The 72,089-nt window shown below is 40.3% G+C and overlaps 1 protein-coding gene across 1 annotated transcript; it reads left to right on the forward strand.

The window, feature by feature from the left end:
- The first annotated feature begins 15,057 nt into the window (after positions 1–15,057).
- ngfra (nerve growth factor receptor a (TNFR superfamily, member 16)) lies at positions 15,058–41,894 on the forward strand. Its single transcript, XM_061065475.1, has 6 exons — positions 15,058–15,543; positions 18,276–18,441; positions 25,288–25,650; positions 33,581–33,824; positions 35,266–35,471; positions 39,818–41,894. Exons 1-6 carry the CDS (start codon positions 15,505–15,507, stop codon positions 39,868–39,870), a joined length of 1,071 nt encoding a protein of 356 aa, XP_060921458.1. The 5' UTR covers positions 15,058–15,504; the 3' UTR covers positions 39,871–41,894.
- The last annotated feature ends 30,195 nt before the right edge of the window (positions 41,895–72,089 follow it).

The following is a 72,089-nucleotide window of genomic DNA, read 5'->3' on the forward strand; positions in this document are numbered from 1 at the left end:
ATTAATGTTTCTTTTTTCTTATCTCCCACAGTGTTGTTGAGAGATGACCCGTGAAGCCAAAAACCTCCTAAAGTGTTATGATAACCACAATAAAAGATGAGAGAAATCAAAGCTATGAGCATGAAGGAGAAAGAGTAAGACATTTTGAAAATGGCATCACAGGAAGCTTGATAGCAAAAGGAGTGATTTGTCTGCAATCATAGACTGTTTATCTCTGCCAGTCTTCATTTTGTGCCTTTCCCTCTTTGCAAAACACCTTCCTCAACGTCATTTCTCCATATATCCCTCCTCTCCCCGCTGTCTCATCATCCATCTTCCTCTGTTGTCAACATGTCATTCTTCCACTCTTTTCTCCCGATGCTCAATTTCTCTCCACCCATTCTGGCTTTCTATTCTCCCAACATCCCATTCTCTCTGCAGTTCTTCATCATCCCCTGAACTCCCCTGCTTCTTCCAAATCAAGTTGTGAGTGCTCACCCCCCTCCTCCTCATTAGTTCTGCTGCCTGGGAGGAAGCAAAGGAGAAATGGATCTCCTCTCTCTTTTTCTCCGCCGTGAAGGCTGTTCAGGAGACAATTCTGAGCCCACATCCATCTCTATTAGCGGGACAACGCAGTGACCAGCACGACCTCCCGCCCCCCTCCCCCTGCTACCTTGTATCACGTTTCACTGCCCGCTCTTTTTCCAGGTGGAAAAAAAAATCCAGTCAGAGGGTAGGAACAAGGTTGAAGAAAAGGGATGATTTAGACCTTGTGTAAAAAAGAATCATCCAACCTCTGTTTCCCCTCCATGCTCTGGTACGATGGAGTCCCTAAGGGGTGATGTCTGGGACACGGTGCAGTGTCAACCGGTGCACCTCAGCGGGAGGCCTGAACTTTTCTACCTGTTCCAGCCCATAAAGACAGTCTGCAGAATGGAATGACTCACAGTGGCGCTGATATTTCCAAAAAGGTTTCAGGCTTAAAGTGGGAGTGCAGTACAGATACAAGCTGTCATTCCCAGCTCCGAGATCCGAGTTCAGAGGTAAGTGGAACGCACCAAAAAGACTCCTTTGAAGCAACTTACATGTCTGTCTAGATTGTGTCTGCTTGCCATTGAAATGAAAGTGTATTTAAACATTTCAATTTGAAAGCCGCTTACTTCTTTTCAAAGAACGGGTACAGTTAAATAAAAAGGTTGCTGTTGCAAGGTGAGCCAGTTGCTGCTTTTCGATACTTCTGCAAAAACATTATTGGTCAGCTCACAAGCTTTCAACTCTTAAATCTTTGCAGTTAAATCCTTCAGAGTACATCAGACCTAAGTCAGTATATTCTTCAAACAAAGTGCTTATCAGATCAACTCTACACATTTCTGAAAGCAGACTTGGAATGCGATCTCCTATACTTGTCTCAAACTTCCAAACTTGACATTCATTCCCAGTAACATAGGGACTTTCCATGGTTTTAACTTTTTCTCAAACGGTCTTATTTCTTTAGATTTATTTTTGGGATTTTGCCTTCATCTAGACAGGACAGTGGATAGGACATAGGAGAGAGAGTGGGGAATGGGGAGTACCGCATTCTCTGTACATGGGGTACGGCCTTATCGCTCGGCCATCGGCGCCCCTCTCAAGCTGTCTTTTATTAACGTTTACTTTTTTGTGTTTCAAACTAGAGTCCAACGTCATGAGTGTCTTGAAGAAGACACCATCCAATGCCATTGAGACGATCTTCTCGCACTGTGCTTCTCACTCCACCCTTTATTACACCATTGGTTTCATAATCCAAAAATGAGGCAGTCATAAGAGTTATAAAGTTTTTAATGTTTGTTAAAATGAGATTGGTTTTGAAGCACACACAATTCCAAACTCAAATGTCTCCTTACAGCTACCATATGTGAACAATTTTTGCTATTTGTTCAATACTGTTGATTTTAATAGCCAAACTATGTGTCGCTACACATTTACCATCAACTGTATTTTATGTATTAAGACTTCTGAACCAATCTGCATTGAGAATACATGGATAGAAGGATGAACATAAATCTTCTTGAGTTAGTCTGCAGCAGAACCCACATCAAATCCTTGCTTGAGTTAAATTCACGTCTCAGGTCTTCAGGTTTGATTCAAAGGTATCATCAATCAAGATGGCACAGGACATTAGTGTGAGGTTTTCAGGCCTTGTTGAGACTCCATTATGACATAACAGGTAACCTGTGGGAACAATTCCACGGGAATAGTTCAGGATAAGTCTGAATCAGTCCAGACGTCAAATGTGAAGGTGATGGAGGAGTGTCAGGAGCAAATGAGGTACACTTGGCTTTGCTGCCACCTGGACTGGACTACAACAGCTACAAACACACACACGCACACACACACACACACGCACACGCACACACACACATGCATACACACCCAGGTCTCACCCTCTTCCATCTTCCCAAATCCCCGTCTGTCACTGAGCCCCGTCAGGATACGCTGGGTCAGGGAAAACCTCAAGGGCAAAGTTCAGGAAACAATTAAGGAAAATAACTGCACCCCGATGGACCGAATTCCAGGTCCATTTTGGATATGTGTCTGTTTCTCAGAAGGTCTCACTCGTTAAATCATTAACCCCCAGACTGGAGACCACAAAAGAGGAAAAAGCAACACAGTTGTATGTGAAAAAAAAAATTGAGACCCCATCTGCTTCAAAAGTGGCTATTACAAGAGCTATTACATAGAGGGATGAGATGGAGTGAGAACCCTGTAAATCAATGGCGGCTTACGGGGTTCGTGGTTTGACCCTGAAGTCCATTTCACCTTCAGATGTTTCCTTCCAAACCAGGGCCAACAAAAGAGCATGCTTTCACAGCTATTTATTGCTGCAATATGTCAGTAGCAACAGCAAAGGATGAATGGTATGGAAACATGACTGTAGCTCCAAAAGCTTTTTTTTTTTTTTTTTGAAAATGAACAATTTAGAATTTATGAGTTGAAGGGGTAACATGATCAATTTATGTCAGATATTTTTTAGCATCATTTGGATGCAATAGTTTGGTTTAGATTGAACAACATGTATTCAATGTATTGAGTTAAATTTTGTTCCAATCTTGATAAGGCCTAGAAGTTATTTCAAAGTATCTTCCTCTGATGTTTTCTCAAGTGCCAGCATGAGGTTGACATATTTTTGAACAATTTTTTGGTTAATGATTACAGTAATGACTGTGTGAAGATGTAGTAGGTAACTAAACAGAGTTTAAAAGCCGGGGTCTATTATTCAGAGAAAATAACTCAAAATGTCCTAGACTAAAGTTCTATAGAATTACAATCCTAAATTTAGAAGAAAAAACTCACAAGCAAGTACAAAACCTTGTTAAAATTCCTTGTGGGACAGTCAGTCTCCCTAATCCTCTATAACTGCGTTGCCATTTCCCTTTGACTCCCTGCAATTCTCCACCTCTCCACCAGATGCCCTCGGACTTTTACTCTTTTCTCCATCCACACCTGTACTCTAGTCTGCTCTAGTTTTTTGTTGCTTTAATTCAACTATATTACTCTGTTTCTTATTTTCTCAAAAAAATATAACTTGAAAATCTCAGAGGATATAGATTTTATTTGTGTGTCACAAACATGTAACCCTGCCTTTTTCATCCAGTTGCAATAATAAGCTGTCGATGTTGATGATGAATGCATGTGAATGATCAAATACCTGCAATATCAACAAAATGAACATTTACAACAGCCTTAACAGAATTCTGTGTTTGGCAAGTATCCGAATGCTAAAAGGCTGAAACCACATTTTCTTGTGTGTTGTTATTGTTAGCATGTTAGCGAGTGAACGTTTGCGTTTAGCTCAAAGCTAACACAGCTGTTGCTAAGCTGCACCCGTTGTCTCATTGTGCTGCTAGCATGGGATAAGACTTTAAAGTCTCCGTTAAAGTGTTGCTTGTTTCGAAGCTTTCCTTTATTCTTTGTCAATACTGTGAGGATTTACTTGTTTACGCCATGATGTATTCAAATGAAGCAATCCAAGGAGGGAAAGTCGTGTATCGGTTGATCTGCATTTATGGAAGAGTCTCAAAAGTTTGGCAACTGGAGCGCCGCAGGTTACCATGTGGATGTGTTTATCTACACAGCCACATTTGCAAACTAATAGAGCTTATTTCATACATGACAGGATCCTTGAATTTAGTCTCAAATTGATACAATCTTTGACATTACATTTGGACGACTGAGTTCAATCATCTGGAGCCGCATGATACTGCAGTTTCCCCAGTGAAAGAAAATATATGATTGAGCGGAGGAGCCGCAGCTCTGTGGCTCTAAAGCCAACAACGTAACAGATGTAAAGAAGTTATTTGGATGCATGTCGTCTGAAGAGAGATATGTGGTGACACTCGCCGGAAAAACAACATAATGGACATAACAAGAAGAAAAAAGAAAACTGGGCGAATGAATACATATTTTATGTTTAGAGCTGATAATTGCAGTAAATTGACACATTTAAACTCCTTCACACACACACCCTGCCTCGGTTTATTTGTGTCTGTGTTGGGGATTTCCAGTACATTAGCAGCCAGCCATGCACGCTGGATGAGTGAACATGACCTACCACAGAGGGTTACGGCCTATATGATTGATGCTAATGAGACGAAAAAGCACGCTGGACTGTAAAGACAACACGACTACACACCTAACACACATGCGCACAGATAAACAAATGTACCTATTAGCTTTACATGGAGCATGCAGTAATAAAATACAATCAAGATGAGGACATGGCGAACAAAAGCAAACATGGATTCACATGTGCATGAAGCGATGATTGGTCTGAATTAATGCCTTTGTTTCTCTGTATTAATGTATGAATTGAATTCAATAGTATTGAGCTGTTTGTGGAAGTCCAGGGCTCAGGATGATAACGCTCTGGAAGGAAAGGATGCTTGGAGGAAGGTAAAGACACAGGATCAGGTTATCTGTGATTGCTATTGGATACCACCCAACCTGCTAATCATATTACTCCCCTTTCTTTGCCTGGCTGTCAATACTCATCTTCGGGTTGCACTTAGTCAACTCTTCACTACCATCTCTTTTCCTTTCTTTCCTTTGCCTTTAAACCCTTCTTCTAATTTTTTTTCGATTTCTCTCTTTTCTTGCTCTTCTCATGCGTTTGCCTTCCTCCAGGTGCTTAAGAAGTCAAACGGCAGCAACTTTTATGATCCCAGGATGCTCATACAGACCAAAGGAAGCCCCCCAAAAACCAATGTCTTGCCTCATTTGCAAACACAAAACTCCTTTGATCCATGCACGACACAAAGTGTGTGCAAGTTTAGTGAAATGTAAATCCCTCGTCCTGCAGGGAGTCTATATGCAGATGCTCTTTTTCTTCTATCTGAGCAAACAGCGTCGATATAATTGCAATTCACTGATTTGAATATATTTGAATGGCTACTTGTGCATCTTATAACAATAGCTTTTCTGATTGATGCCGAGGGAACAGTGCGTTTGTCTCTCTCTCTCTCTGGAGGTGCCGGGGTGCACTCACAGAGTGGGGATTAATGTCTCGATAGACATCAAGGTTTTAAATCACATGGTGCCATCAATATTCCATCACCGTCACCTCCAGTGAATCGGCTCATCCATTTGGCTGATTATAGTGGTTAACTGAAGCGTCACCATAAAAAGGAAGGAGAAAAGCATGCTAAGAAAGCAGATAAGCACTACTTTTCTCAATTACAGTGCATCATAAATGATCCTATTGAAGGCAGCGCTTTGCTTCTCTAAGGGAGAGGAGTAGGTGAGCTCTAAAGATGCTCTCAAAACCACTTTAAACGCATTTCTATTGACATTTTCAAGAGAAACAAAAAGATCAAGGCAATAGCTCATGCAATTAGACAAATAAAATATTAAAATTAAAATTAAAGCATACCCCGTGGTCTAATGAAAAGACAATATTGATCAGATAAAGCAGAATGAGAATACAGCCACTCAGCAATGAAAGCATCATCTGGTCCCCTGAACAGTATTAAAAACAAGTGATTACCATTACAGTTCTCCAGATACTTGTAAATGCAATATCGTATGATACTAACAAAGCTTTATTTTGGGTGGATTTGGTTATTTTTTATGAAACAAGGGGGAAAAATGTCATCCCTTTTGCCGGTGGAAAATTCCACACAATTCAGGCTCATGTGATTTCCTTTATTAAATGTTTTTTTTTTTTTTGCTACTCTCTAGTTGCATTCTATGTTTTCCATACACCTGACAAAATAACAATACATTTGCCTTTACCTGGCTGTTCTCTTATATAAAAAATGATTTATTAACGTTTTCCCTTGTTAAGTTACGCTGTTCCTGGAGGTTATCTTACCCTCTTGCTCAGAGTCTTTTACATCATCTCTGAATAATCTCCCCAGGCTTTGAGTGTTCAATATCATTCTGCCGCTTACCCAGTAATGTGTGAATTTTGGTGCTCAGATTACAGCAAGGTAATATTTGAAAAATGCAACAGGAGCCTGTCTTTGCAGAAAAAAAAATCAGATTCAGATTGAGATTCATTTTTCATTGTGCACTAGAGGAGAAAAGGTTTTCACAGTCTGTAAAGATATAAAGATATTCAAACCCGCACATTAACAGATTCAAACATTTAAACAGCACAAAAATAATTTACTGTCATTTCCCTGAGCTTTTTAGTTCACTTTATGGCGGTGGGCACAAATCTCCTCCTAAATCGTGCCTTTTTCAATATTTGATTGTCTGTATCTGTGGCCAGAGAAGAGGAGGCTGAAGCTTGGTGGGTGGCAGGACTCCTGTCCTGGTTAAATGCTGTGATAGAGATAAAGATTCCTAAGAGGGCTGGCAGGTTTAGTGAGGTTAAGGGATTGACCTTTTTGAATTTTCTTTTGTCTTTTAGAGTATATGTTTTAGAGAAGATATTCTTATTTCTTTCTAGTCTTGCTTCTGAGAGAGAACAAAAAATAAATCACAACCAAACATGAGATGAACAAGTTTCCTGAGCCTAAATACAAGCTGTCTTTGCTCTTTGCTCTTGTGCATCTCTCAGTGTCTGGTTCCCAGGTATACACCAGGGTCATGTGTTCTGAGGGGGTCACATGTTTTACAACCTGCAGCCCCCATGTCGTGACAGCGGGGGATCTAAAGGGTGAGTCTGGAGATGAGCACGCTCTGACGGTCAGCCATGTGGAGACAGACTTTTTTTTACAGCTGTTCAGGAATATGTCGGTGCATCTGCTCAGAGATTTAATGCCCCGCTTGGTGTTTACGTGTGTGTGTGTGTGTGTGTCAGGGAGCTATAACACTCTGATACTTCACTGCAGCTGTATTGCTTTTGTAGTTAGTTTTTCATGTCTGCAGGAAATAGAGTTTTTTTCAACGATAGACACATTTCACACTACAGATACGCGATGGCACCCGACCAATAATCATGACTGACATGATGACGCTGGAAGGAAAAGGGGCTGGACTAGACGACACCCAGAAAGAAGACTGTAAACAAAAACAACTATTGTTGCCAGAGCTCAACGTCCTGTCTCATAGTTCCATGTTGCAGCACCAACTTCATCTTTTTTTATCTGCTTTGCCATTTTGTTAACACTCATGTGCACATGCAGAGCGCTCTGTGCTCTTATTGGTCAAAAATAACTCAAGTGACAAAACACATCGTAGAAGGTAGAAAATAATCTAAGATGCTAGGCTTTCTGTTGGGAGTTTACGAGGCCTTGATTGTCGATCACTACGACACACTACACGCGATAAAACAACCGACTTTCAGAGCTGACGGGTCCCGAAATCCTACATCTGATGGATCAGTCTATATTGGTGCTTATCACGCGTACGGCGTTATCATGTGTAATTAAGACTGAACTCTGCTGATCTGGTGTGCAGATGCGCTGCCGTTTTAAAAAAAAGTCTTTAATCTAATAATCTTAATCTGCTTTAGTCAAAAAGTTACTTCTCATAAAACTTTAAACACAAAGAGATATCTGATGCAACACATCAAAACCAGATTTTAATGAGCTTGCCCAGCCCCAATGCATTCATTTTAGAGTATCAAGCATGAAAGAAAGCCATGGTCTTAATAATGTCCACAGATATCAGGGGCCAGGAGGGATCTTACGTTCGTTACTTTGGAATGTATGACACAAGGCATCAATAATGAGAGTCTGGTGGCTCTGTGAGTACTTAGACATATCAGCAGTTTGAGCTCAATACTAAAGTTAATAAGCTAACATAACAAGGACAAGTATGCTAAAAAAAAAGTGACATGCTTTTCTATAAAAATCTTTTCTTCTTTACATGTGTTCTAATAAGTTAAAGACAGACCAAAGGGAATGTCGTAAATGAGTTTATTCTTGTTCCAAAGTATTGATGGAATTCAGATTCAAGGGGATGATGGAGATCAAAGAAATGTGAGGGGATCATTAAAGTCATTTGGAGGTGATACAGGGGAACATAAATGCCATTTTAATAGTAAAGCGTCCAATAATAGCTATCACATTACATGATCTCTACCTTCAACAAAACACAATGTTTCATCAGTGTCAGTTGTGTGTGTCCTTCAGGGAATGTAAAAAAGATGTGGAAAAGTCATGAAGATAGTTTTGACCAACAGTTCAACTTACCAACTGCTTAACCCTGAGTGTCTGAGTTACAGCTCGTAGGTTGAACATTATCACTATTTTTTGAGCTGACAACAGGTTCATTACTAGGAGGTGAAATGATCTACTCACAAAGAGAACTTTCATAAACACAGTCAATAAATAAACACTCAAAGGTAAAAATCGGAAAAATAATGGACTCCAAACTTTGCAAAATTCAGCAGCAGCATTCTTACAAAAAAAAGAAAAGAAAAGAAAACTTTCCATTTAGTTTACAATTGATTTTAAGATTATAAGTATTACTTTTGAAGTCCTTCATAGATTGGACCCAGAATTAATATCTGAATTGCTGTCCCCTTACAATCCAGAGATCAGGTACGAACTTTCTGAATGCTTCTCTGCCCTTTCTGATGCTGGTTTTGATGGACACAAATCTAAGATAATTTTTAATACTCTTGTTCTGTTATCGTAAATAGTCCTAAATTTAGAGTCAATCAGGAGAACCCTGTCAATTTTTTAGCCCGTGGTTGTGTAGTTATTCCTAGTTTGTTCATCTGTACCTACAGAGGAGTCTATGTACTTTATGAAAAATATTATAAAGGTAATTCAACTTCAAATATCTTCTGTCTGACTCCAACTTGGCATCCCACATGAGCTGTTGGCTGCAGGTCAGCTCTCCTGCGCTTTCACTCTGGAATGCACATTGGAAGTATATGACAGCAGAAAAAAAACAATGCTTTGAACATCCAAGAACAACAGATGTGAGGAAAATGCTGATGAAAAGTCTTGAATGCTGCCCCTGCTTTGATTTTGTGCAGTGCAGTGTTTCCAATAAATTCCTCTGGAGCTCAGAGAGAGAAAAGATCAGGCTTTGTAAAGACGCAGAGTAAACATGAGCCACTGCATTACCCAGGGGGACTCTTTCTTTCACAAACACAGAGAGGCAGCCTCCTTATGAAAATAACATAAGGAGAAATCTGGGTTTGGCCTGTTCAAACCTAGAGGAAGTCTTTAATCACTCACCTACTGTAATCAACAGGGGAGCTAATTTATGCTTAATTCACTTAGCACTTTCCAGAGTGAAACAAGCTGGTGAAAAAAGGCTCCTTCATTAATTTTACAACATGCAACACAACTTGAAATTGTGTGAAAGCGCCAGCGGAAGTTTTTTTTTTTTACAAACATATCAACAGGCAATGTTGTTTGAAGAAGAAGCCATCGCTTTTGGCAACATATTCCAAACCACTGATTGCAGCTTGATCCACTGTAGGATCCAAAATAACCCTGGGATTCTGATGGAGAGAATTCTCAAATGGCCTACTGTATCTGTTTTACATAAATATGAGTACTACAAGGGGATATTTTAGCTAGAAACACTATCTGACTAGTGTAATAATGCTGTAACAAGGCCATTTAAAATGAATATGACGGGATCATCCGCTTGAATATCAATTTTTATTCTTCCCTTTGAACCTCCGATTTTTGAGCTTAACGTTCTGGACGTGGGCAATCTTTCAGAGTTAAAGTTAACCAAGAGGAGAAAAATCCCCCGACCATGAATATGACAGCGTAAAGACGGCCTGCCAGGAGAAAAGTGCACGTTCCCCCCACACAGCTCTGGCTCGGCTCCAGCTTTCAGCGTCTACTTTTTGCGGTTTATATTTGCAAGAGATTTGTGCAGGGTGAGTGCAACTCCTCCTCTGTTTCAAACTGGATCTATAATTCTTGTTTTCAGATGTGTAACCAGGCACAGGTGATGTCCTATCCCCTACTTGGCAGACTGTTCAAAACATGTGGTGTCCACCCTCTCTCGACTCCACCAGAGTTCCCTCACAACCTCACGCTGGGCCATGAGTGTACACAGTGGACGTCCAACCCTTATATCAGCCCCAATATGTCACCTAAGCAGCACAAAGATAAGAAATCACAGCCCTGTTGTAACTCCATACCTGGTTCACACTGTCATTGAACTGCAGCAGGAGATTCCTCTTGTCTCGACTGAACTGATCTTCATCTAAACAGAACAGCATCTGTATTTTATATGCATCAAAGAGAAGAAATACAGTCCTCCTGTTTTCTTTGGGTCCCAACCTGGATGATATTTATTTAATTCCTACCATCAAGATTTGACCACCAGCCAGAACGTAACTGATTATATGGATCAGTTATAATCTTTCATTCTCGAGTTGGACTAGACCAGATAAATCCAGTCCAAATTAATATCAGGATCATTACCGGCAACACATCATGGAAGATCTACTAAATAACAGTGCAATATATGTACAGCTTATTGGCATATTTAGTTGTTTTGGCCATGTTGTTCACACACAGACACCAAAATGAACAATGACAGTGATTGAACCCTTCATTTATGACATCAATTTGAGGCTGTCTGCACTTAAATTGGAGGAACAATATGTGTTGGTAAAAATGAGAGGTAATATATTTATATAGGGTTCAAATTCCTCTGTTGATCCAAGATGGATGTGAGGAACTTCAAAGACCCCTAAAGCTGAAAGTCATTACTTTAACCTCATTCTTTGTTTCATTTTAAATCCATTGGCAGCGGTACGCAGCCAAAACAACGTGTCTGTTGAATTCCTCGTACTGCAGGCTTATCTGCAGGCATTTCAACATCTAACAAAACACTGTCTTTGATTAACGAATGCTCAGGAGAGGACAACATGTGTAACGTGAACTATTACTGTAACAAGGAGACTGGATTTTAAAAAAAGGACAGACTTTATGACATCACACATCACAAGTCTAAACTGGGGCACATTGTAATAAATTGTGGGAATTTTAGGGAATAAAAGCATGCAACCCATTGATAATTTTTTTCATACAATTGTGAAGATTTGAAGCCACAACAGAGAGTAAAATGTAAAACTGAAAGTCGATTAAAGGATTTCACTATTTGGTGGAGTGAGGAAATGTTGGAGCCTGCAAAACATATGGACACAGAACTATGAAAATCTTGAAGACGTCTTCCAGAGAAAACAATTTTAAGATGTAACAATGTACCCACCAGAATCAACTCAATCTAAAATGGCTCTCTTATTTTTTTTTTTACTGCCACTTCCATTCCACATAGTCATGAATTAAACCTGTACGAGGGATTTTTATGTGCTTTTCTCGGGTTGCTCCCCGCAATAACTTTCACTGAGCAGTAGGTTGTCTTTGTCAAGATTGTATTTTATTAGTGACCTTGCAGGCTGACATGACATTTCCCTTTTGCTGACCAATCATATGGCCAGAAATATGATACATACAGAGAAAAATACATGTATCCTCGCAAAGGCCCTGTCAGCACATATCCATATATCCATAACACTATCTAATCGAGCTCACATTCAGAGGACATTTTTCTATTTCTGGCTGCCGGCGGATACATTTCAGTCTTGAGTTGTACAACATCTTTGTTACATTGTCGATGCAATCAAACAATATCAACATTACTGGAGAGTGTTTGTTAAACAGTGATATGAACATTAGCATTTATTTTAGGCTAACTCATCCATTATTGACCTCCAAGACACACACAGCGTGATACACTTCCTTAAACACGCTCAGGTGATTAAGAGCACTGAGTACCGAATTCAAAGGAGCGGACATGTGAACACTATGAAAAGTATTGATGGAGAAAAGTGCTGTCAGAGTCATCAGAAAGAGGGTTATTCAGAGGTGCTGCAGGGGTGATCTCAAAGGAGGATGTAGGAAGTGGGAGAATTGATGTGTCCCAAGATCAATACTGGAGAGCATTCGGATCTCAACATTGAAACTAAATCACCTCGCGGGTGCTGCTGCTTCTTCAGGGGCATCCGTCTCTGTCCAGTGAGGTGCTGGTAAAGGTGGTGGTCATGGTGAAGGTAGCAGAGGGGTCAGGAGGATGGACACAGATAAAAGCTGACCGTCTTTTTTTTGGGTGACTGCAGCTGCTTCACGGTCACATCTTTAGGATCAATAGCCATCATCACTGGTTCTGCTTAAGTACCTCAATGAGCACCAAACACAATTACAATGCCGAGACGTGCATTAGTGGTTTTGGAGTGGTTGAAGCAAATTTTGTGTCATCTTCACAAAATAGAAATATCTGCTACGCAAAAGGCAGAGCTTAATGGATTCCTGTGTTTAAAACCTCAACAAGTTCAAAAGTAGCTTCATTTACCTTATTCACACAGTGGTCATATCCTGGAAAACAGATTTGATCATCTTCTGATAAATGAATAGGTAAATGAAATATCAAATGATAGCAAAAATGAGAAGAGACATCAGGCCATAATTCAAAATAAAACTTCTTATTTGATAAACTTAGGCTTCCAGTTGACAAAAGCCAATGATACCATCCAACCATCTCCTGACCGTACATTTAAGAAGTCAAATATTATGCAAGCTTAGAATTTATGCCGTTGCTTTTTCATTGTGTTACACTGACATGTGGTGATATAAGCGTTTAGTAGTAATTGGCTAAATGCTAACATGACCTGTTGCCTGACGGTTACAAATGTTTTTTTTTTAAACTTGAAATTTGGACACAATTTCTGTTTTTCAGATGAACAATCAAGAAGCAGTGAAATAATATTCATCCATCAGATAGCTTGCCCTAAATTGATACAACTTATAAACTGGAACACAGCAGTATGACAGCCACCCTTAGAATGACATTTGATGACAATGGCTGCTTTGTGAAGAACAATTGATCTTCTTCCCCATGCAGGAACAAAACCGGAAATATATAGCTGAGCCTATTCAGCGACAAAACATGCTTTTGTAACACCAAAATAACCTAAATTCCATCTTTAACTAAGATAAGAATACATTTCAGATTTCGTAAAGCTCCTCTAATGAGGACTACAGGACTGTATCCACCTTTAAAAAGGGGCATATCATTTTGAATTTATTTATTTAATAGGGACAATGCAATTTAACATAATTTCAATACAAAGCATGAAACTGATGCGCTGCATAAAGAGTATATAGCTATTGCTAATTTCCAACTCGTGTCCCCAGTTGGGCCTTTGTGTAAACAAACAGATTAAAATGTACAACATTCAGTTACATAAAACCCCATAACACGATATTTGGTATTATAAAAAAGATTATCGAATATCAAAATAAAGTGGGGAATAAAACAGGAGAACATTCATATTTCTTCATTTAAAGCACCACACACACGCTTTTACGAGTATGTATAGAGGACCATAAAAATAATTCGTTTTAATGGAGGCCACTGAAAAAAAACACACTCAATTGTGTAGTGACATGATAAACTCACATGTGAAACCAGACATGAGTGAAAAATGAAGCCTTCCCTCAGTGAAGTGACTGCTCTTTGGGGTGAAACAACCCCATCCTTCATAGTTAAGCTCAAGAGCATCACACAAAATGTGATTATGAAGTGCTGCTGCTGCTGATCTGAGCTCAGCTGAGGTGCCCTCTTGTGGTACATGATGATACTACAGGATGATACCTGATAAGTTATTGAAGGGGATGTGTTTGCAATTCGATACGGCTTAATAATTTCTTAAAATGCAGAGGCATTTGTTTCCACAACATAGAGTCGCAAGGTCCAAAGATTGAATTAGTTTCAGTGCAATACATTCATCAGTAATTATGTAAAACAGAGAAGTGAACAAGAAACACCTGTCACACTCAAAGTCACTGAGGTTTCGTTTCCTGTTTGGTGTGGTGGCCCAATTCTTTTGGCACAAGTTTTGAGGCTGTGCTTTGTGGTTTGTGTTATCTTGCATTTTATACAAAGGTGTTTCTAATAATAACTTGCTTCCTGCCTCATTTACATAATGTGGAAAAGAAAAGACTATCAGAAACACATGTGAAGAAAATGCAAACCAGCTTGACAACACCATAAACTTGATTAAGCGCAGCCTTTGGCACGGTGTCAACAGCAATTACAAATAAGATTAAAAGGAAGACATGTACATTATGTGTGGCAAAAAAAAGTGGACAATAGAGTTCATTGAATTGAATTAATTGAAAAATATGTGGACACTGATATGTCATTTTAAAAGGTGTATGCATTAATCTGCTGGAGTAACTTCAGGAGTGTGAGAAGGCATTTCAAGGGGAAGGGTGTTCCCCAAACAATTGCCACAAAAATGTAATGCACATACTGATGCTGCAGTGACATTTCCCACAAGTGGGACAAACTTGATAAACAGCTGCACAAATTGGAGTGTCTGCATACTTTTGGCCACATTGTTATAATATAGAGTGATTTGAAGAGAGTGTAATGCTGCTACATGTGTCAGACATTACTGTTTGCAATGAGCGTAAATTATTTGAATGTCACCCTTTTTGGATTGCATCAGACCTCACGTGAGATTAAAGCAGTGTGTGTGTGTGTGTGTGTGTGTTTGTGTGTATGTGTGTGTATGTGTGTGTGTGTGTGTGTGTGTGTGTGTGTGTGTGTGTGTGTGTGTGTGTGTGTGTGTGTTAGGAGAGAGAGAGGAGCAGGTTGTATAGTCTTACTGCAGGAGTATCAGGGCTAATAAACAGGAGGGTGGACGTGCCCCCCTCTCTCTCCTCTCCTCTTCTCTCGCCTCCTCCGCAGTGCACTTGCAGCTGAGCAGCACTCCGGACAGGACGGTCTCCTCCCCCCTCCTCTTCTGCCTCCTCTTCTTATTCCTCTTCTTTTTTTTTGTTGTTGTTTTTTTTTGTTATCTATGTGTGGTACTGCTGAGGGGTGCACCTTCAGTCGCATCTCACTCCGGTGTGAGGGTCCCGTATACGAACGGACGCGTGACGGGTGAGGACTCATTGATAAAAATCCACGCCGCTGGGATTAAAATGAGCACTCCTGCTGCGCGGCTCTCCTCCACCTCCTCCTCCTCCTGCTCTGCCTCCTCCACATAGCGCTGCTTTCTCTGCACAAGATCTGATTTTATGAGACTCCAGCAGGCGACGCAGGATGACTACTACAGTATCGCTGGTGGTTTTGTGCGCTCTGGTGAGTAATCTGTACAGTAACTCATGCGCGCGTGCCGTGATATACACAGCTTTATCACTCTGTTGAAACTGCAGCTTTGAAATATGCCATGCACTTTGCGATATTATTTTCCTTAAAAATGTGTTTGCTGTACCTTGTTTTATGTAGGATACTGATAAGTTAGAAATCCAGCTGGAACTTTTGTAGTAAGTTTTTCCTGACTTAAATTCCCTAACATTCATTTTTAACCCTTTAGTGATGTATGTGATATTTCCACGACATCATAAACGTCGTCAAAATGCGCAGTAGGCTATAAGTGCCGTAGTGTTCCCCACTAAAAATTGTAATATTAAAGGACTAATATGCCATTTATTTTTGCAGCTGTGGCTTAACCTCAATTACAGACTTGCAATAGATATTTCACATGTTTTTTTTTTAAATCCACCTTAAGCTTTACCTATGTGTGCATACTGTACAAACATACCTCCCTTGTGGGTTTCAACCAGGAAGAACAACTAACACAGCCCTGCTCCTTGCATCTGGAAAATTAAGATTTCTGCTTCCTATTGGGCTGCATCCAGTAATCCAGAAAAGGTCTGCTAGCAGAAAACTTGGCCAGACACTTTAATGACTTTAAGTTATGCATTTTAATTTGTTGAGTCCAAAAGATTAGAGATAAAGACGATCAGCATATTAAAAGTAAATTGATCCATTAAATTCTTATCAAAAATGAGCCTGGCTTTATTTTGACAATGAGGCTCATCTGAAAATGTGAAAAAAAGATGATAACAGAGGACAGAGTGCGATAAGGCACAGAGCTGAGTGCAAACCCTCTTGGTACTCTGGTATGTCCACAGCAGCTGGTCTAATGGGGCTGTGCAGCACTCAGTCATCATGTGAACAGCCTCGGAGAGAGGGGACACTCTGTTATGACAGCTGTTTTTAAGGGTGGCAGTGGTCAGGTGCTCTTTGGTAGAATTACATTTAGAAATAAACTCACAAATTGGCCGTGAAATTGGGAAGAGGGTGAACCAAGCATATCACAGCTGGGTCACTGTATGTTTTTTTTTTTTGTGAGTGTATATGCATGTTGAACCCTTTTGCCTGCTGAATTTGCCATTCATCTGTTTGAGCTGAGTGAAATTCCAGGGAGATGTCACAGGAAAGGGAGTAGACGCAGTAGTCAGGGACATGAATCCTTCCCTCGCAGATACTAGAGGGAACCCCTTTGAGATTTTGGGCTGCTTCAGAAGTTCATTTTTGCAGATAAAAAGGAGACTTTAGCTCTGATGAAATGCTTAAATAAAACTTGAGGTTTTTTTTGTCAGAAATCATGACAAGACTAAGCCTTGAGCGTAACATGTGAAGCAGGAGAAATAGGGGCAATATTGAAAACGAGGAGCGAGAACAAGAGGCAGAGAGAGGGAGAGCTGCTGGCTGCACTCTACATCTGTTTCTGAATGAAAGCAGCGACAGCACAGAGAGGGAAGGAGGGGTGGAGAGGAGCAGGGGAGGGATGAATGAGAACGATAGAAAAGATTGAACTGATGTTTCAGCAAATGTAAGTGGAAATGAGCTTTTGTCGGTTACATAATAAGAGCCACAGGACATAGTGTATTCCAGTATGATGATTTTCTTTGTTCTATACAGTTTGCGGGTTTGAATTCTTTTTTCTTTTTTTTTTTCTACATTGCTGTGAAACACAAGTGGTCTCAGTTCTGTTGCGTGGTTTTTATATCAGAATGAGCCGAGAAAATGCAAACAGGAAAGAGGGAGAGGAAGAAGGTTATTAGTGGAGATAAGACAATTTGAAAATATATAAAATGTAAATGCAAGAAACTAAATCGGGTATAACAATACTTTACTGTCAGGATGAAAGAGAAACAAACAGCAACTGCAATTGTATTTACAGTCTGCAGGTATTTTGGGTGATAAAACGTGTATAGAAATGCTAATTAGGATGGAGCTGTGGAAGAGTCTTTTTATCTAAAAGATGAAAACATTACTTTAGGACTTCAGCTGAGTTGGAAAAAAATGTTTTTGTAGTTGGGTACCCTTGCCCCATCTGGGTCCCCGTAGTACTGTAAAAAAAACAGCAAGTCCCCATGAAGTAACTATTTAAGTTTACAAGGTTGGAGTGTCCCCCCCCCCAGGAACAAATGCGACCGAGTCACTGTGATGCTTTTTTTTTTACAAGGTCCATCATTTTTACCTGTCCTTGCAGTGGTTTCTAGGGAGATGTCGGTTTTCTTTTAGCATTTTGAGTTACAGTCCTCAAAAACCTAGAAAAACAAGCTTGTGTGTGTGTGTGTGTGTGTGTGTGTGTGTGTGTGTGTGTGTGTGTGTAAACCAACGATTAGAAGCAGAGGTTCACAGCCATCCCCAGTTTAAGACAGTAATTAGGACAGGCATGTGTATAATGTCGTGAGCACATGATTTTATGGTAACTGCCTCGGCTGGAGCGTGTCATAAGTTTACTATTAGAGCTGATGTGCCTTCGGGGCAGCTAATAGGGCAGTTTAGACAGTTTAGATAAAGGTGGAGACAACATGATTTATGATGACTGCTGATAGCGGTTGGATTGAAGGAACAGGTTCTGCACCTGGAAGCCATTTCCATCAATTTGTTTTGCCGTGTAGGTTTAAGTCATTGTGGCCCTGTGCCTTGTGTGTGTTTGTGTGAAAGTTTGCTCTGCCTGTGAGTGTTTGCATGCGCTCCTCTAAAGTACTGTGCCTCTGTCCCCGCTGTGCCAGGTGGCGTTAGTGTTGGCATCTAAGACGGAACGGGCTGTGCTTCTGCAGCCCTGTGACAGTGGCCAGTACACGGCCGGTGGGGAATGCTGCGAGCAGTGTCCACCTGGAGAGGGAGTGGTGAAGAAATGCGGCGCTACACAGACGGTCTGCTCCCAGTGTTTGGACAGTGAGTACACATTTGTCATGGTTCACATCTAATACACTGAACTGACCACATCAAGTTTATATATTCTACAGAAAAAAACACAAGGCTTTCAACTAAATAGTTTATGATCCATCAGTGAACCATTATGCTGCTCTGCTGTGAATGGGATTGACTGTGATAAACACTCAACAATTAAATTAAAATAAAATTACATTTATTTCTGTTAGCATGTTAATGGAACTTGCTATTATGTGTTAGCATCAAGCTAAGTAACTAAGATGTACATCCCAGTCCACCTGTGAGAAATGATGCCCTCCCTTGGAGATTAATGCATCAGTTGTCTTACATTTATTCAGGTAAAGTATTTTTTTTAAATAACTGCTTGTATCTGATCTATAATATTAATAGTGGTATTTTGTTATAAATTGGGTGTTATTTAATTCACATTGTTAAAATTCAACAATGGCTTTTGGGAGGAAAATAGTGGTTTCAAAAACATAGTAAGTCTTCTTTGGTACCAACATTTGTCACTTTCATGCTTTGAGCTTTTTTGAGGCATTTTATTTTGAAGGTTTTGCTGCCCTCCTCGTTGGTGGTGTTCAAAGAACAGAAAACACATCAGCGACATGTCTTTTCCACAAACATTATCCACAAACCTCCCTGCCAGCAATTTTCGTCTTTGGTAAAAATGTGGTTCAAATGAAATCTGCTCACAATCTGTCTGACAATCTGTTTTCGATTTAATTGATTTGGGTGAAGTAAGCTGAAACAGATTCAAAGAGGAACTTTTAACTCTAAATTGCCGAATCCTGACTTTGCAGGAACTCTGTTTCCTAAAATGTGTTGAATTTTAACTGGATTACATTCAATGTGGAGACGATCAAATACAGTATGAGCAATGATGCACAGATGCAAAACTACATGTCATCAGCAGAATTACACACACTACACACACTACACACACTACACACACACACACACACACACACACACACTTGTATACTAGTGCAACTTTCGGTATTTGGATCTTCTCTTTTTACACATCCACTCCATTTTGTTTGCTTATTAGTAGTCACTTGGCTCTGAATTCTGAACACAAAAAGAATACTGACACCAAAATACAATCTTATTATCCAATTTGTATGGAGTGTCTACTTTGCCTTTATAAAGTGTCTGGAGAAATAAAGCAGGAATTCATATGTTTGATGCTTGTAAGTGGGTCCAAATGTGTTCGCTTACGGCTCTGCTCAGGCTGCGAACCATTAGCACTCACTCTATAGACCCGAGCTGGGAGAGGTGCCAACACTGCAACATCCCGAAAAAAAAGAAAAAGGAGAAGAAGAAGAGCAAATGTTCCAAGCAATAGTGCTCTGCTTAATCCCATGGTATTTTTGGTGACCTGTTCCTGCAGCTCTCCTTGCCCTTTAAGGTCTTGGTGTTATGTCAGATTTCTAAGTAAACGTCAAAGTGCGGGTCACAATCATGGCTGCATAGGTCAGGAGGGACAAGACAACTGTATCACACTCTGCAGCGGTACCTTTCCTTAACCTTTAAGTTCACAGGTTCAGTTTGAAAGTTTGACCGACACCTAGCAGAACGTTTATTCATAGACAAATATCACATATTAACAAAGACAACAACCCTCTCTTGCGTCAAGTAAAGGCACCAATAATCAACTTTACCTTATTTTGTGGTAACCTATTAAACAGCCTGGAAAAGGCTGGCAGAAATTCTGTTTGTACAAAGACAACTGATACTGTGATTGTCATTGAACTTCTTTGCAAAACAGATGTTAATCTTTGTGTTGTGTTACGTTGTTAAGAATCTAAAGACTGGATGATTTCACCCCTTTGAAGCTTTTTACTCTTTGCCTCTGGGAACTTTAGAGCTGCAGCAACGGGGCACAGGGGGGGGGGGGGGGACAGGGAGCCAATTCGCTACATCTAGAGTGAGACTGTGCCACAGGGTACGAAACAAAAAAAAAAACCTGCGAGACCAAAGCAGGTCCAGGTGTAAAAGTAAGAGAGAAATCAGAGAGGACTTTTGCCTTGGAGTTGTTAAAAATCCAATCACACCAACAGCTGCAGAGTGAGTAGAGTAATTAATACTCATCCTTGAACATCACTTATGATTGTGTGCTGCAGGAAATTGGTTGATATAAAGGCGCCAGGAGAAACTCGTTACAGCTTCACAATCGTCTGGACTTTATATTTGGCTTGAAGTCATAAGCACTTTGTTTTGTCGTATTTGTGCTGTAAACAGTGGCAGGTGATGTGCAGAAGGTAACCTGCAGCTCCATTTCTCTGTAATGTTTCTCATGACTGCACTTCTGATGAGTATTTGTTTCATTCACTCTCCCAAACCCCCCACCCGTCCACACCAGCAAATCCATCCAACTCTTGTCGTGTCTCCTCTTTTCTTCTTCTCCTATACTCGCTCCTGTCAGCCAGATTCCCCTGAACCCCTTTTCTCCCTCCTCCCCCTCCCTATTCCTATGACTCATCGTCTGTATTAGCGGATAAAATGGTATTAGAGAGCCAGGCACCAAAGGGCACTATCTGCTCATTCATCATGCATTCTGTTACATCAGTGCATCTTCACTCATTTGATCCAGCTAATTAAACCATATTGAAAAGCCTATTGTGCGTCTAACAGTGAACAATTATCCTGCTCTGCTGTACAGGAACGGTATTCACCACTGATAAACACTCAACAATTAAGCTCAAATACCCAGGAGGTTGCATTGAATTTACCAACGTGAATGTATTTTCAATGGTTTCAATCTTGTCTTTGTTTCAGCAGATAAAATCTTAATGTACCTGGGGACCTGAGGAGCAAATACACACAAAAAAAGGTCTTAGTTGGATATATGTGGAAGTGAGAGGCTGAAACTCTGACCTTACCTGAAAAGCTAAGACATATAAATACATTTACATTTTTTAAAGTGCAGAAATCAATAATTGAATAGTGGGATTCAACACATCCATTTCCTGTTTCATGGTAAATATGGTTGAATCTTTATTTAAGACCCCCCTTAGTCACCACTTCCGGTGAGTGTAACTCCCCCATCACCACAAGCCTTGCTTGGGACGAGTGCCAGCATCAGCAGTGCTGAAATATTTATCAGTCTCCTCCTCTTTTCTCTGCCGTCATGGGAGACAAGACAACCAGACCTGCCTCACTTAGGGAACCATCCAGAAAAAAAACTCTCCCCCAAAAAATGATTGAAGATCAAGAGTAAAAGCCGAACAATGCAGCGTTTAAGAGGAGTACCATTAGACTGGATTGCGAGTCACTGGGGATTTAAAAGAGGATGGAAAGTAGAATCACAGCCTCGTTTGACGAGGACTGAAACAGTGTCAAGAATCGCTTCCAACGTTGGATCAAGAGGGATGTAGAAACGGGAAATGGAGATTTTACCCTGGCAGGTCTTCAGTGGCAATGGCAGACAACCAGAAGTTCAGTGCAGGATACAAAGAACAGCTTTGCTCCTTTGGTCTCCTAATAATAGCTTTGGTTATATCCTAACACACCTGTTTCAAATCAGCCAGGAAGCTAAGTGGACCAATGAGGCAGGGCGATAATTGCACACAAAAATGTTGCATGTTTAAAAAGGCAAATAAAACCGTGATCAGCAGAACACAGTCAGTATAGTGCAATGACAAAAATGGTGTTTCTGCAGAAACCTAGAACGTGGCACTACATGGAGTGGGAGTGATGGCCATCCCTTACTAAAAGCTTACACCTGAAGTGCTGATTGTGGAGATCATGGGGCAGTTTCAAGGCCGTCCACAGCTACATTATTGATGACACTAATGGTGGCGAAACACATCAGTGTTTTAAGGGGGGGGGTCTTAAGGGGGCTGAGGTGGCACATTTTAAGTGCATCATCTTTCCTTTGCACAAACATGTCTTCCTTGACCAATGGCCTTTTTTTTACTGCTGAACATGGAAAGTGATCGCTAGGATGCACTGGTCATCGCTCAATTGGGGACAATTAGAGAAAGAGTCATCATTTATTAAAGAAGACACTCTCCAACTGATTCTTGATGACCTTTTACATTCTTTTTTTAGCCCCAAGTTGAAAGCGCTGACACATAAATCACACACACAAAAACCTCTAACACACACACACACACACACACACACACACACACTCCTCTCCCGTTCCTGTTGAGTGCTCAGTGCATATGGTCACATTTAGACATGTTTACACACAAGGACTGCAAAGGGGCTCATGCATGCGAGTTAAAATTAGCGAGGAAGCCAGTGTGCTGCGAGATAATTGAAATGAATGAGCACAGATTTACCGGTTGAGCCTGACTGCAAAAAAAAACAAAAAAAACAAGAGCTTTCTGCTCACAAATTCAAATAACCATTTAAGTCTAAGGTCTGTTATTTGTCAGTTCAGTCAGTGTCATCATCCTCTTTCGCTTCTGCCTCCAGACAGTAATAAGAGCAAGGGGTGTTGACAGATTGAGAAAAGAATAACATTGAGTCTGACTGTGTGTGTGCATATCCAAGACGGAAACTCAACTCACTTACATCCCTGACCTTTCCCCTGTCAGTTGTACCTCAGCACTTCCTCAACACTTTGATCTCTCATTCACGTTTTCTACAGCAGACCACCCTCAAAGTTTGTGTTTCCGATCCAGTCAGAGACTAATCCAAGCAAAGCATATGCCATCTTCTTAGTTCCTCTCTACCTCTGTATCATTCCCTCCTTCTGCTCCCTTCAGGCTGCCTGTACAATGTGACATCCTTCATCCACGGCATTAGCTGCGCTGCCGTTTACAAGGTGTTTAGGGCTTCGGTCTGTGCCAGTGTTTGTCAAAGCCGTTTACGTTGCAAAGCAAGTGCTGGGACATTGCTGTGGGGCTTTTCACACTCACAATATGGTGTATCTCAACACATTATCCACCAAGCAGCTCTCTTAAAAAACACTCACTATCAGACATGTGCCAATGCAGATAAGAGTTGCGCAAAGAGTTCCACACATCCACACAGTTTTTTTACAACTCCACCCAGTCCCAATGATTTATCACAGAGGAGGTTTAACCAGTATTGACTTGCTGCATGCTTCACTTTGTGAAACAGACATTTGCTGGTGTTTATTTAACAGTGTACAGTGCTGTTTCATCACACGATCTTGTTTCATAATCACATTTTTTCCATGCTGGCTGCCTACTTCCTGCTACACTTTGTGAAACTGCTCTTGTCTGCTCTTGTTGAAAGCAGCAAGGAGTAAAACAAATTGAGTTGTTTATGTCTGAACTGCAGCTCTTTCTAGTTGACCGTTCTCATGGTAGGCATGCTACAAGAAAAGCAAAATGGGATTTGATGAAATGTGAATCTGCCTCCGTGGTGAACCCATAACTGTACAGTTCTATTTCTTTCTTGTCTGCCTCTTCCTCCAAACACATTCTAAGACACACAATCACACGCACGCACACACGCACACACAAACACACATGCAACCCCCGCTCCCCCTTATATTATGCATAATTCAGCAAGCATCCAGTTATCTGAAAATAATTCTCTATGAACATGCAATATTAATAGATTACTTTGGGCCCTTTGGACCTTAGTTTAATCCTCCTGATGCAAACATTCCTGGAGAGCAAATTTGATGTGTCTGAAGTAGGTAATTGAAAAGCACAAGGTGATTACTCAGCTAGCTTAAGAGTTAGCCAGTTAAGCTAACTCATAAGTAAGCTGGCTGGCTAACAAACAATCTATAATCAAATTAGTTATATTTTTTAAATAGCCTGAAAGCTAATACATCTTTACACTGACTAGATATGGATAGGTTTTTCCTATGGAAAATGAAAGAGCTTGGTGTTAACTTAGCTCAAGCAGCAACCTTGGGAGTTTAAATGAAGCTAGTGATGAAGTGAAAGAAAAATGCAGTTTATGCCTGTTTTAACAGAAGAAATTAACAGATTTACAGACTGGTTCAGAAAATGGTTTTCATCTCTATTGCTCATTTTTTAATTAGTGAAAATGTAAGATGGGATGAACTTTTTTTTTATAACTCATTGGCTTGGATCATATCAAGGCCAAGAGTTATGCATTCATTTGCATGAATTTGGGCATGACTGATTTGATTGACAGGCAGGCACCTTGTAGCTGTTTGCCAGGACCCTTTAGGTCTGCCTCAGCTCCACCTCTGTTCTTGCCGCTCGAGTGAATGACCCATAGGTAGAGTCAGTATTTCAAATAGCAACCAACATTGCTGGGCTTCATAACTCCTCTTGAGACACCAATGGGTAAAGTCACTGAGACTTTGTCCATGTTTAATAAAGTGAATGGTGTAGCTCTGTCTGTCTTTAAGTAAAAAAAAATACCCTGTATAAATCCATCCTTGCACATCAAGTATGATATTGAAATATTTATCAACTATGAATTAGGAGTTTATCACTCACTGTAAAGCCTTTAAGTACACTCAAGTAATTGCCTGGTCACTTTTAAACACCATTTTTTATGATCTCTGTGCCCGTGTTACCATGTTGATGCACCTGCACTTCCTCCTTGTATGACTGGGATTAAAGCAGTTTACTCCATGCAGCACAGACACATTGAGATCGATATCATAATGAGCGCAGTAGGCTTTTGACTCGCTCCAACACAAGAGCACCTTTCTTGTCCCGGAGCACAAATCACTAAGAGCCCAATGGATCAATGTGTCCTCCCTTCTAATGAATGTGCAGTAAACATGATTAATGTCATTAGACGCACTGTTTATCCCTCTGTTTATCTCCTCGTATTTCCTGCTCTCTCCATCGTCTAACCTCCTTTGCTCTTTGCCCCTTCTCTCATTTCCTCCTTCTCACTTTTGTGTCTCTTCTTCTGTCCCCACATCTGCAGGTGAAACTTTCTCAGAGAACTACAGTCACACAGAACAGTGCTCGCCCTGCACGCAGTGCATCGGCCTGATGCGGATGGAGACGCCTTGCACCGACTCCAACGATGCCATCTGCATCTGCAACTACAACTACTTCTTCAGCTCGATATCGGGCCAATGCGAGTCATGCACGGTGTGCCCTGCAGGCCAGGGTGTGTTTGCTCACTGCGAACACAACCACGATACAGTGTGTGAGGAGTGTGTGGACGATACCTACTCTGACCGGGAAAGCTACCTCGATCCCTGCCTGCCCTGCACCATCTGTGACGAGGAAACGGAGAAACAGCTGGCTGAATGCACACCAACCAGTGACTCTGTCTGTCACAGTAAGTCTGCTACACATACAGGTCGCTTTCATACCTTTAGAACAGGAAAGCATTTGCCAAAGAGATACAATTTTGGGGACCAAAATGATGCATCATCAGTTTGACCATGACTCACAGGAAAAATTTAAACTTGATCTAAAGAGATTGTCAGTTGACCATAAAAAACTATCAATTTCATTTCTAAAGAATAATGCCAACCAAGTTATCTTGCTTTTTTCCATTTTATTCGATGAAAGATGAAACTCAAAATAATTGGTACTCGAACTATTGGCTGGATAAAAAAAGTGATTTTGATATGTTGCCTCGGCTTGGATTTGAAATCTGAGATAGTAAAGCAAGTAATGCAACTCCTTACTGCAAATGACAGGATTACTTATTTTCAATGATGGCCACAACAAGCTCATAAAGAACAGATGGTTATTGTCATAATTGTTTGAGCATGCAAATGGACCTTATCTGTCATATATAATGCATTACAACAGGAAACAGGAATACAAACCACAGCTCCTTGTACTTTATCATGATGGGATATTTTCTTTTGTAATGTGGTAACTACATGTAACTTAATTGTGAGATTACAATATAGTTTCTAAACTAGTTTTCTTTTTGACTTTCTGATGGAGAAGGTCACACATCGAGCTTTCATAACTTTATGTTTAGTTTATTTCTGGTTCCATAGTGCTTCCTGGATGCTGGGAATTTCAAAGCGCCGCCGCAGCCGTCATTTAGATCACAGTTGGAGGTCAGGCTTTTAAATGGCAGGAAGTTAAAAGCTTTAGCATCAAAAGGTCAAAGACTATACTGCAGTGTCAACACTTAGAAAAGGAATAACCTGCTCCCCCACAACGAGAAGGCGTCATACAACAGGAGGAGCAGAGTGAAGCTCCTTGTATCCAACAGTAGAAGTCAGCGTGCAACCAAGGAAGCTGTAAATTTTCTCAGCCAGATGAGGCATGAAATCCACATCATCAGGGGGCAACACGGCTCAAATCTGGGAGGAGAAATGTCTTTGGTTAGGATTGGGGTTTTTCTTAATCAAATTTTCTTGTCCTCTTTGGAAAGGGCACTAGTTAAAGATGAAGTTTGTCGTCTACAGTCCTTTCCTTCCATGTTGATGTTTTAATGCAAATTTTGAACAAAGAGGCTTTTATGTAATGGGGTTGATTAAATGCATCTATGAAAGCGTTTAATAGCAGGAGCACTTTCTAATGCAGGGCCTTCTATTGATCTCCTGAGTGCATACCATTTTATAATGAACACGGCTGGTGGCTTTTGGTATAAATGTTAGGTTTGGACTTGAGCTGTCTTTTTCCTTACTGGCAAGTATTTGGATTTGCCTAGTTAATGAACCATAAGAATCTGTCAACACCCTGTTATAGTACAGTGGCTGTGGTAGCGCCACAGGGTATAAATGCCTCTTTTAATGGACTGTAAGAGCACAGAGCGTAGGGGAAATGAACTGGGGAGAGACAAGAGTAGGAAAGGTAGATGAGGTTGAGGAAGGGCTAATAATAATAGTAGAAGATGACTTTCAACATGTTCTTCCATGAGCACCATCAAAGGTGCAACATTTTGATTTTCACCAATAAAATCACCATAGTAATTTTAACACCACCAAGACCTTTGAAATATTGGCCCCAATGATGGAAAATGTATTTTTTGCCCACACTGAAATTTTTCAACCACTGTTGGATGGCTTCAAGAATACATAGCAACCTCGGTATGAATGTTCATAACTGTAGTGATCCCAACTCGTGCGCCAGTTAGCCAGCGTTAGCATGTTAACTCTATCAACGCAGATGAATAACATGGTAACCTGCTTCAGATCAGCATGTTATATTGTCACTACAAGCATATTAACATATCTATATTTTTTTCATTTTCTCCAACAGAGTTCTGTCTAGTCTCTAAATGCAGATTTTACCAAATATTTTTACCCAAACCATGATAATTATTTGAAGCTAACCTAGAAGTGTCAAGCTTAGCTAAAAATTCATGTAAGTCAAAGTCAGTTGCATTGCATGGAAAAGACGTTGATTTCGCCTAATAAATAAATAATTCAAACTTACACTGAAAATTGTCTAAAATACTGCTGACAGATGTCCCTAAGGCAAACTCTGAGGCAACGATTACTTACCAATCACAATTCCACATAAAAAAATGAGACCATGAACAAATGTTTGCACAGGACAATGTACAAATGGTCCATGCTCCGCTTAATGATATTTGTTGTACCATATACAGATAAAAAACATCACTGATCAATCATTCAGTTTAATGTTGCATTAAGTCTGAAGTTGGAAGCTCTTTAGAATCTTGTGATACTGGTAGCATATTAGCACACCAGGCATCAGTTTGTGAAATTTTACAGATGACAGTTTCCCTGATTTTTGCAAACTCTGCCTCTTTGTTTCATCAAACTCAAAAGTCCACATAGACATAACCAAGACACTACACTGTCCTTTGGTGTACTTTGGACAAGTCTTAAACTGGTCCTTGGCAGTGATAAAGCAAAGTCCATTCAGAAGCACCAATGAGGTTCATGACCAGACTGGCAGCCATGAAAAAAAATTGCTCCCTATGCCCCCTTAAACACCCAGAATATCCACAGTTTTCCAGACTTATCTGATGTACAGTAGGCCACAATACCCTCTTTTGCTGCCCATTTAACGCCCACCCATGCAGCTGGTCTCACCTCTGACCCTCCTTGTCCTGACCAATACAGTTGTAGCAGCAGCGATGACTATGACTGCATATGGCACGATAAGGAAATCCATTTGAATGGGTAGCCCTGTCGTCTAGCACCATTGGGCCTGTGGGTAATGGTCACATGTGGTGGTGATGATGGTTCCAGGCCCTCCATGGTGGTCTTTGCTGGCTTTGCATACAGATACGTGTTTAGCAGCAAATAGGAAGCTGTCTCGCTGGAATTCTCATCCTGTTTGTGCATCTTTTATGTGAGGAAAATCATTTTTTAATCCTATCCCCCTGTCCTTTCTTCCCATGATGAGAAAATATACGATTAAGTTATTTTCAAATCCCAAAATCCCCACCTCATAGCCAGCTGTCACCAAGTGTCAATTACATGAAACAATGACAGAGACGGAAAGAAAGTGAGGGAGAGAAAAAAATCATGAAAACAGAAAAAGAGAGAGAGAGAGAGAGAGCTGCAGCATATGTGCTGTGCTGGTATTCTATGCCGATGGGTCGATATGAGTCCTGGGATTTCTTCTGCTCATGCTCAGGTTTCGCTGAGTGACCTCTATGAGCACCCACACTCAACTGCAGGACACACACACACACACACACACACACACACACACACACACACACAGACACTCTGAAAAGCCAAGTCTTCTAGAGCCAGCACACAAACACCCTTTATGGGCATCCAAAATCAATACAGCTGATAGCACATGCACGCTCTCTCACCGTGCCAAGTGTGCTTTAGCTTCAACATTTTTCATTAAACTTCGGACACCACACATGTGTGAAATGCTTTGATGTGAAATTGAAAACACCTCCTGCATCTTTAATTGAAGGTCTCGGTCTGCTCGGACTCGCGAGAGCTTTACAGAAAGGTGCTGTTCAGGCTCAAGTTGAGATGATTTGCATTTAACGTGAAGTGTTGAGCGTCTGTTTGAGTGTTTGTCCTCGGGAACAAGAGAGGGGAAGATTAAAAAAGCAGATACAGGCCGACTCTCTTCTCTTCATTGCGCCGCTCATCAACCTCTCTCCCCCTTCCCCTTCCTTCCTCTCATCATTTGCTCCCTCTATATCTTCCCACAGTGGCCCTGGAGTGGCTGGGCGACAGAGTGGTGGAAGGTGGCCAGTGTGCATTCAGCGCCTTCACCGCTGCAGTATAATTACTCCTGCTAATCAGAGCACTTTACAGCAGCTTCTCTGTTCATCTGTACCCCTCCTCACTCTCTCCTAACACTCTGCCTCTCTGTCCGTCCCCCCTCCCCTACTTCCCGCTCTTCCTATTAACCCTCCCGAACTGAAGACAGAGCGCTCACTTGAATAATTTGTACGTGTGTGTTTGATGGATGTGTGCACGTCAGGCGATAAACACAGAGGAAGATTGAGATAGAGGCTGAGCGGGGACAGAGGGAGAGTGTTTGGCAGCTGATAAAGAGGTCATTGTACATGCACTGCGCCTGATAGTTGCTCATCTCCACCCTTAAATGGCAGCCGCCAAGACATCAACCTCTGCACAAGACCCTGGGGTTAACTTCACCATAAAGACCTCAATGGCTCATAAAAATGAAGTCCCCACCCCCCCCTTTCAGTCCACACACGGCTAATAAACACATCTCCCCTGCATACACAGCCCCACGCTTGTAAAATCCCGGGCTAGTTTTATTTTGTTTCATGAGTGTTTTAAAACCACTGAATGAAAAATGAAATTGTTAAAGCTCCACCGTTGCCTCTAAGCTCTCATTCTGTTTGCAACTGAGGTATGCAAGCCTCTGGAGCCCAAAGGTTTATCCTTTGGTCTGCAGCCAGTCGTGTTTTCTGCATCAGCACAGAGAAATGGAGGAAAAGAGGGGGAGTGAAAGTAAAGATGTATAAAAGTAAAGTATACTCAAGCTTTAGCTGCTCTCTGTGTGGATATAAAGTGACTTGATGTGACGCATTCTCTTGGACAGCTGTCATCTTGGATCAGAATTAAAGTAACAATGTAAATCAAGACCTAAGGTGAATGTATATATCTGCACAAAAGAAAGGGACTTTAGTAATGCACAAAAGAAAGGGACTTTAGTAATGCACAGAAGAAAGGGACTTTAGTAATGCACAAAAGAAAGGGACTTTAGTAATGCACAAAAGGCTGTGTAAGATTCTAGGCTGACTATTTGCACACTTTCAGTTCCACACCTCTGATGCACAATTTATTATATTTGCTAGCTCGAGTTGCATCGCTAACACTATTAGCCAACACTGCTTTTGCTGGATGATGTATGGCTGAGCTAAGGAAACCTGACTACATCCCAGGAAAGGTCAAGAAATGCATGTAATACAGACACCCGTGTTCCACTCCTCTGACCGCTCCCTTCCTTTTAGACAGATCTGAATCAATAGCACCGCCTGAAATAGACCTCTGCATTATTTTGGTGTTTCTAAGTATGGCTCGCACATGTGCTGTGTTTTTCTATCCATGAAAGATAGTCTCTATCATTTCAGTAAACCAATCGCCCCTAACCCCCGGGGGTTAGGATTGCCCCGTCATCGGCTTACAGACATGCAGACCAAGTGGACTCCAATCGGCCAACAGAACTTTTTTTTCTAACATGTCCACATAAGTTACCCATCAAGGTCCCATTGGACTATTATAGCGTGTCTAAATTATGCAACAAATCAATTCTGGGAAACGTGACTATCTGCCATGTCAGTGAAAAGGGAATACATGTGTAGAAAGCCTTGACTGTGATGGTCCACTGGGTTTGTGTTTTCTTCTTCTGGACATACATCACAGTCATACCAATCAGTTTTGTACCCCAAAATCCTTCATTTAAAGAAAAACGCTCTGTTTTCGGTTGGACAAATGACAATGGGACTGTCTGTTTAGTATTAAAGTTCATAGTCAATAAAGGCGTGGTTAAGTAATAGCAGAAATATGGACATAATCCAAAAACAAAAATTGGACAACAGCTAATTAAAGCAAAGATAATTACAGTTTTGTGGTTGGAAACAGGTTTTTTAATTTGCAGATTTAGAAATGTATGTCTTTTTGTTTTATGCTGGCCCCAAAATAAATTGTTGCTGAGGGGAAAATAACCAATACATTAAAGTACAGTGTCAGCTGTTTTTTTTAAAACTTTATTCCACATTAGAGTACTTGCACTAAAAAACGTTTGACAGGCGGTGCAGTCTGTGGATTATCCAGAGAAACCAGGATATTATTTCTGGAAAGACACACTGTTCTTGAATTATTAAAATGTAATTTTTCAATGCCGCGAGTAGCACAAATGAAACTGTATTCACCTCGAGTGATGTAAGAGATGAATTTGACAAACCCTGTAGTAATGATGTCATTGAAGTCAGGGGAGAAAACATGAAGTAGGGAACAATCGGCTATGGTTTAATATATTTAGTGCATGGCTTGTTCAGTGAGTATAGCCTATTGAAGGCATAGTGAATAAGTAAATATGCTGTGTCAGCAATAAAAAGTGAAATCCATAGTGGCAAGCAGTTAGTAAGCTGATTTCTGATTGCTGCATTCACCATATTGTGATTGTCCATCATACTCATTAATTTAGTTAATACCCCTAAAAAACAGAGGACTTTGAAAGTAGGACAACCCTTGAAGTATTTGGGATAGAATGTCCATGTCTTTGGCCTTGAAGGAAGCCCAAGGGTCTTCACAGGGTTAATCCTGTGAGCGCAAGTATGGAGCTAATGAGGAGCAGCCTGAGGTCCTGAAGGGAATAAAAGGCTCAAGTCTGAACCAGAGCTTGTACTCTCCACCCCTACCAGGCTGTGAGTTTAGAAGAGTTTTACTTTTGGCTGGAAAGGCCTGCTGTACTGTCCCCTCAGGGGAGAAATAATCTACAGACAACTCTCTGAGCTTTTCTACCATCTGACAGAATCACAGCAACGTTTCTCATGGGGCTTTTCCAAACAGACGCTTAGTATGTCAGGACTCCTGGAAAGACTTGATGGATAAACTGGGTTTCAGGACAAGTCATGTCCATCAGAGTGGGCATGGCGCTGCTGCGTCATGGGAAATTACACTGACTCATTAATAGAGCCTTCAAACAAACCGGAAATAAGACAATTTATGAAAATGAGTCTTATTTCCAGGCATTGCTATGAGAGAAACCAGACCCTTCCAGTAGCACAGAGCCTTCCTGCCTCTCTGGCCTCAGCAAAGGCTATACTCAAAAGTGATGACCTCCCTAAAGCCCTGGACTTTGTTCTACATGGATCCATATGGCCTTAATGTCATGCAATGTGCAGAGATCAGATAGATGTGGACCTTGTGAGAAGAGACCTGGCGTGCAGGGCTCAGGCCTGGTGTGGGGGGGGGGCTGGTGGGTCGACAGCTATTTCCCCCCCCGCCTTGTTGAGGAACATTCTTTTTCATTCTGTACACAGCAACTCAGGCAGAAACCATCTGCCAATCAGAAACAGCTGCTGCATGTGTGCAGTGTATCTGACATCTGGTTGGGGACTTGGTGACTACACTTTCAGCCAAACAAGCTCTCAGAGATTAGATATCATGTCTTCCTTTTCAGTCATGCTAGCGGCTCTTTAGATGTCACATTTGGTCTGTCGCTTTACTCTGGACCGGAATATCTCAACAACCTCTTGGTGGATTAAAGTTTGGTAGACATGTTCCTCAATAAGAACTGTACTGATCGCCTGACATTCATGTTTGTTTATGGTGTCATTTTAAACTGAATGTCCCAAAATCTTTTGATGAATTGTGCTACATTTAAAGTATTTTTCAGATCCTTAAACACAATTCCTCTTTTTTATGTCTTAATATCTATTTGTTAAATACTTTGGTTTGACCTAAATAATTGATAAAAACTCAATTTCAGCATGCTTACACATCAAACTAAAAAACTAAAAAAATATACTAGGCAGCAGCCAGTGGGGGAAAATTAGACGTACATTTACGAGCACAATTTTGTTGGATGGTGATTTCTTGGTTAGGCTCAGTAAGAACATGTGATTGTCTTGGAGAAATTTATAAAGAATTCTTTGGGTTAGAAAGTAAAATGTATGACGTTACTTGTAGTGGAGAACTTCTAAAAACACAGAGAACAGCAGATTGTTACCTTTGTCATGTTAGAATATTAGCGCATCACTGGAAAGAAGTACAGCCTCACAGAGCTGCTAGCATTGTTGTCTACTTTCTTTCTTACTCACATTGGTGTGTTTCTTTTCTCACAAATGCTCTCTTCATTTCCTTCCTATACAGATCCTCTGATTCCTACATATTTTGGTCCGACAGACATGGATCCATCTCCACCCTCATTTACCAATTACTTCCTCCCTGGCTCTGACAGTCCGATTCCAGGAGCAGAGACAACCACCTCCAGCGCTGGCTCTCCTCGCTTCCTCGGTCACGGGCTCAACGAAAACCTCATCCCCATCTACTGCTCCATCGTGGCTGCTGTGGTGGTGGGCCTGGTGGGCCTAGTGGCCTACGTTGTTTTTAAGAGGTCAGTTTGTAGAAAACAACAAGAAGAAAAGCTGCTTTGTGGTTAAAGACATTAGCACAATTGGGTTTTGCACCTCAATCACAATACAATCTAGGGCAAAGAGCGTGAACAGTGATGGTGATGGAGATGGTGGTGTTGGATAGATGTTTCCCCGAGGCAAAAAATAATGGTTGTAAGGTGGTTGGTGGTATATTCAGGCCTTTAAAAGAGGATTTGACCCAGATCTAGAAAATGTACTCATCCGAATGGACCACAATTTGTGTTTTTTAAAGAAAAAAAACCATAATGCATTACAGAGCTCACACAAACACAAAGATATACAACCAGACAAGAAAGCACTCCAGACAGATACAAGGCTGGGCTAAAACACATGAAGCAAGTAAACAACCTCATTAGTTGCAGAGCTGATTGTTTAAAAAGTGCCAAGTAGGGCAAATTCAAGTGCAAGATGAGTCGGCAGAGTCACGCACACATCTGGCTGCTCTTGATTTACTTATTACCAGGCACATACAGACTGTAAAATATATTTATTAATTAGTGGTACTTAGAGTTGTATACTCTGCTTTACCATTCAATAACTCTTGAATATTTTATTAATTTATTCATGAGTCTTTTATCTTCTTAAGAGCAGCAACATTTTACGAGCATACTTTATTACATTTCTCTATCTCAGGCAGCACATTCAGTTTAAAATGATGATTTCATTTTTTTTTTCTAGTAAATTCTTAAACAACAGGTCCCAGATGAAACATAATTGAAAACATAAAAACACAAGTGAAAACATTAAAGCAAATTATGAAATAAGAGTTTTTGATGAAAACATAAATAAAACATGACTTTCAGAATTTTGAGCTGGTGAGTGTTGATTTTGCTGCTTAAATGACACACTCATTTGCAAATGATATGTAGCTTTGGGCTAAATGTTACGTCAGTCAGCTAGCTAATTAAGTAAGTACATTATAAAACACTGAATTAAACAATAATTGAAAGGGCATGGAATATCTTTATGGCTTACAGTACGTTTTGGTTAAAAGAGATTGATTTCACACGCTAAGATGCAACTCTAACTTGTACTTGAATTAAAGCTAATTTAGGTAGCTGTAACTTTATCTATCATAACTCCACAAGTTACAACATACTGTAATGTCTCCAGCTAAGTGAAAAAAAGTTGCTCAAATCTTATTGGCAAACTACACAGTATTACACTAAACTCCCAGCCAAAAGCTAAGCATCCCAAGTTATAAAAAAAAGTTCGACCCACATATTTGTTCATATTTTCAAACAGTGTGTTTTCCTTTTGGATGTAAGGGTGACGCTACATGTGATGCTATTGCTGGTAATGATGGCTGGCGAAAGCCGAGTGTAGGCTTTCCACATCCAATGAATTCATTTATTGGATTGTTTCTACCTCTAACATGCCACATCACTGCCATCTTTACAGGTGGAACAGCTGCAAGCAGAACAAGCAGGCAGCTAATAACCGCGCGGCTACGAACAACCAGATGGTGACGCCGGAGGGAGAGAAGCTGCACAGCGACAGCGGCATCTCAGTCGACAGTCAGAGTCTGCAGGAGCATCAGCAGCAGCAGCAAGCCCAGGCCGAAGTCCAGGCTCAACCTGCACGCTCTCACACACAGGAACAGATAGGTAAGCCTTAAACTCACTCACAACTTTATTGAAGTTTTCTGTTGGGTTTTCCTGCGTATGTTTACCACGTTGTTTAGCTATCCCAGGAAAACTTAATGCAATAAAATACTGATCTTCCAAGTCCACTAATTGGGCACCTAGTCGTTGTTACTGACTTACTAATATTTATCTCAGAAACTCTTTGAAAATTGAAGGCACTCATCCAAGTACAAGCACATTCCTCCTCCACACCGTTGTATTGCAGCTGCCACAGAAAATCATTTTTGATCACTTCAAGACCCAATGCCCAGACTTTGAGAACAATATGTGATGGTTTCCCAACTTTGTGCAAGCAGTTCCCTCCACAGCAAACCCACATTTCTGTGGTCTGAGATCAAAAACTATTTATCACCTCGGAGTAAGACGAGTATGCCAAATGCAGAATCTGTAGGTGAGGATGACACTCACATATGATGTGTTGTACTCCAGGAATGTCGAGATTAGTAATGTGAGGCCCTACAGTAAGATGAACGTGAGAAAGGTACTGAACACGAAACATATTTTGCTTGAATTCTCACAGTGTGTTTGTCTGTATGCCTCCTTATCACTAGTTTTGACGCTCAAATATTCAGTGCTGACAGTCAGTCATTTGACACACTTTCTATCTAAGCCTACGCTACATATATAAACTGCATGTATAAGGGAGGTATGTAACTGCATATGTTTGCTCCTTATCTTTACTTGTCTTACTAGTCTTCTTTACCTATGTTTGTCCCGCTGACTCGTGAAGTATTTCTGGTATATGACTGTAAGGCTGACTTTGCCTAACAGTATCTTAGTCTGGCAAGCCTGACAAAATTGAAAAGGTTTTGCAGGATTAACTCAGAAGATCAGGTCTGGCTTGATGGGATAAAACTAATATTATGCACTTGTGCACAACTGATCTATTATAAAGCAATTTACATCAGGCTTAATTCACTTCTTTTAATGCAGTGCATTAAGAGAGAGAACCCCTGTTTAGTTTTTTTTTTCTTCAAGTAACCGACATGAGCAACCTCTTTTATTCAGTCATATATTTTTATTAAGATATATTTTTTCAAATAGTCAACAAATCCCATGAGTAGACAAAATCAAAAATCTTTACTTGCGTCGTTGGATTTATTTTCTCATGTGATAAAATTATATATCAGCAGCATGGCCCTTCAAACTGCAGCAACTTCAACATAAACATAAAGAAGTTTTAACCATCATTTTTCGAGACGTATCCTCCTTTATGTCATCCCCTGTGCCCTTGATATTAAAAAAAAAGACCTGCTGGTCAAATCCATCCGTATCATATATCACTTCCTTTCAATCTTTTTGCAACACTGAGCACAGACAATGATGCTCTATCCATGGTGGGGAATCTGTAGAGAATGGCTACAAAAAAGAGGATAACCTTTAAACAGCTTGGAGAATAAAAGCAAGTGCTGCAGGAATGAAATGTGACCCCTGTAAAGCAGTGCACCTTCCTTTAATACTCAAATAGCACTTACATTAAAGAGATGAAACCTTGATTCTCACTCGATCTATACTCATAAAGCTGAGAGGCTTTTTACTTGAAGAAGAAGTCTCAAGTTCAGTCGTGATCTTGTTATTCATTCAGACATTCATGCCTCTCTCCAAGACTTTGTGTCTGAGTATCCCATATATTTGCCTTCTAGTTTTATTGTGAATCATAGCAAAGCCTAAAAATGGTTTTACAAGGATAACAATGTGCTTAAAAGCCAAACAGCTGATAAATCCCCCCTTGAACAATACCCACCACTGCGTCTTTTCTGGGATACCCATTACATTCTAATGAGGCTTGGGAAAAGCTTACTTTGTATTTGTGTTTTTTTAGTCCATTCTTCTCAACAAATGCAGTCCCCGCTGCCTGTCGAAGAAAAGAAGGAATTTCTTTTTGAGGAACAGCTTTGGATCAGTTCAAAGAGAGGATGACTGCCCCAGTAACCCTGATGTCTTTTTAACTGATTGGCTCATTAGAAGGTGTTATGAGACAGCATCCAGGCCTGGTCTCGCTGCATTTCAAAATCTGATCCAGCGTCAGTATTTAGGATGTGCTAATTGGCATTAGCACTGCGTGCGGGTGTGGAAGCCATTAAAAAGGAAGCGAATGCTCTTGACTTCAAACTTGGAGTGTTAAAATACGCGAGAGGGTGAGAATATGCGCCATAAATCCTCTGTAATCGCAGGGGGTTTCCTGTTTCCAACGAACCATATTTTACTGGCGACTGAAATAATGGGAACACCTCCAGTGAAAACAAGTCAAATAAGCCTTTAAAAAGAGAAACAGAGCAGTGCAAATGTCTCGTGTTTTGACTGACAACACTCAGAGAGGGTATTCCCTGCATGAGTCACTGCTGCAGGGTAGGAGTTTCGACATAAAGGGCGCTCGACCTCATTTCTGTCTGCTCATCTCCATTAAAAAGCACGATCTATCTGTGAAGCTCCGCTCTGCCCCCTCCTCCCCCTCCCCTAAAACCCTCTTTTGCCGCTTGCTCCCCCCTCTGAATCGTGCATATTGAATGAGTTTAAAATTTTAACAAAACTCTAAACCCCTCTCTCACCAGCACCCATCCCTGCATCCCTGCCCTGTGTTTGACCTCACAGTCAACACAATCTGGAGTCAAGGCGAAAAAATCTACTGAAAAAAAGATCAGCAGCTGAAGTAGAGTCCTGAATATACATACTAAGAGTTGATTTTCATTAGCATGCAATGTAAAATCAGTAGATTTTCTTCTAAAAGCCACAGTGAAGTGATGCTAAAAATAAGCCGAGTTGAAAACCCTGAGGGAGGATGTCCTTATTAAAAGACTACAATCAACTATCGAGGGGTTTCTGCTTAGTGTTGCTGAGTACTCTTGATTCTGGTCTAAAGCCTGAGGGATCTACAGGAGCTCAATAGTATTTCCCAGTGTGTAACATTATCCAGCAGCAAGTTACAGTAATAACATAGCCCAGTCACATAATGAATCACTAATGAAGTTTCAGTAATGTTGGATAGATGACTTTGATGTCTTCCTCACATATAAGCAGGACAGTATAAGATGTCACAACACAATTGTTATGACACAACGACATTAGCCCTTGGGATTTCACTTCATTCATTTAATGGTGATACAACTTTTGGTTTTTGGATGGATAGACTCTCCAACTGTAGACATATCATTTTAGTTTCAACCCCAATCAACCTTTTAGAAAGATTTATCATGGCTTAGGGTCCAATCAGGATTGCCTGAAGGTGCTGAATTAAAAAGAGAGAAGAAGAAAGAGGACGCTGTAACAAAGCTCTGCAATGATTGGGAGTTCACGTTACAGAGAATTGAACTGGTTCAGTGAGCAACAGCTTGTAGTGATTTTTCAGATGAGGTTGGACTCTATAAAACACTTGATAGCCATGTGGCCATTATTATTCATGCTTCCTTAAGAATGGGGTACAATGCAAGCACATAGAAACAGCTGCACTGGAGGTGGAAACAAAGGTGCAAATCATTGTGCATATGGCTGCACATTTGTGCGATGCAGATGGCTTTGCACTGGCCAGCATCAGTGTCGCTCTGCTCTTTTTCACTGGTGATGCCTGCAGAGTGTCAGATTAAACAGAGAGAGAAGAGCACTAGGGACTGCGGCCTTCACTGGATAGAATCAATGAGGAAAGAAATACTAAGCCGAGTGTCAGGGAATAGCAAACTAAGAGTATTTTAGAGCAGAAAAAAAATGTGGGAGTTAAAGTGTTTTTTTGGAACAGGAAACTAATGGAAACAGAGGAAGGGTATGACGTGAGCCGACAAAAGAATCCTCCTTTCTAAAGCTTTAAAATAACTCTCTTGTACTACACTCTTCTGGCACAAGATGCATGTATAAAGGCAAGAATACACCCACTAGGCAAGGGGGTCCTCTCAGAAACGCCTTTGCATTCCCCCAGCGTTTCCATGGATTCTCTCAATTGACAACAGGTTAAGAGGTTTGTGGGAAAAGAGAGTTTCTCTCCCATCCTCATCCGGCTAATGACTCCAGTTTAACAGGTTTGGATGAGTGAGTGACACCACAGGGCCCCCTGCAGGGAAAAGCATGATCATTCCTGTTTTTCCTATACTAAGGGACTTAAGGTATATTGGTATATGCTGGAAAAGGAAGCTTGGTTGAAAGATATAGTAAATGAATCATAAACTAATTTTGGTCTTCTTCAGTGAGAAAAAGTGAGAATATGCAAAAGGTTCAAGTAAAAAAAAAAAATCACCCTTTACTGATTTAAATATCACAGCAAATCACCTGTCTTCTTCCAGACAACCTGACATATTTCTTTTTCCTCATTCTCTCTGCAGTGGTGAGGGTCGATGGTGGCCCCCAGCCTGACACGCCACCCCCTGAAGTCTGAGGAGAGAGAAGAGGAGACATCAGAGCTGAAAACAGGGAGAGGAGAGTTGGGACTTGACAGTGGACCAAAAAAAACGAAAGCAGGGGGGAGGGGCACATGGGAATGTAAAACTGATCTCCAGTTCACATCTGAAGTGGCCACAGAGAAAATCTTTTGACTTTGAAAGCCTCCCAGCACCTTTGGACCGCAGTCTGACTCTTCATCCCTGCATACAGAGTCCAAATCTACCCATCAGTGTGCCTGGACACAAACTGTACGGCAATATCAATCTGTACCAATGTCACTGCACATACATAATCATACAAAATGCCAGTGCATCTCGTATTAAATGAGAGTATCTAATATTCCCACTAACTGCCAATTTAGCATCCCCAAACCCTGCCTAATCCTGCCATTTCCCCTCTACTTCCATGATCACTAGCCATGAAACGAATGTGCCTGAAATGGAAGTAGGCAGACAGGTTCTTTATGATCTCCCCTTTCTTTCCTATGTGCATCAGAAATACTTTTCTCTCTTCCTCTGTGGTGCCCCACTCTCAGTTAATCCCTCATCTCCATCCGAAGGATCCTATCCATTAGACCCCCGCCGTTGTCTGCGATACAAAAAGCAGCGGGGGAGGCGTGAGTCAACCCCAAGTTCTTCTGTAGTTTCTTGTTCTTTTTCATTATTTAACGGACACATTTCATGGCACGTTGTCTCGAAGAGTGTTTGCGTCAATGTTTGAGATTGGCAGCTCAGGCTGAGGCAAGTGACTCATATCTGGGAAGAAAGGTCAATTGCTGCGTAGCCCTCTTGGTAATCAACTATTTTTTTCTCTTTTTCCTGCACTTTCTCTTTTCCCTTGGCTGAAATAGACCTCTTCACAGTGGCTCCAGGGATTGTATTTCAGTAATTTCATGCTTATAATGTAACACGGCTCCGGTTGGTGGTGCATTACTTTCATTTTGTGGCTTCAGTTACATGGCTGATTCAGCAGGGTGCTTCCTCGGCTCTCCGTGGAGCCTGGACGGGCAACATAAGAGAAACATCTCCTGGGCTGTGGAGCTCTGCTGAGTCACTGTGATGGGTTGAGATGCAAGCTGTGACGTCATTGGTGACCCAGTATAGAGCTGCTACATAAACAGACGCTTTAATGAATTTGGTGGGGGAAAAAATGCCCAAAGTCCCATCTGTCATGCCTTACACTTGCCGAGTGGGAAAATTGGGACACCCCTCAGAGGCAAACTCTTCACTATCCTCCACTCACCGACAGCACCACCCTCTACATACTCACTCTTACACTTACACACAGCTCTGATCGAGCCTGATAAACAGTCCTGAGGCGCTAATGTACCAGCCGCGCTTGAATCCATCAACACAAGGCCCATTAGAGAGACGTCCTGACAGGCAGGTAGTAATTACCTCAGGGTTTCAGCTTCTTTACCCTTTGCTCTTCTCAGCTCAGACACAGCTCATCGGGGGTAATGCTGTGGTCAACAGAGGGCTGACATGGCCCTATTTGAAGACGCAACATGACATTACAGATCCCTTCTCCAAGCCTCAGGCCGGTGACATTTAATATACCGCCACGGTGGTATAAAAGCACTTAGAAGTATAGCTGGGTGACACTTTTTTTTTATCACAAAGAATGTCTTTTATGTTGACCCCCTACTACTTGCAGTAACTGTAAAAGCATAGATATCTTGTATAGAAGCATATTGGAGTTACGCTTGACTGCACTGCTTTAGCATCCATTCCTACAGGGGCACGTGCTTTCTCAGGGTCCCAATTTTTGTGATTTGACAAAAAAATTAGAGTATTTCTGTAAACGTCCTGTAAAGTTTAAATAGACTAGGCAGGTAGACAGGTACATACATGAAGCGGCTGTAGAGTAAAAAAGCTGTTAAAAGGTACAGTTTAATGTGTGTATTTGATTGTATTGATTAAGGCACTGATGAATCAGAATGGGTTTGAAATTTTAGGGAATTCATTTTCTTTCCAACACTTACATGAGAAAATCAAGCAGCAACTTCCAGGCTGAGAATGAAGCAAACGAAGCAGGTTATAAAAACTGCAGTTCCTCTAGTGGTCACTTGAGGCTCGATCCAAAAGGGACTGAACCTCGTTGGGCCCCATGTTAAAATGCCCAACGTAAAAGCAGAATAAAAAATTTTAACAGCCTGGTTAAAAAAAAAAAACCAAGTCAGAAAACAACATTGGTTTTGGCAGCTTATGAATTCAGGCGCAGAACGCACAGTTTAATAAGTACGTTTTGTAGCTCCAATACAGCCACTTTAGGTTTAGACAATCAACTTGGTGGTGGCCAAAATGCTGACCTTGAAGCTTCAAAAACCCAGCTGACAGAAATAAAAAATCAAACAAAATATGTTGAGTTTTTACAGATTGGACTATTTAACCCCAGGACAAGTGGTATTCATTTTTCTGTGTAACTCCTGCAAAGAAATCACACTCCTGTTTGACTCTTGAAAAGTAAATACAAGACTTATTAAGTTTAAAAGAGAAATATGTATTGTGTTTACTGGTCAGCAGAGCTGGAGTTCAGAATGAGTCATTACATACTGTGTGATTCTGCATCGATGGGCGGCATTGTCACCAACATCTCAAGACAATTCAACTTCCCGGTCTCTCTTTGTGATTCATCCTTTTTGGCTGCAGCACTATGAAAGGAAACAAATAAAACGCTGCTGTATTCTGCTTACAGCTCCTAAGTTGATGTGGGCATGTGGTATGGACATGTGACTACACACACATTCATAGACACACACACATTGAAAGTGAATGATTCACTCCTCTATTGAGAGAGCCGGTATGAATCATCCTGATCCTAGCTGTGGCTCTTGCATTAAAGCAAACGCTGCTACAGTATGAGTGACCAGATTGTTGATTTAGAGTGGTAGAACCCCCCTCCCCCTCGAGGTCCAATCAGCCCTCGGGTACCATACTCATCCATCCTCATCCGACTTCATTTCTTTCTACAGCAGCTTGTGGAGTGAAACACACAATGTAAGAATGTACAACCGGAAACTACACAGAAATATGCAAGACACATTCAAGGTTAAGATTTGAATTTGGCCTCATTTATTGTTGTAAATCGTTTTCGTCTTTACATTTGCTTGTTGGTCTATATTTTGAATAGTATTACACTTTTAGATTCAGTATTTTTTCTAACTGATATATTGTTTTGTAGCACTTATTAGATGTACAACTAATGCACTCAAAGAGTGTACCACAGTTCAAGTGCCTGTGTACAGTGTCAGGTGTTTGAAAATTGAACTATATTTCTTTTGCAAATGTTCCACTTATTTTATGATTTTATGTGCATTTCTTTTATTTTTTAAAGAGCTAATGAAGGTTTTTGGTAAACAGAAAAAAACGTTATACATTCTTTGTGGAGACTCAAGCAAACTGTAAAAACTTGGCACCATTATTAAGACTTACATGTACGAATAGGTTGCCAATGAATACATACTGTATGCGTACACGCTATTAATACCGCCAACTGATAGGGCCATGTAGCATAACAAATAACATACATGTCTGCTACTCTGAAACTCACATATTAGGTAATAGAAATCAGCGCTGTGCTGAGTTTTTGCATGTACAGTAGGTCTCATCGCGTGCCTCCATTTTAGAGGCGACAGGACATGTAATGTGCTGTAATATGAATTCTTGGGGAGGTTCACTGTGATTCTCTGTCTTACTATTACAAACTCGATACAGAAAGATCAGGACTTTCTCCCCAAAAGAAGCTGAATGTCACCTGTACTTACCTACTAATTTTAAATGCATTGTGTTAATGTGAATTTCTTAGAGTTGATACAAGATACAAAAATACATTATAAATGTACAAAAAAAATTAAAATGTGTGCAAATGAAATGAGCATCTATAATACAATAAACGAGATGACATTGCAATATGTGTCCCACTCTGTTTTTTGCACTAAACAAAGTCAAGATGTGTTAATGTCTGCACAAAATACGAGGCTTTATTCTCTCTGATACTATCTGTCCAGGAAATTTGAAACTTCAAAGAGTGGCCTCTTAGCTAAGCATCGCATAAAACACAAGTGCAAAAAGTTAGCTTTGTCTTCCCAAACTACAAAAGTTCACAGCCCATATGTCCTTTAGAAGATAAAAGGATCAATACTCTGAGCAAGAAATATGAAGCTACTTTGCATATCTTAGCATAGCATAGCATAGCATAACCTTAGCATAGACTAAGACTAGAAAAAAAAACATGGTTGACATGAGGGAAATACTCTCATGTGTCTGCAGGAAATACATTCTTCAAGCTATAGTCATTGGCCACTTAGCATAGCACAGCACAGCATAGCATCCTTTCAAAATCCCTAAAGATCACTTTTTTACTGATCACATTTTTGGCAGGTAGGGACTCTAAAAGAAAAAGAGTAGAAAAGAGTAAAACACATTTTCCATTCCACGTGGTGTTATGCACCAGAATATCCCTGGGCAAAGTGCAGTGACTTCCTGGAGTCAATTCTCATTATCTGGCTAATAATCCCTGCACATCCTCCAAGTGTTACCATTTATTTTTTTGCATGGATAAACAAAAAAGATGACTTTGATGGTGATCTATAGTTACCTTTTGAAAGAACCCCTTTAAGCTTTGTCTTCCTGTGTCCAGTCATTCATCTAGCTAAGCTAACCGACCATGGATGTGGACATTACAGTTACAATCAATCTTCTCATTTAACACTTGCAAGAAAGCCAATATGTAACTATATTTTCTAATGGAAACTCAATCATTTAATTAACTTTTGTGATTAGAATTGTGACAGCCAGAAATAAGCGAGTTTGTGAGCCTGTTGGCTAGTACTCAATGGGAAAAGCACTTTTATTTTTATGATTCCAAAAGTTGGTTGTATAAAGATCTCTGAATCCTCTGAGGAATAGTCCACAAAAGTTGCAAAGACTTCATGTTCGTAGGTTTTTTTCCCCTTCAAACACCCAAAAGCATTTGTGAAAATGACCTCAAGCAAATGAAAATAAAATGGTAAAACCATAAAGTATGGAGTGGCAGATAGGCAGCCAAACCACAGTCAAAAGCAGGACCATATGTTTGTCCCATGGACCCAGAGTGTCGTTCCCTGCAGTCTTATCATCACTTTCAAGGGTTTTGTTCCTGCTCTGAGTCAGAGATAAATCCTCAGCTATAAATCCTACACGGACACAGGGTTAGGAAGTCACCAAACACAGTACAAATGTCTGCAGTCCTGGGGAGAAAACATATAACAGCGGTACTTCAGTTTGAACAGACCAGCGTTCTTGACACTTTGGTGCTGAAAAGCAAAACCAGAATAAGCAATAAGACATGGTTCTGTACAGCTTTTCACTCTCCATGGGATGACAGATCACAGACTACAGAATTTGAATTTGATCAGCAGGGATCGCTGATACAGAGACACTAATCAAACTGCATGTTTCCCTCTATCATGATTTATCAAGACTGCAAGTCAGCTGAAATGGAAAAAGAAGAAGTCTTTTACAGATAAAGGAAAACAGACATGCCCATTATAGAAACAGCAAAAGACATAGTCAAAGATGCTTAGGGTGATTAATCACAAATGTGACTACGTCACTGACTCAACTCATAAAACAACCTCCTACAGCTGTACATAGTCTGGGCTAATGTTTGCAATTTAAATCAATCGTTGCTATATTAAGCTAATGGCAAGCTGTTCAGGAAATTAAGATATTGAATGAAACTTTGAATATATGGAATGAAACTTTGAATATATGGAATGAAACTTTGAATATATGGAATGAAACTTTGAATATATGGAATGAAACTTTGAATATATGGAATGAAACTTTGAATATATTCACTATATTCAGACTTTGTTCAATATATTCAAAGTTTCATTCCATATATTCAAAGTTTCATTCAATATATACATTTCCTAAAAGGCTTGCCATAAAGCCTAATACATTTTTAAAGTTATATGAACAAACAGGTATTTTGCCAAGAGGGTTTACAGCACTGACAAATTACAACCTGTCATCTTTACAGGAAGGAAGGAAGCCATCTTTAAAGAAACTATTCACTTAAATGCTTATCCATTATGTTTAAAAAAATCCCTGGTTTCAAAAGGTTTTTGGTATTTCATTTTTCAGAAACTGATTATTTAAATAATGTCCAGCTCATTGAAAACCCAGATTTATTTCAAAGTCAGTCTGAGTTTGACCTTTACACATCCGTTCCTCAGTTTAAAGCTCCTGCGAGGAACATTGTGTTTGCATTGATTTTAGGGCCCCCTGTGGGCAAAGTGGTACCTCTAAATTTGTCCCATACATGTGTTGAGTATTTTCAACAAATATCATACAGCTTTCGTTTAACAGTAAAAAAGTATTACTCATTGAGAATCTTTGCTGTTTCTGCAGTGAGCTAACATCGCCTCGTCCTACACCTACCTGCAGTTTCAGTTAATAATATTTAACATATAGAAATGATTAGTCTTTCTGATGGTCATGTTTGCTTGAGTAGGTCATATAACGGTTTCAGTATTTATTTCACTCTGTTTCATAACCAGTTAAAACTCCTCAAAGGAACTTTAATGTCCAATTGTTTCGAAAGACTCTTGCCAAGTACGACTTTGAACACGTCTTTTCTGTGTGTAAAGCAAACCAAAGTTTCACAACAGTTGTGGCAGTCGCACAAATACTTTTGGAATGGTATTATGCAACAAAGAAAGCCACAAATTTCCCTAAATTTATCACAAATGTTTGGACAAAAATGAAAGCAAAGCCAAATATACTGCCTCTGGTATTGCTTTGCTGTTGGGGCATTGCTTTGGTCATATACAAGCTTTTCTGTGGACACTTTTATACATGTTGGCACATTTTTGTTCATTTTAACTTCTTGCTTTCATTGCGCCATTCTTTGAAGCATACTACACACTTTTCATTTGCCATCTTTGCTACTCAAAAGACAGTTAATGTTTTCCATGCTTATTCCAGTTCACATATTACAACTGCAGGTTTTCAAATTCTTGTTCTATCTATAACGCACTTAGAGATCAGATGGGATGTTATTCTATCTTGTCTGGAGTGACAATGTCAGGAGGAAGAATATGGTCATATCCCCTAAGACAGGAAGCAGCAAGATTTATGGGAAATGTGGTTCTAGTTGTCTCAGACATAAAACATTATTTGTCCCCCATCTAAATCACACATCTCCGGTACAACCAGCACAGGTTTGAGCGAAATCAAAATGAATGCTAAGACACTGACTAACATCTGTACTGACACATCTTGGACTGCAGCTGCCTCATCTGCACACAATGTGGGCTGACGTCCTGCAGGAGGATATTTTTGGAAAATGGCATCTTTCCACAGAACGGAGGAAGAAGTGGATCTCTGAAGGTCTTTCAATGCATTCCAAATGTTTGAACTTCTTATTGCGATGCTAAAACCAGCAGACAAATAAATATACAAGACACTCCAGAATGAAACATCGCATGTACCAACAGCTGCAGAAACAACCAGAATCTTGAGGGTATTTCTGACTCTTTATCCTATATTATGTTTAACCGCTGTATTCGTACAGGTCTCTGCAGGGTGAGAAATAACAGCTCCAGATCATGTGTGGAAACAATCCGGCGTAGCAGCGGTTAATACAAAAGCAAATCAAACCAATCCAACCCAGGCCTCTCCCATCTGCAGACAGTACATCCCACATGGATAGAAGGGGACCACCCTGTCCCAGATCTCTTCATTTAATGTCTAGAATTGTGAAGAAAGAGTCAAAAGAGATAAAAACACAAACAGAAAGACTCAGAAGAAATCCTTTTGAGTGTGATGCACGCCAGCTGCAGGAGCCCATATCCAGTAACACCTCACTCTGGTGAATAACACACCCCTACAAGTCAAACACACCCGACCACAAACTCTCATCAGTCACACTCATTCTAATTTATCGTGTTGCACTTGTTGCTGTGAGACTTCTAAGGAACCTCAGCAGGAAAAAAAAGGATTTAAAGAAGAAAGAGTGTTTTGTCTTTGTCTAGAAATATTACCCTCTAGGTATAACCACATAAATCTTTCACTTTGTACAGATCCATGAATCAAATCCATGTGTATACAGACCTTTGGTACTATTTACACCTTTGCACAAGAAAATTTAAACATCAAGACAAGTTCAAATAAAGGAATGCTTTTTTAATCACAGGTAATCAACCAGACAAATTACTTCTTAAATAAACTTTTTGATGCTGCGTAATTGTTCCCGTTTGTTTAATTCTCTATTTTAAGATTTTTCCCAAAAAAACATTCAATATGTCTCTGTTAAGGAACTTGTTGAATGTCCATGCATGGATGTGGTTTGCTTGTTTCCTGCTCTGCCGTAAAGTAGTGTGGACAACATAGTTGACTAATGACACATTAGAGTGAGACTCAGTGGGATTTGGTTTGCCCGCATCCATAACCTAACTGTCGCTTCGCATCAAGACGGAGGTAAATTATTTCAGGGCAGGGGAACATTTTTCTTTTCTTTTCTCAGTTGAGCCTGTAATGTATGCAGCCTCAACTTTATGCCCAATGCAACTCATGGTTTTGAATACAGTAGAATAAATTGTAACACCAGGCAGACTGACACAGAAAAATGACTTTTCAATGGGAAAACAAACCAAAACAATTCACAATGCTGGAACTCTGCATCCCACATTTTAAGGATATGCAATGCATGTTTACTTTGTGGGAAATAAGAGTTCTATTTTGCAGCAAATGGTTAAAACCTCCTTGAATACTTTGACATTTTTCCCATTTACATTTCAAAGGAAGATTATTAACATGATGTGTTTGCTTTAATAATTGAATCATGTTTTTGCCAATACCCACAATGGCTGCCAAGTATGATGGCAACAGGAGAATAACACTGTGACACATTCTGCTTCTCTCTCTGTAACAATGTAAATTACTAAATAAAGAAAAGCACATATGGCTCATGTCAAAGTGTCCTCGAGGAAGAATACAAACCCCCAAGTTTCTCCTGATGGGAATGCCATTGTTTGCATAGCGGCGTGTGTGAGAATTTGTGAATTGTAAAGCCCTTCTTCCCTCAGGTATGCTTCATTCTCCATTTACGCAGATGAATATTAAACCAAAACCAGCACTGTGGGGGAATACATCCTAGAGCATGAACAAGATTAATTATACTGTGGTTACATTCTGTCTCTTTTCTCTGTCTATATGGCAATGTGTAACGGAAATGTATTTAAAAATAACATTAAAAATGGTAAAGGATCCCGCCTCAAGTTCTCTGTAAAACAAAATTCCCTGCCAAGGTGAGGTCTGGACCAAAACCTCAATTTGTATATTCTTCAGTAAAAAGTTTTTATTTTTTATTTATTTACTGTATATTTATCCAAGTTTTGAATTTCAATTTACATTTCAAGTAAATCTAATAACATTGTACACATTTTCTTTCGACAGTTTGGACTGGGAACATTTGCTTGAAGTGAGCTAGTGATGGAGACAATACAGAGCAATGCAAATACAGAGAGTAGACTTACTGTACACATAGATACAAATACAGTAAATATTTTCCCTTTTAGCTCTGTGATTTAATTTCTGCCATGTTGAGGTACCTGTTTTTATGTTTCCACATGCTCAAAATGTATTTTTTTTTAAATAGGAAGCAGACAAAAACGATCACACAGAACACGAAGTCTGTGTTCATGTTTGGGAAACACACCTTCTCCTGTGTTTATTTACAAGACAAGGCCTGATTTCTCCTCTCTAATCATCTTGTTCTTTTATCCTCGTTGGACTTTGTATATGACAGAATGATAAACATCTAACACTCATGCAAGAACTAACATATACTTAAACATTTGCATGCCCAGATGGAGCCATCCGCCTGCATGCAGACGGCTGTATCAGCCACACTTGGCAGCATAGATGACAGACGATGATGAGTAAATAACCTCAGGGTGCCCAGGCCCATCAGAGGCATCACACCAGTTTTTTTTTTCTCATGCATCTTTGATGATATAAGAAACAAAGTGAAGGTAAAGTCATCTTACGTCATTACATTGAACTGAGCTTCTTAGCATATTGTTGATATCCGTTACATGGAGCGAAAAAAGTGAAAGCAGTCCCTCCTATGCTTTCTAAACTCCTAACAAAACAAGCAACAGAAATCTGAATCTGATTATAAGCGATGGAAATTCAACAAACAGGTTTTCCTAATTACACTGCTATTCTCACCTTGTTATGGACTCTATTTCTGTCAACAACAATACAAACAGAGAGGTTGTGTTTTTTTCTGCATTGACCCTCAACGGCTGCTGGTAGCGCAGCTGCAGTGTCCAGATGCTTGACTATCCAATGCATGCTTTAAAAAAAAAAGAAAAAAAACCCTGTGTGTTTACTCACAGGATGTGTGGGCAAGCTAACACCTGGAGGGTTCCTGATGAAAAAGGACTTGTGGGTTTTCTGTAGTGTATGATAAAAGGAGATAAAGGGACTTTTGGAAATTGAAAAAAGATAAATGGTTTGGTTGGCTATACTGTACAGTCTTATCCTTTGCAGGGGATGCTGGGGACCCACGTCATGTCCGACTGCATCTGCACCATCCAGGTTGTGTGGGTGACAGTCAGCAGACAGCTCGCTCCGCTCCACAGCGCACCTCGGTCCATTGAACAGACCTGGAAGTCAGTTTTATGATAAGGTATTATCTCCTGCATGTGTTCGGGGTGAGACTGTGACACCGAGACAATAAAATGTACGGCTGTCTCATGGTAGAAGGAATTGTTTCCATTTCTCTCCACTCTTCTGTAAGTAAACACTATTTGGTGTTTCATCATTTATAAAGGCAGCGAATTGGAGATGGCCTACAGGGACTTGCCTCCCTCACCCAATGTTAATAAAAATGCAGTGGCTTTGCTTTTCTACAATGACAAACAAATGATAAAGAAATCCATGAAGAAAAATTCTTAGAAGGAATGGATGTGCCTAACTGATCACAGTATAACATCCCTCAAATGTCTTAAGAGCTTTTCGTCTTTCCTTTGGCCTTTCTTTGTTTCTCAAGGACGCACAGCTCAAAAATTCAAACACGCTTCACTATTCAGACTTTGTGAGTCCTCAACATGACCATCCTTTTGAGGGTTCCTCTAAGCCCTTTTGATAGCTGATTTACCCCCTGTATCATTTCTTCTCTTCACCCTAGATCCTCCCTAAAGTATATAAACCAAACGGAACCCTAAGACCTTTAGGAATCAGCTGACTGGTAGTAACCTCGAGTCAGAACTCTAGACAATTTCAAATCAAAGTCTATAGTCCTGCTGTTCTTCAATGGCTTTGAAAATTGTTTCCTTTCCACCATTTATTTTGTGTTCTTTGTTGCATTTTGACAACTTGACTGTATTGTAGCTCCTCTAACATTTCAGTTTTTTTAATTGTTCTTGTTTTGTAAGGATCATTTTTAAATTGCAGTTATTATTGCTCATTGATTTAAGCCTTTATGGAAGGCACAATTTCTTGTGTTTGAAGTGATCTTAATGGAGAAACTTGCCTCAATCTGCCTCACGTAGCTCTTCTTTGTTTTTTTTTTAGCACTAATAAGCATGCTAACATGATAGATCATGTTAAATCCTTACACAAGCGTTTAACTCAGAGTACCACTAAACCTCATTAAGCCACTAGTGGCTAACTACACCTACTCTGTTACTTCTTTTATTCCTCTTGATGCATCAGAGAAGGACAAAGCAAGCAAAAGTGGCAAACTACCCATGGCAAAGATTCTAGTGACTGTTCTGCCCCCACTCATCCTTTAGCCACACTTTTTCTTGTCTCCCTGGAATGTTCGGGTTCTTTTTTATTGATGCTGTGTTTATATTTCATTAGGTTTTTTGTGCGAGGGAAAGTTAATCACTTTATAGGATTTCATTACTCTTTTATTGTTACATAAATTTTTATTGGCCCTACAAACTCTCATTGTTCGTCCTGTCCTTTAAAAGTGGGAATTTTAACCTTTTGCTTGTGGAAATGAATTACCTCATTCCCAACATCTGTTTTGTACACTTGTCTGGGACGGCGGATACAACTGAGCATGGACAGAAAGAGGACTTTGATTGTTGATGATTTTAAATGTTAAGTGCAGAAAGATAAGCTCGTACATCTTACATCAGGGTAAGGTCCTCATTCCTCAACTTGGAGGGGGTTCAAACTGAAGAGACAGAAATAAAACTCAATACAAATGCCTTCAATATCCTCAGCTGTCATAACAAGAGTGCCCTTTAACGTGATTAATTACTACTAGTTGTTGCTGAAATGTGCTATATAAATAAACTTATCGTGCCTTGCCTTACTATTTTTTTCCCCGACAAAAAAAAAAAAGTTCAGAATTGTATGCAGTCTAAAGAATTTCACTCTGGAAGTATATATTTCTTCTTGGTCTTACAGGTTTCTGTGAAACATTCTTTTTGAATTCATATAAAATATATATTCATATTTTTAAACCCATTTTGATTACATATAAAAACAAAGATCTGAACTGTGCATGTTACTAATATTGGTGGCTTTGTTTATTAGCTGACGCCCTCATGTTGTTATTCAGCTAACCAGGACTGCATGACAACACAGTTCAGGAAAAAACAAGTATTAAGCAATTGCAGAATCAATATATCTAAGTATGAGGAATTTCTGCTGCTCTAAAACACAAATGAGAAAAATAATACAATAGCTTGTAAAACTTGGGATAGAATTATACATCTTTTGCCAATGTGTTTTTGAGATGTCGTACAAAGCATTGCATGTATTGATGAAACACTTCAGTAGAAAGCTTGCTTACTTCTTACCATCTCTTACCAGCACTTAGGTTATGTTTGAGAGCTCATTACCTGAAAAACAAAAATCCCACACATGCATTTTAGCTGACCATTCAGAGAACAACTAATAGATCTGACACATCTAATGGATAATTACTCCTCCTGTGTAAAACCACACACTGACCACAGGCCTGCTTTTTATTGTTCCGAAAAGCCGTGCTGGAACGACGCTGGATTGCACAACACACTTGGCATGTCGACATTTTGCCATAAAAAATTACTTTATTTTCCCACTAGAATCCTCTGCTGACCGATCCCTGAATGCTGACTCCTCTAAATGAGAGATAAAGTGGTGATTAAAACAAGGAGGATCCATTAAAGTCGCCAACAGAAAGATGAGATAAAACACTGTCTCTAAACTTTGCGGAAATTCTTCCCGAAAAAGAAAACACCTCCATACACTTGTGACTTGGCAGGAAATGAGAGGCTTCGCCAAAAGGACACCCACATACTGTAGATGAACCCCAGAGCACCGGCAATACAGAAGAGTCATTAATCAGAGCTCTGCAGCTTCATCAACACCTTAAAGATGTGGGTGTGAGAAGCAATGGGACTGCACAGCCCACGCCTCAGCCTCTCCCTCACTGAAAACTTACTGAAGACTTCTTACTTTTAACATTATTTATGACCTGTTTCTCATCCAAAAGAATTATACCTTAGTCTGGTCACCACATGCTGCATGGCAGAGGGTCGCCGCTTTGACAGATCAGGTAACAATAAGCCGTAAAGTAATGAAAGGTTCAAGGTTTTGAGTAAAAAAGGACACTATAGAGCGTGAGTGCAGTAGTCTGAAAAGTTGACACAAAGTGTGTCATGTTAACTCCCAGATGAGGTCATCAATCAGCACCACAGAGCGAGGGGGTCTGACAGCTGCTAATTTAACAGGAGGAATGAAGGGATAGTCTGAAAGAGAATACGACTGAGCTCAAAGTGGACACAGGCAGAAGGCTGAGAGGACGATATATTTTTGAATCTCTTTCTCTCTTTATTGCTTTTATTTGTTCTTTTTTTTTCCCCAGCTCCATCTGTCCCATTTCGTGTTTTCTCCGCTTCTGCCTCTCACAGCGTCACTCTGAAGCCTTTCCTTTTGAGGGCTTATCAACACATCTGTCTGCAGCAGTTAGTGTTCCCATCCATTTTTTACACCATGTTTTCCTAAAGTGTCACTGGATCCCCGAACAGTTCTGCAAGTCCTCTGTTTCCAGTCAGGCCTCCTGGAAATATCTAAAAAAAAAAAAAAAAAGGGGTGGGTAACTACAGACCCCCGACTGCCCACTGCCTTAAATGAATCTGCAGATACTTCCAAACCTCCTGGTCTGATCAGAAAGGCCTTGACTGTCTACAGCATGAGAATTAATGAGAAAAGGGCACGGTGCAATGGATTTCACTGTAGCATAGTGGCTTTGCATGAACAGGTTGATCTATAAATGGAGTCCATGAACATCTGTTGAGCTACAAGTCCTTGTTAAAGCTTGCCACACAATATGGACCCTCTGTAATATAAAACTGCACTTTACAGGTAGAAAGCTGATTGTTTCCAAATGTCGTGATGTCATCACATTTAGTTGCGACTGTAATAGTAAACTGTGAAACATTTCTTCAGTTTGTGATTAAATTAAGTTTAATAAAACACGAGTAATACTGATATATACAAAACATATATCGCCCCATTGTTTCCCCATAGACTTTATTGTTTTGTTGTACTACAATTTTGTGTTTTGGCTTTCAACATGTTTTTCTGGAGCCAGACGTGACCATATTTGGAAGTATGGCTGAAACTGTATAAAGGAGTGATTGGTTAGAAATGCTACGCAACAAGCTCACGCCACAGTTTACTAAATTAGCAGATTGAATTATTAATTTGTGATTACTGTGATATTATTCAGGAGAATAAGCTTTAAGACAAACATTTCAAAAAATGTAAAGGCAGAACTCTGAACAAGGTATCCTTTAGATCCCTGTGGCAGCTACTTGTCATTTTAAAGGTAGCCGCTCCCTAAAGCTAACCCCGACTTATCATCTTTTTACTCTAAGTGTGACCAACATTTACAAACACAAATAAAAGAAGCATATTAATGCATTGAAGAGAACGTATAACTCAGGCTTAAGAACATAATGTCAGTTGGATTTGGTTTAGTAACATCATAAAATAAGTGAGATGTAGAGCAACTTTGTATTTTGTATGACCTGACTTTTTATTCTAACGATGATAAATGCCTCCTGTTGGACATTGAAAGATGCAAGTTCAGGTAATTTCAAACAGGCTTCATTATTTCAGAACTAGAGCCTTCCTTCTTAATCTTAATACAGTTGGTAGCTGTGCTCTCCTCGGAAAAGCTGTTTTCCATCTGGTTCACACACACTAGATGGATATTACTTAAAAATTGGTTGATGCAAAATGTCATCTGAAACAACTTTGAATAGACCCAGTGTTTCTCTATCCCAAAGAAAAACAGAGATCTTGCAAGCTAAGAAAGCACATTCAGCGAATCCAAACCTAAAGAGCACGAACTGATGGTCAGACAATCATTTTCTCCTGAGCCGAGGGATTGGGCAAATTTGCAGATGCAGCTGGGCTTGTCGTTAGTGAGCCCACGTGGCTCCACTCACCATCTTTATGGAAGAGCTCCTACCAAATTGTATTATATTAGACTCCAGCGTTCCTCCCCTCTCTTGCTCTCTGGTCTTGTACTCCTTTCCTCTAACTCATGCTGATGCTAAACAGCTGTAGCAGAGAAACAGCTTCTTTAGCTAGCATTTAAGGACACACTCCTAGCATCTTTATGTCTTTGATAATAGCAGGGGAGAACAGCTACTGGACAAACCTACTGTGTCTTTATCTTATTTATGGGTGTGAAAGGTTGTAAGGATGACATGGAAGCTCGCCTTTGTTATAGTAAATATGCTAAAAAATACCCAGAGGCCCTGTTCACAGCCTGACACATATACAGTTAAGTTGTGCTTACAGAGACTCATTAAAACTGCATTATAGCGCTAAGTGCTGTGAGGAGAGTAACTAAATGAGCACTTGTTAGCTTTATGGCGCTGGTGGTGTTGGCATAGTCTGCAAACCTAGAACAATTATCAAGCTTCATGGTACCGCAGAAATTTATTTTAAAAAAGGTCGTCGAGGTCATGCTGGACTAACTCTCGGAGAAATCATGCAGATTCAGCACCACAAAATAAGTGCAGTAAATTCAATTTTATATTAATGAGAAAAGCATCTTAAGAGCTCTGGAGGTGAGAAGAGAATTAAATAACGACAGTAAAAATGTCTCGGACAAAGTCAAGGAAAGGCATCAAGATATATAGACACACTTTGCACACATTTCCACATTAACTGCACTAAAACCTTACTCCAACCTTTACCTACTTTTATTGCTTAAGGAGACAGAAACCAGTATAACAAACTTTTTTGTTGGGCATGCTTATTCTGCATCACAGTGGTATACTGGGCTGTCCTACTATGTGTGTGTGTGTGTGTGTGTGTGTGTGTGTGTGTGTGTGTGTGTGTATGTAGGTTGTGGTGGTATGCGTAGCTAAAAAATACATCCACAGTATGGCTAAAGTAGCACAACATTAAAAAGCAGTTCCATCCATTCTGACAAACGCTGTAAATAAGAAGTCAATGTAGCCTGCAGTCTGTAGGTGAAGTCAATATGGAAGAGCCCACTTCCTTCTTATTGCAATAGGGGGGTGCCTCAAGTGGTTGCAAAGGGAGAGGCTATGGAAAAAGACCCTATAGCACCACTGATTTATGACCTCACTAAACTTTTGACGGATAAATGAATGCTTACTGTCGCTGGTGTCAAGCCTTCTCTGATACAGCATGAAGTTCTTTTTTTTTTTATGTTGCATCAGTATACTTCAGGACATGGCTACTTTGTGACCACTGTGAAACGTCAACCAAGATTCAGATTTTGCAAAGATTATCTATTAATCATTTCCATAATTATCCTTTTTTCCCCAAATAACGTCAATTTTTGCTCACAGAAATAAAAAAAAAGACAAAGATCACCAATAAGCCAAATACCAGCTTTCAACAGGACAGCTTCTTGGGGCTATGGGTCACACAGAGATTTAAGTAGCCTACTTTATGAGACCCATAATGTAGTGGGATCTGTAAATATATAAGCAATAGATCCCCCCCCCCCCCCCTAAAAAGCTCCCAATCTCATACAGCAAATGTTTAGACTGAATCTGTATTATGTGGAATCTACACAAACATTGCATGGTAAGAGCATTACTTATGCACGACATTATGATAATAGCAAATGTTACTGTCTGGCTTTAAATGTGTCTGCATGGAGACACGGGGCTTAATGTACTAAACAGTCAGATAAAGCAGCCTAAGGTCTGTCGTGCCAGATTTAACAATGATTTTTTGAGATATAGAGCTGCTCCTCAACATGAAAAAAATGAAATGGCTTACTTGTAAGTGCATCTGCTGCAAGATGTAGCTAATGCATCGGACAGCCGGAGAAGATTAAAAAAAAACAAAGACTTGCTTTTCTTTTCTGCAGGGTCGTCCAGGAGAGTGGACATCAAAAATCACAGCCTCAGGCTAGTTAGCCCAACTTTAAATGGAATGGTCTCTCCACACTGAGCTTGTATTAAAAAAAACCCAGAAAAAGCGCATTAATGGGTTTGGATGAAAGCATCTGCGCAACATAGAGCTTTCTATTTCAGTCTATAATGAGCCCCAAGGTGGCCAAGAGATGTTAGTTATGTAAACTACTTTGAAAGGCAGTTTGTGGATCTATAATTAGTGTGGTGCAGACATTACATTTAAAAAGAAGAAAAAGATCAAGGTAGATATTAAGCACAAGCTATAACTGTGTGAAACCAAAGTCAGAGATGACCAATGAACTTTCCTTTCCCCTAGAAAGTTTCCCTGGCATCTCTCCATTGTAGTAGATTCCCTAATGTTACTCTGACCATTAACACCCAGCTGCCATAATCAAGCATGTGTTACAGGTGGACACAATATTCTCTGGTTCAAATGTTTCTGCATCCACCGCTGTCATCACGCCTGATGTAGTCTGCGGCTCACAGACAGCAGATGCTCTCCCTGCATGGGGCTTTTTGGCACGAGGCAAACTCATCTTCCCCTTCAACTCCATCTAGTGACACTGTCCTTCGACTCCTGAACTTTTTCCTGCTTAGGAGAGAACTGCTACACTTAAATGTGGAAGTAAAGCTGGCAGTTTTGTGACAGATCATTTTTGTGTATTCAAAGCTTCCATGAAAAAATGTAATGTGTTTTGTTCATTCAGAGAATAGGACACCTCAAGAGGGGAAGCTCAGTTCTCCTTTTGATTTTGTTCAGGGGAATCTCTGGTGTTGAGGACAGAGGGGAACTTCCCTTACAACCTTCTCATAACGATTTCATTTTAATCCAATTTTAAGTGTTTTGTTTTTTATGACAGTATTAGTCCAAGTCAGATTTCATGTGTTACCTCATTGTGCCTATAAACCCAAAGGCTATTTCCATTCAGAGAAACCCTCTCTCTCCAAAAGGTTGAAAGGGCATTGGAAAAGCTGAGAAGCTTTAAAAAAAAAAGGTCAACACTCATGCTATGGTAAAACGAAACCCTTTCAGTATATTGTTAAATACTTATTTTATCCCGCGGTTGCATTTAAGGGTCATTTAATTAAACACTAAAAAACAGGAAAAGAACTGTTCAAGTGACATAATATTTTCCAAGCACTAACATATTAGAAAAAGTGGTGTGTCAATTGGATTATTTTGTCTTTTAATCCACACAAAGAGAGGATGTCTTAAATGTTTGATTTCACAGATTCAAGGTCAGTGTTTTTAATGCGCATTGTACCATAACAAGCCGTGTACCATGGTGTTATTTAAGGCCAGGAGCATTTACAATTTAACACACCTACCAAAGTCTTTTATCCAACCATGTTAGTACAAAGGAGGTTCAAAGCAGAACGTGAAAACAGGGTGTTTGTCATCAGTAATTGTTTCATTATTAGCTCTGTTTAACACCCATATTAAGCTAAAAAAGAATGTCCTGACTCTATTCTTCAAAGGTACAACGCTGCAAAGCTGGCTGGATGCAATTTCAATGAAATAGTTTCCCAATCGTAAACTTGAAATCTGGTTGAAAACATTCACAGCAATAGTTTAGCATTAGGTGCCATCAGAGCTTGCGGTTAACCACAGGCCTTTCAAGTCGTTCGGAGGTAGATTCTTCTTTTACGGCAGATCTAGGGAACGGTTTGTGATCCCACAAACAGCTGCACAGAGACAAATATTTACCATAAAGGCTCAAATGAAAGAACAGAGAGCTGCAGTTGCTAGCATAATGTGTAGATACTATCTTTAATTTTGCAAAGACGATGAAGCCCTTAATTTGGAGAGGAAGTTCTCCATGTCATGGTGTATCCCACTCTCTTTGTTTGCCCCTTACCTTCTTCCTCAGCCAAACCTGTTCCTTCTCTGTTAACAACATGAACCACTTAGAATAGTGTGTTGCTGATTATCTCAATGTGGACTCCAGGTGCCAATGACTAGCTTATTAAAGGTTATAGGTTTTAAAGGGATCTGGACCTGTCCTACTGTTTGAGTTACTGTGTGAAGGTAGAACATACTGAGAACAATCTTTAAGCTAGTTTTGGAGTGATCAGCCATACTAGCTACTAGTTTACAGAGGCTGTATATTAAAGTCAAATATTAATTTCAACATGCTCACAATGACAAGTTCAGCAGTTATTCTGTTTAGTGTTGGCTTCACTTTTTTTTAGCATTCTAACCATTGCTCACTAGCACTAAACAACATTTTTAAGTGTTTGGTGACAATGTCATAATGTAGAAGTGGTTGGTAAACACAGTGGGAGAAAGATTCCTCCACTTTGTAAAAGTCTGTAAACGGTTGACGGCAAATAAAATGTAAAGCTGAGACCACCATTGGTGTTGAAGTCCACCAACAGGCACATGGCTATGACAGTGACAGTAATGTGCATTTGTGAAAAGCCTCAGTTTTCAGAGGAACTGCATATAACACGACGATGGACACGATGCCGTTTTCAAAAGTTTGTACTCCAAAACCTGTTTTCAAAACTATACATTCGCAGGCACCAAAAACACTGTTGTTGTGCAAAAAGAACAACCAAAATGCAACACAAGGATACAGTTTTCGGCTGAAATCGTTGTCCTGTAAACAGGGCCTGAGAGAAATGTTGCTAGCCTACCTTAAAAAGCTAAGTTTTGGGTAAAAAGCTAGCACTTTTAGTATACTCAAGCAAAATCAGTTCATCAATCAAGTCCAATGTCCTTCTCTAAAGCTAAATATAACACATGCAAAAAAGCACCAGTTTATGAAAATAAACCAAAATATGAACCCACACAGACAAAAAGCACACACCCCAGTGAGACTTATTTGACATGAAATTAGCAGATAGGGGTCTTTGCTGTGTTGTGACAGTTGAACCAGCAGTGCGTGTCTGGATGAACTGACATGTGAACACAACTCCACAGAGTCCCAGCAGGTGTTCCAACTCCAGACAGAGCAGAAAGAAACCAAACCATGTCAGGTTGTTGGGCGCAGACTGGCCCAGAATTACCTCCATTTTTATTCCCAATGGGGAAAATTCCTCTTGTACCAACTGTGAGGTCTCTACCAGGTCCTGCTCCCAATGCTCTTATTTTGCAGCTGTCCAAACTGATTACACAGCAGTCAATAGGCACCAGCTGTCTGCAGGAATAAGAACATAATCATGCTTTTTAAAAGGTAGATATGTGAATCACTTATTAAAGTAAGAGTGGGGAACCCGGGGTGCTGATGGCCTAGCAGTAAGGTTGCTTGTCTGGAGGCTGTCGTCCTCCAAACTGGTTCAAATTGGTCCTGTGACTCCTTTTCTGCATATCATACCATCTCGCTCTCAAATTTTCAAATCTATACACTGTCCCCCACCCCTTCCCCCCACTGAAGAAACCCCTAAGAGAATGGTGAACATGCGTTCTTTTATCCATATGCGCACTCTTTCTTTTTGCTTATTCTGATTACTTTTTATCACCAGAATTTAAAAAAAAAGTCCCTTGCCTCACTAAATGGTAAAATATTTTGTTTGTCGTTGGGCTTGTAGTGCAGAAACTTGTATACATGATGTGGAGGCTGCAGGTTATTTTTCATCCCAGACAAGCTCTCAACCCTGCGGAGGGGGAAACGCGGTGGTGTGGAATAGAGAGCTTTTTAAAAGCCCGTGAATAAAAGCTTTGACTTCCCCTTTGGCCCGCGTCTCAGCCACCGATCCCATCTTCTGTTTCCTCCAGCCGCCCTCGTGCCACTGTTTCTACCAGAGCACGTGGAGATGCAGCGAACGCAATTAAGCCTGATGTAATGAAATCACACTGTGCTCTGGTTAATGGAGATGTTGGTGCACAGGGTCAGCGAATGGACTTGTGTAGTTGTGTGCGTGTGTTTGCAGAGAATAGAGGCAGCTGTCAGGCGTGTTTTTTTCTCCTTTTTTACGATTTTAAAATGGACCACCAGCTTCACGTTTCTCTCTAATACAAAGTCTACAAATTAAAGATTCCAGTTAAGGATCCCCTGTTGATGTCTATAAAAGACGCCTATAAAAATCCTCCACTTAGATATGTCCGCTTATAACATGAAAAATGTATTTGACAGAGTGGATACGGGTCCACGTTCAAGATTTTCTTGATTAACCTCGTTAAAGTGTTTAGTCTGGCCGATGGACAAAGTGAACTGATTATATCTCAACCTCTTGCAGGCTTCCAAGACTGTCGGCTAACAAACTATATCAGATTCTTTATTGCACAAGCTGTTAATAGGGGTAAAAATAATTTTCCACTGCATGTTGTTTTAATAAATTCAGTCTTCACATCTCCGCCAAGGTGTTCACCAAAGACCAGCACAATGAAAAACACATTACCCCAGAATATAACACATACCGTTTCTGCAACATAATGCAGTTTCACATCATTTTGATGGATTAAAAACTCATTGACATTTCCTTCCTGGATCAAATCAGCGCAGTACGGTTCAGATTGAACTCTGATGCTGTACAGTTCATATCAAGCCCTCATGCACAGGATCGGGCAACTGAACAAAAAATGCTAAATCAAACTCCTTCCTCGACCTTGGTGGATCTCAGAATGGCTCTTGAAAGCAATGATTTTGAGCAGTAAATCAAGCAGATAATGAAAAAGGGCCATACACGCACTAGCAGAAGCACAGGTCCGGATAAATGAATTTAACGAGGTGGAGATGTTGCTCATAGGCTCTGGGCCTGTGGATGTTTTGGGTATTAAGGTCATTCAGAGTGTTCCATCTGTGAAAATACAATGTGTTATCCCTTAGTAAGATTTACAGTAAGAAAATATAAAACTAATAGTTGTATGTTTAATGGTAAATGCTCTTGAATATGAGTAAAGTTTACAGGAGTCAAATTCCTTGTTTGCATAAACATACCTGCTAATGAAGCTGATTTCAATGAGGATGTCGATAGTAATTTTTTTTTAGGTTAACGTTACCCAAACTGCAGGCACCATATAAAAACCAAGCCGAACATTAACAAATGCAACAACTTAGACATACAGAATGCTGTTTTAGAAGCACATTAGACCTGGACAGCTTTTCACATATTAGCTTGGTTAGCAGCAAATTCATGACAAGGAAACAAAAAAATCAAAGAGCAAAAAATATTAAAACATTACAGATGATGCTCCAACAATAACTGATTGTATGTCATTTTAATTGGCACATACATGTAAGAAAGTCATTTGAACTTTCCTTTTGAAAACTTTGTCTCCCTGTTTTGTTATATTTATGCGTCTGTCTGTGTTTTGGCGTCTTGTTCTATTTTTTCCCCAATCTATGCTTGTTGAATCTGCTGCTTTGAAAAGTGTGTGTTCAGTTTGTGTTGATAACATTAACATACTGCAACAACCCCAAATCTTCAGTGTTCCCTTACCCCACCCCCCTTAAAGTATATAACACACACCAACAAGTAAAATGTATTAAAAACTTAATTGCTTATTTTATGTAAGTCTAGACTAGACTCCCAGATCAACCCTGACATTTGGCATTTGCCATTCTGACTGCTTGTGTTTACATTTTTGCGCCGTCTTTAATGTCTCTAACTGCTGTTAAGAGGTTTACAGACCAGAGAAGGACCATTGAAAAATACTGCAGAGGTGCTGCACTGCTCTGTTTCTGCACTCACTGACAGTTAGAGGAGGTGCTGCTGTTTGTGCTCTTACTTGGAACTGTGGTGAGTAAAAATGACAAAGCAGAACCAAGATGTGTTTTAGCATTATTACACTTTATGTTTAAGTGCTTCGTTGTTTATGAAAACACATATAATAGTATTAAAGTGTTACTGGATGGAGGTGATTTATTGCTGCAGGGCATTCAGGGCTCTATCCCGACCCCTCCCTCCCTCCTCACCATCTCAGACAGCGGTGCATTGGTGGTAATGGGTTGGCTGTAGGTTACAGGGTCCTCTGGGGTTTCAATCAGCTAACGGGCTACCATGGAGGTGGGTGAGGCTCCTTTACACTGATGCACAAGCTTTTTAATCAAAACTTCCAGCACAAATTGCCATGTGTTCGAAAGACTGATTCAATTACCGCTTTGATCTCTTGAAGCCAATTTAGCACTTCCTCCTGGTTGTCTCAAATATGTATGTGCAAACAAACACACAAAGAGGGTAAGAATTAAGATTCCTGACTTAGGAGCATGAATTTCGCTTACAACTTAACTTTTCTTTTCAACAGACCCTGAGAATAGTCCTCCCTTGTGTTTGGTGCATTAAAATCCCTGTTGAAAATAATGCAGCATTTTCTTCTGCTTACTAACTCTCCTACTCAGATGCTTAATGCAAACATCCATCTACCAGCTCCTCTGCTGCAGACGCTGGCTCCAGACCAACATTATTATTGGCCGTCTTTACTTTTAAAACCACACATATGGCTTCATCCTGAAATGATTTATTTGTGCGCCCGGTGTTTCACACTCCAGCAATCCCAATAAAATGATTCAAGGAGGGTTCTTTTTCCGACAACACTCACCTAGAGGATTGAACCCAGGTCCCTTGATCACATGACATTTGAGAAGCTGAAGGGTTGATGGAGGAGCAGGTAATCATGTGACACACGATAGGAGGAAGAAACTGTGTCTACCAGCGCTGGCATTGGAGTGATGTTTAGTTGGGTGCATTCGTTTAAACCTGCCTTTTTGTGTTTCTTTAAGCATTTCTGCAGACTTTTCCAAGGGGAACACCAGATATCATAAGAAAAGAATGACTTGTCTTGCTCTCCCTGGCAACCTCCGCACATATCTGGCACCCAAGTGTGCACACACAAGCCGCAAAACGTGTTTGCGAATGCAATGTCACCCGGCACTAGTGTGTGCTGTTGGAACTCATCTGTAGTCCATTAAACAGCGCGTTCAGGAAGAGTACTTTAGTTTCATGCAGGGGGGATTTCTGTCAGGGCTTGTTTGCCGTTAACTTGTAGAAGTAGTGAGAAATTTATAAAAGTGCAGCGAGTACATTTGAGGTATCAACATCGCAGACAGTGGCCACACTTCCAACAAGCAAATGAAGCAGATAAAAAGGATCAAAACCAAATTAGGGGTGAATTCAATCTCTCCAATAGAAGCACTTTGTACTGCATGAATCCAGGAAGCACAACACTTAAACAGAGGGGGGAAAGTGTCTGATGGAGAGGTAATATAAGAGGCGTATAAGAGGCATGAACAGCAGTCTGGAGAGAGGATGGCAAAGAGTTGGAAGGAGGACTCTTCTCGCTCTCTCTCTCCGTGGAGGACTGTCCAAGTGAATCATGTGGCGGACCGAACGCCGTCCAGTTTAACCTAATGGGGAGGGAATTTATGGAAACACTTAAAGAATGAGATCAATAGCAGCAGAGCTTCCAGCAGTTTGAAGGAGGAGGAGGAGGAGGAGGAGAGCACTGGCCCAACTCGGGGGTCAATATCATCCAATCAGAATCAGTTACAGTGCCGTTATAGCAGGCCAGAAGACGGAGGAAGAAACAAAGGTCAATACCAGTTAGCTGTGGCCTTGAATAAACTCACACAAACAATCTTTAATAATATTCATCCTTTTCATTCAGCTGTTAAAACTCACATTTATTTCCCTGAAGTCGCAGTACCTTTTCTTTGACTTTGGACAATTAAAGCAGCTCTGGAGTGACTATTTTTATGCTGGTTTATCCAATTATGTTGTTGTCTGAAATGTTGTCTCTTCCTCTTCACTTTCTAAGCACATCCAGACATGACATATGGCTTTCCACCGATAAATCTGTTTCTGCTGGATGTTAAGATACACTGCCTGCTATATGCTTAATTATGGAGGGATTTACTGTATGTTTGGTCTCTTGAACTAATATAATAAAGTGGTGCTAGGTATAATTAAAATAGTTGCTTGACTGACAACATGTAGTATCATTGATGCAGGAATTTATTTTGCTTCTGTTTTTTTAAACAGAAAATAGTTAGGGTTCCCTTTTCAGAAAAAGGTATGTTGGATGAATATTTACAATATTTATTTACAGTGGCAAAATATACTTTTTTTCCACAATAGCTGGATATACTGCCTGGCATATAAAATCATGGTTGCATTTTAAAAAGAGGAACATAATAACACTAGATGTTGTAACAGGATTAACATTCTTCAACATAAGCATTGGATGTCCTACCTATGAATACAGCACATCCACTGCTCTCTGCTTCATTAACCAAAGGAAAACCCTGCCTTCTAAACCTGCTTCATGTCAGATTCACACCCACACCCCCAGAGGAGACCCTTCCTGTCTGAATCTGATTTTCTCCTGACCCTGAACAGTGCTTCACCGCTGCTATGAGATGTCGGATGAGCTTTGAGGGGGTTAAAGAGCGATTTCTGCAGAGCTTAACATCCATTAAAACCTGTTACACGGGAGGACTCTGTGCCTCCCTCCACAGTGGAATATTTTTCTTCTTTTCAACAATAATTATCAAAGGTGTTCCACTTGATATTCACAGTGAAATTGCCTTTTATTTTTGCTTTGCCTCAGCTAATGTTACTCAGGCAGTGGGAGAGGTTTTTGAAGACATCACACTGTGACATTTAAAAAGTGGGGTAAAAGCTTTAGATATGAAAAAGCAGTTCTGGTTTTTATTGTCTCCCTGACAATTTCCCACATTATTGCTTTTCCTTCTTTTTTTAAATTTTCCTTCAATGCTTGAATCAAGATATTGAACTTGATGACACAATGGCTCAAATCCCACGCAATTGAACATGCTGCACTCATCACAATGGAGGCTCTACGTCCAAAATAAACTGGATTCTAGTTCCTCTGAGCTTCCATTTCTTTTGATTTGACTCCCATGGCTCCTCTGTCGGCCAGTGTCAACCTTTCAATGTTATCTACATGCAGGGTGGGAAAACTGGAGCTTGGGATAAGATCCACATTCTGCAGACATAATATCAGGATTGGGAGATTGAGGCTGCGATTTCAGACAGCTGTCACAAATTCTATTTTGTGATTTCCAAAAGACCACCAGCCAGGCTGGTACCTAAGAATTCTGGGTCCCACACAGATTACTACTCTGCCCCCTCCTACACGTAGAATTCCCCTACTTTTACTAAAATAATCCTTCTGGAATTTTTGTGGGCGATCTCCAGCTGTGGGCACCGAGAATCACGACCATTTTCCTGCCACTGCAATCAGTCAGTTTGTAAGTGTGTGCTGGTCTCAGCCAGTTTTCTTTGCACAGTGTGACATGTAATTTCCTGAGAGAACACAGAGTCAATTTTATTAAGAAATAAATATATTAAACCTTCAGATTTTTACTGTAAGTTTTGAATTTACACAAATAATCGAGGCATTTGAAGTTATGTTCCTTTGATTTCAATTAAAGTGAATGGAAGCAATTTTCCATATAGCTCCTTTGATACCTATAAATCTCTTTGATTTTAAAGGCAATACAATGCACACATGGAAAATGTCAATGTAAAGCCACCACTATGCAGTTCACATTGCTACAGTCTGGAATTGTGTTTGAGAAACATCACTGACATGAGACAAAAGGTGTGAAGCACTAAAGATGTAAGCAATATGGCCATTTATGTCCTCAAGTTTCAGGACCGACTCCAAATATTTGCATTGTGCACATATTTGCCAAGGAAAGACTCAAGGCCGATATTATGGTACTACCTGATTAGTTCAAAACATCTTTATTTAGCCTTCTGGATTTTAATAAGACGGCTCATTTTGACGGAGAAGTCTGCTTGTGATGTGGAGAGGAAACTTTAATTCATGAGGTGCTTTGACGAAAGGTCAATGCCTTTCATGCACAGACATTGTAACGACTGCAATAAAGTAAAACCCAATATTACTATGTCCTGTATAGGAGAGGTCGGGAATTGGGAAGACATATGCAGCGCATCTGAAAGGAGTTACCTGCATGTCTCTGTGCCGTCTGGCATGTGTTTGGCTCTGTTTTTGGGGCAGACTGGGACCTGCTGTCGTCGTGATCGAGAGTGTTGAGCTCCGGGGGAGAAGAGGGTGATGACAGGGTTTAATCTGTCACTGTGGCATAAACCTGCTGGCCACCTCGCCAGCATCGAACTCTTAGCTGCGCAACAGGACAAAGACGATTGCAGATGCAGAAAGCTGACCAAAAGGGAGTGAAGTACATGCATGTGGGGGTGAAAGCACTGAAGTGGATGTCTGGATTGACACCAAGGCTATGTTCCCATGCCTCCCAAGACTCCCCTTGTAGGATTACTGTACTCCCTTACATGCTCACTAAATCTAACCTGGACCCCTGGTTTCACTCTGCTGTACTGTACAGTGCCGTGCCCAGCTGGAGGTATATATGGCACGTCTGTTTTCGTTTTAGACATCCAAAACTCTTATTAAAGAGTCGGGGGCCAGCCAGGGGCCACTCTGGGAAAGCCATTAGGAAGTGTGTGTGAGCTGAGCCAGCCTCAGCATGGTTACAGTAGTACAGGGCTCTGTCTAATGACTGGAATGGCCTGTATGTGCACTTTAATGAAGGCAGGAGTTACTTAATCTTCAGCCTGACTTTATAAGGTGTCCTTTCAACCCATTGGAGGGGAGGATCAGTGTAACACTGCAGAGACAAATCCTTCTAAAGACCACACAGATCACAGCTGACAGGCCACTGACATGCAACACTCGACTCCACTTGTAAGGTCTGATAGCTTGTTCGGCCATTATGAGAACTACTTGTTTTATTGTTGCATGAGATGTTGCATACCATGGCAACAATGATTGGGCAGTAAATCCAGAGATGATGGGAGGAAGGGTGCAACAGAAAGGGCAGTGGGAGACAGGGAGGGGGGGTGCAATTAGTGGATTGAAAGACCACCAGAGCGGCTGCTGCCACACAAAAAAAAATAGAAACAAAATAGCAGCAGTGACATGAGTGAGAGGGGCAAATTGCAATTCGAGTTGTACAAACAAAGGTTGGGTAGCAGAGGCCGTTCTGGACAAATAAATCATCCTATTGGCTGTCTTAAACCTGAATGGGTGGAGCAAAGTGGTGGCAGCCATTGAAAACTGTGGTCATCAATTGGGCAACAAAGTGCACTTAACTGTAATGTATAATATATATGGATAAATATATTGAAAGACTTGTAGCATGCCCAATGCTTGACACAGAGAAAATGTATGGATAGGCGTAAATTAGAATAGAAGAAGGTAAAATAAACATCAGTAAGCATAGCATTGAAGGAATCTACAAAAAAAACTACACAGTATATTGGAAGCAAAACAATTTTCAACATCAATATATGAAAATACCTAAAGACGTGTTGGGGAAGAGGGTGGTGCAAAAGATGTTAGAGGATAAACTGGCCAGTGAAAATCACTTAAAAGCACTATTAGTATTAAAGTCCAGTCAACAGACATACAGCAGGGGTCATCAACTACATCTATACAAGGCCAGCTTTGTAGACAGGACAAGGCAAAAGCAACATTTCAGTCATAAAAGAGAGGGATTTGTTTTCAGCTTCACCATGAAGTGAACATTCAGCGCAGCAAGCACACATTTTTTGAGAGCAGTAGTTTCTAGCTTACTCCTGGTTGAAAATATGACAGTTATAGCTAACAGGTGGATTTCTGTAGAACAGATGAAACATTAAGTAATTCCTTTAAATAAACGTTTTATACTCAATTGTTTTGGGGTTGCTTTGATAGCCAAATCGATATTGAAAAGATAACCTAAAATCACAACATATTTTTTCCTCCTAACATCTGCTATATTAATCATATTCTGGGGGCCGGATGTGGCCCTCCGGCTGTCAGTTGATGATCACTGAAAGAGGTAGAGCAGAAGTGAAAAATCTGATATTCATGGTGTTGTTGAGAAAAATAAGAAAAGAGATGAAGATGATTGATCTTTTTGCACCTCTTGAACTTTATTTGAAAGTTACAGCCGACATAAACCAAACACAGAGCAGAGAGACATCATACCTCTGCAACAGCAACTGAAAACTACACAAATAAATGAAGTGGTTATTTGTTGTCTGACTGATTAAACAAGAGAGAGTCTTCCAGGAGCCACTGCCATTACAACCTGCCATTTCCTGTCTGACCAAGCAGCTTCTATGCATCGTTTATAACAACCAACCAGTTCCCTATAACGATGGTTGTACTGCTTACTTAACTAATTGGAGTGTTTGCAAATGACGGAAACTTTAGCTTTAGTTGGGAATCTTCGGTCTTCTCACTCAACATTACTTTGACCTTTTCTTTTGGGCGCCATCAGGAGAGCAGCAATCTAATACGATTAATATGTTTACTTAAACTACAGACTTCTAATTGATACTTTGATTGATTGGGTCAGGGGCTCAATTACATGAATCACAAGATCAGCACTTTCCAAAACCGTGTAAACAAGCCATTACCGCTGAGCCCTTCCTTCCTTATAAAGCCCACAAACACATACAGGTAGAGCTCCTGTCCACATTTGCAATCCATATCCTGTTGGCTTCCCATTGCTAAAGTCTACCTTGGGTCCACAGGCAGCGCCCTTAATGACCTGAGGTGACCTTTTTAATGAGAGGAGGGCATTGGAGGACGGACAAAGCCATCAGTGCTCCATCATGGCAGAAAAAATAAAGAGGAAGGAAGTGACAACTTGGAGAGAGTTGATGCTTCCCATATGTCAGAGTTACTGAGTTTTTAAATATGGTGTAGCCTGAAGACGTATACGGTTATACCAATTGTCAAATAAACTCATTACTTTTATAATTCCCATGATGGCTATTAATGTAGAGAAAAAAAGGATGATGAAAAAATAAAGAACGGAAGAGTTTAACTGACGTCTAACTGCCTTGAAAAAGTCAAGTCAAAAGTCTAAGACATCACACCTAAGCATTAGCCCTCAGTTCATGTACTGTGTTAGGCAACAAACACAGCCCTTCAGAGTAAAGTGGTTTCAAGACAGTTTTTACATTTCAAAGCAAGGAGATTATGTGTTTGTGCTCCCAAGAGTCTATACACAAAGTCGGAGAAGACACCAAAATCACACATCAAATTAGAGAGGTAACCATCTTGTCAAACACTCCGAGCAGCGGCGCTATGAGTGCCGACGGTTAACCATGCATGCAGATTTTATCAAAGGGGGAATGCAACACCACCATTAGTCGTCATCTGCTGGTTTCTCTCATGTCAGAAGGAGAAGCAGTCGTGGCGAGCGTGTTTTCAAAGCATCAATTTCCTACCCTGTGAGCCCGAACAATAAGATTCTTGTTTAACAGGGAACCACTTAGAGGACATTAGTGAGCTGCTGTAGACAATTCATAACAAATCTAGAAATCCAGCATCCCTGACAAGAGGACCTAATAAAAATGGAAGTAATTAGTTTTACATATAATAATGTAGCGTGGCCGCATCGACCATATGGTATGCCTGAGAAGTCATTCTTCACTGTTAATAAGATTCCTTGTGTCTTTGTCCCGCATCTGTAAATCATTTATGAGGCCTGGACACATGTTGTTTAATTGCTATAAGACAGGGTTCACTGGAGAGTTTTTGGACACCTGTAGAGTTAATGTTCACTGGGCTGCATGTCTCTTCTCTCAGTGCGTGATGATTGTGTTTTCTGGGACCCCAAAGCCATCAAACCTCACCTGTCTGCTGGATGATTGAGAAACCCTTTCAGACTGGACCCCAGGCTGTCACTGGGGATTATAGAGCCAATGTACCTGATAGGCATCGGACAGGCCCCCACCCACCTCCTAAAGCCTTGTTAATGATCCCCCGACAAGACCTGGTGTCTGACTAATCCCCTGCCAGCCAGGAAAACATCAACACTGATCCACCAGAGCCTCCCGCCGCTAAAAATTATGCTACTAATAAGACAACTTACTAAATTCCTGATCAGCCGCCTCAGGAGGACTTCAGAGTCAGAAAGGAGACTGGAAGAGAAATGTAAAAATAGGAGATATATTAAGATAAAATATTTTAAATTGCTGGAAAGTTTTTGAAGGTGGTAAGCTAAATAGGTCATTGCTAACCTTGGAGACATCTGTCTACAAAGGGCACTAAACATACACTCAATTACAGCTTTTTACTATATCAGAGTTATAGTTTAAGACGTCAACTTGAGCCTGTTAAGTTTTGTCAATTGTATATATTCTTCTACAAATGCTGTCTCAAAGGATAAGGACGGTATGTAAAGAATAACTGTAAAGACAATGTCCCAATGTCCAAAACATCAACATGATGGTTTCCACCAGATAATCATAAATTATTAGCTTTTAAATTTATTTTTTTTTCACAGTGAAGAGGTTTAGTTAAAAATAAAGATTCAATGGTTGGAGAGGGCACCAGGGACTGTCTGTTGAATCATGAATGCATCACCTAGTTGCCAGTATGACAACATCTAATGCCCACATCACACCACTTTCTAGCTAGCAAAAAAGTCTGACTTGGTAAGTATTAGGTACTAGCATTAAACTGCGTTAATATCACAAAGAATTTGGTTGAGATTGGCCCTTTTTGTGTTTGAGATAACATTTGTTATGAAATGTCGTCATACAAGCAAAAATTAATTGATGTACTGTTTTTTTTTTTTAATCCATTCAGTCTCTTTATGCTGACAGTTATCAGGCAGTTCATTCAATTCCAAGGCAAAACAATGGTCATTCATGTCCAAGCTGATTTTCTAATGCAAAACGTAGTTCCTGAATTGGGTGAGGGCACCTGCTGCCATCCTGAAATAAAAATGTCATCACCGGCACATTCACATGGCATTAACACCTGAGAGGACTCTCAGCAGAATATGAGCGATAAAAAGGTTCACGGTGACTTCTGGTGCGTCGGGCTGCTAGTGAGTTATGGCGGT

The sequence above is a fragment of the Labrus mixtus genome, chromosome 20, assembly GCF_963584025.1.
Source record: "Labrus mixtus chromosome 20, fLabMix1.1, whole genome shotgun sequence".
In the NCBI taxonomy this organism is placed as follows: domain Eukaryota; kingdom Metazoa; phylum Chordata; class Actinopteri; order Labriformes; family Labridae; genus Labrus; species Labrus mixtus.

Bases quoted from the DNA above. Each gene is read 5' to 3' on its own strand.
- ngfra (XM_061065475.1), top strand. From the start codon at position 15,505: ATGACTACTACAGTATCGCTGGTGGTTTTGTGCGCTCTG. The intron at 25,651-33,580 runs GTAAGTCTGCTA...CTTCCTATACAG, and splicing joins CAGTGACTCTGTCTGTCACA to ATCCTCTGATTCCTACATAT. The intron at 33,825-35,265 runs GTCAGTTTGTAG...CCATCTTTACAG, and splicing joins GCCTACGTTGTTTTTAAGAG to GTGGAACAGCTGCAAGCAGA.